Source organism: Xiphophorus hellerii, chromosome 23, assembly GCF_003331165.1.
Source record: "Xiphophorus hellerii strain 12219 chromosome 23, Xiphophorus_hellerii-4.1, whole genome shotgun sequence".
NCBI classification, from domain to species: domain Eukaryota; kingdom Metazoa; phylum Chordata; class Actinopteri; order Cyprinodontiformes; family Poeciliidae; genus Xiphophorus; species Xiphophorus hellerii.
The window spans coordinates 12,718,597-12,790,685 of NC_045694.1; positions in this window are offsets into that span (position 1 = coordinate 12,718,597).

Consider the following 72,089-nt stretch of genomic DNA (forward strand, 5'->3'; position numbering starts at 1 on the left):
ATGTTGTCCCAGATTTAAATAGATATAAGCATTTTCCACATGTCCTTAGAGATAAAATAAATTGATGAAGAATATATTTTTTTACATTTTCTCCTTGCAGATGTCCTCTGAAGCTCTTCATTCTTTATGTTTGTTCCATTTGGGATGATTACATTTTCACTTAATCAACAGCATACAGTGTGTCCTGGGAACACTGCATTTTGTATCAGTTCTCTTCAATTTATTAAATCTATGTGCATGAATTTCCCATCCTTTCCTTCAGTGTAACAAATCATAGATAGAGATTTATTAACAGCCGTCACCTTTTTCAGAACAAGTGACAAAACATTGTTTAGGCTGACTGAGGCCTGGAACATCACAGGCTGTTTCATACTCATCAACAATGCAAAAATACATCAAATTTCAAATATTTTCAAGATAAGTATGAATTTATCAGTTGGAATTGTATTACTTGATGACTTGCATCACTATCCACACTTAATGGCGGCCCTGGTAAAAGTATGTAATGGTCTAAGCTTGAAGTATGTTAAAGGTAAGCTAAAATTAATGTTTTTATTGCAGCAGTAAATATTACTTACTTTTTAAACAATCTGAACTGTTTGGAAACTTTTGATTTTATTCTCCATGACTTTCTGTTTCCCCCTGGGTAAAATAAAATGTGGCACTCCGGCCCCACTTCTTTCAAAAACGTTTAACATAAAACACAAAGTTTGCTCAACTCCATAAGATTTTGGTGATCTGATGAGATTAGCTTTGCTTACACCATCATACTATTGTATGATGATGTAAAACTATTGTGAAAAAGACACCTCATGCCCACTGTTATGTATAACAGTAAATCTGTGATATTGTGGGTCTATTGGTCTTCCAAAGGCCCTGGAAACTCACCAAAGTGATACAGGAACATGAACGCTCTGAAATATCAGGATATTTCAAATAAACATCTGGAAGAGTCTGGCAGAAAACTAAAGATACAGTAGTTTGTCAATTGGTCTTTCAGCAAGATATGTTTTAAAACATTAGGCCAAATTAACATAGGCAAAGTACCCCAGACACTAAATCTATCTTCCTCAATAAATAACTAATTCTCTAGACCTAAATCCAATAGAATATGTGTAGTGGACAGAGAAGAAAAGAGCATTAGACAGGACTCAGAACTTTTAAACAAACAGATTGTTCAAAGAGGAAAATAATTACTATTTGTTCTCAGTAAATGAAAAGTTGTTTTAACATGAAGCACTTTCAGATTTTGTATTACAAAAAAGTGCAAACACAATTCTTACTGTCCAACTTGTGTAGAACTGAGCATAGGTTGGTTGCTGTTGATGTTTGTTTTGTTGTTTCCTTTCTAACAATCTGAAAGTAATATTTTTACTCTTACAGTATGAAAACAATCCATGGGTCCATATTGTGACCTGCACATTAAAGACTTATTTACACGTAGATTCATATAAACATCTTATATATATATATATATATGTGCGTTGGGCATTTGTATGCAAACACAGTATGTTTATTCAAACATTCCCTTAGGGCTTGTAAGCATACTAAGCTAGTTTATTTTTTCCCTGTAATCAAATATTTATGATGTATTTAAAGACTGTAGGAAAAACAAACAACTGAGAGAGATTTGCCAGAGTCGCTATTTCTCTAAGCAGCACCAAAAACTTCCACAGTTAAAGTCATGGAATCGGAATTATTAGCAGAAAAATGTGGTTAAACTTCCCAACACTGTTCCTCAGGGGGGGAAAAAATGCTGATTATGTTTGTGTAAATTTGACATTGTGGTACTGACTTATTCATCCCATAACAACTAGTTGGTATACAGTAAATTATCATGATATTGTTCACTAATTATGCAGTTAGTTAAAAAATAATAGGGGGATAAATAAATAAAAATACATAATACGTAATAACAGAATTTCTCATATAATCAAGCAAAAGGCAGAGGTTTTTTTGGAAAATGCATTCCAAAGGGTGCATTTTCCATGATTAAGGCATATACAGGTATATGTATATATACGTATATATATATATATATATATTTTTTACGTATTTGTTTTATTTTTTTGCTTCATCGTGTGAGTGGGTGGTGCCGCCAGTATAATATAAAAAGCCCTTTATGTACTGAAACATCCTTGATTCAACATTACCTCACATAGATAGAGCATAACTATGAATAAAGATGTAAATTACGGTACCAAAGGATTGAAATCAAATGTCAGTAATATAGACAGTCATGGATAGAAATAAATTATCTTTTTGAATTGAAGCAAGTAACAAAGCATTACGATTTATGGTTAATGGCTTTTATTAATCCACAGACAATGATGTATCAAATAGCTGGTTGTGCCAGTAAATCCTGTTTTCCGATTAGAAATAAAATGGCATAAAATGTTAAAATGATCACATGACTTGGGCATGTTGGATGTTTAGTTTGCCTCAAGATGAATCATTGACCCACTCCCTGTGCTGGAGACTCACATCTGCTCTCTGTCACCCTGATGCCATTATGAAAAGAAATAAGCTGATATAGACATAATAGTTTGCTGCTTTGCATTTTCTTAAACACTCTGATCACATGAGAATTCTGGGAGCTGATAATATCAACACCATAGTGTCTCTCAGACATATTGAACACTTTTGAACAGTATTATGACACACCAGCAGCTAACAAAACATGATATACAGGTCAATTGGCACAAAACTAAAACTTACAGTAGAAGAGAGCTTTTTAAACTCATCTTAAAGATCCCCAGGCTGACTCATTGTGCTCTCTGTGAAATGCTTTGTGTGAGGAAAGGTTATTGCTTTTAATAAATTGAAACAAAGATGAATTCTATATGTAATTTGTTTTCAATTAGCAGTCCTGTTGAGCTGTTTTTCTTTGCCATGACACAACTCTTCCTACATAGCCACAGCATCTCCACGGTGCTCATGTTCTTAGTGTTTGATTTAAGCAAGTCCTGTAAATGTCCTGTATTTGCTTATCAGTAAAAATAGTCATAACCTCTTCTGTCGGGTGATGCACCACTCTCTTTAAAAGAGACCTAATCTGCTTTTTTTGTTGTTGTTGCAAGGACTAAAGGGAATGTTTATTCAAGTTTGACAAACATGTTCTTCACTGCTCTGCTTGATATCAAAGTCTTCATTCTCAAAAAGACAAGCCTGTATTGGCAACTCAGATTATCCAACAACATGGAAGGAATTGATTTCCCAAACAACAATGTCACTGATTTAAAATTTTGAAGTGCAGCAGACAAAAAGCCTTAAGAAATCATTGCTTTAAAGCTGAAAGCCCCTAAATGGTGTGATGGGTTTGAGCGATGGTGTGCTCTGGTCTAGAGCTCTGATCAAGGCATCAATAAACAATAAGAGCTGGATGTTGAGAGAGGCTGGAGGAGCTCTTCATTAGTTGTCACAGCAGCAGCTTCCACTTCCCCCTTTTATCTCAGATGAGTCACCCTCTATCTCTGGGTGTTTCAATCCAAAGGGTCGGCCCATGTCCTCCCCTGCCCCCGCCTTTTCCTCCTCTTCCCCCCCTTTCATGTTTTAAATCCACACTCTTGTTCTCCGTGTGTCACCTCCAGTCATTCATTGGCTTTTTTCAACTAGCTCTGCTTCTCCATTAGACCTTCTCCCCCTCCTCTTCCTCTCCTGGCTCGGCATAAAATCAAAAAAAGGGTGGGGGAATTAAATCCAAATGGGTTTCACATATTATCCCAGGCACACGGTAGCTGAGTGGAGATGACCTGCTGGAGCCAATTAAAAGGAAGAGAGTGGTTTCTCTTGATGTGCACCATCACTGATGTGCCATATTACCTCAAGGCTGTGTGATATTGGCTGTTTGATGAGACAAGTGAGCTGATCCAACTCATCTTTGTCTTGTTGGAGGTAAAATGTGATCAGTGAATATGGCCAAAGTTGGTTTATTTAGTTTCCCCCAAATTGAAAGTATTAATATTCACTCAGCCATACATCTGATTATCTAAACCCCAGACATGTTTTACTGCTCATGAATATCAATTGTCACTCTCAAAAGTCGAAAGGAAGGTATCATTGCTGCAGTATTCATTTTACCTTTAAAAGTTGCTGACAGTACTTATTTTAGGGTCTATTTACAACAAATAAACTGACACAATTATTTAATGTGCTGGCAAAAGGCTTGTTCTAATGGAGTTGAACGGCCTGAATCTTAAAACCGTCAAGTATTAACATAGCTCTGGATACAAGGTTAAGAAAATATATTTTAACCAAAGTATTACATACTCCTAGAAAAAATATAATTTTTTCATGCCCATGAAATGTTACGTTCAGGATGGTTGTTTACAATTCTTTCTCTTGATCACCTAAAGACAGACAGACAAAACAAATTTCATCATTTTGCAGTGAGGGGAGAGGAAACAGACCAGTTATCCAGATTGCATGATTTTAGTTTAGTTTTTGAACAAAACTAAGTCTAAAACAATTCAACACAGCAATTCCACAAAGAAATTCTACTTTTTTTTAACGTAAACCGTTTGCTACGTAACGTAGCAAAAGGTTTAATGTAACCTTTTGCTACAGACAAGATCTGTGCAATGTAGCAAAAGTTTAATATATGAAAATGTTAAATTAATTTACTTTTCACTGTGAAAAATGTCAGCTGAAGCAACTAATATGTTCCCAAGTTTGGATGCTTCATCAGACGAGGCAGATGGTGGAAAAGCTCACCAAAAAATCTGTTGTCCAGGCTCTGATTCTGATTCCCAGTGAATTGGAACTCTACAAATTGCCATAGAATAATACCACAGCACCAAATGGACAGCTTAACTGAAAAAAAAACATGTATAGCGTGGAAAGACACAGCACTTTGTGCCAAAATAGCAAATCTATAGAAAACTCATGTCTGCAAGAACTTTACAGCCTTACCCACGCAAATATTACAAAATCGCCATTTATTCTATTCAACAGAAATTAATCACAAAAACAGTTCAGGTCAATCAAAACATTTTAGTTAAATGTACTCTGTGAGAAATGAGTTATAGCCACTCAACAACTTTTTCTGCCTAAGCTAAACATTAGGATGGCAAAGAATAAAAGAAACATTCATGGTATGTTTTTGAAGAGGTTATAACATATCATGTAAAGTTCAAAACAGTCCATTTTACTTAATATGTTCCAACCCACTTTAAAACTGAATGAACTAAAAATTCTATAAGAATTTCAAAACGTTGTTTGACAGAATTAAGATGTGTTGTTACATTTATTTTTCCATTTGAGTTTTATTTTCTTTTGTGGCTTTTCTAGAGTGACTAGGTACATAAAAATGTAATATTACTTATTTCAAATTCTCAAATTTATGCTGTTCACTGAATGCAGTTGGAAATTAAAAGTCTCAGGAAAATACTTTTGTCCTTTGTAGGCCTATTACTCATGAGTGAATCACACAAATTAAGATTGCAAAATGCCGAAAGGATTTTAATCTTTATGAGACACATCAACGAAGGGATGACTGACCTACGACTTTAAGTCCTAAGAGATGAGGACATCTATGCCATGGACACAGATTCAAGGAGAGCAGGTAATTTGTTGACTGTTTATACTGCAATGAATTTCTGCAGGTCAACTCTTGAAGTCCTTCGATGAGATTGATGAATTCCTGATGCAGATAACCTCTGGACACAGAATTTCCAAGAGGTACACAGAGAAGGTATTGGGATTCAGTCTGTAGTTTAAAAAAAATAGAAAAAAAGACTTGAATCTGATGTTGCAAATAAGACGCTAACATCTGAAGGACACAAGGCTGTGCTAAAATTTCTAAGAACTGTTTAAATTTTGCTATGGCAAAAATGATCAGCATGTGTTGGAGCAGTTAACACACAAGTATAAACAAGCAGGTTAGAAAGTCAGCTCTACAAGTCGTAGGTGATAGTCCTCAACAGGGTGGACTGCTCCCTCCAGGTCCATGGTCAGTCTCTGGTTCAATTAAAGGAGTTTAGGTATTTTGGTGTTATGTGTATGAGTTATTGTAGGAAGGATTGGGAGATGGAAGGATTTAGGTCTTGTCTGCAGTGGGCGTTGGTCCAGTCTGTCATTATGAAGAAAAAGCTGAGCCAAAAAGTGAGGCTCTCAATTTACTGGCCCATTTACTTTCCAGCATCTCACCTTAGATCATGAGTTATGGTATATAGCAGAGAGTAGACAATCATTTATAAAGGTGCATGGAGTGAGCTGGCTAGGCTCACCCTGAGAGTTTACCCTCATGTCCATCAGGAGCTAAAAGTAGAGCTAGTGCTGAAAACTCATCTGAAATGGCAGTATCCATCACAGTGTAATAGTTTTGATCTCCCATTAGTCATAAGTTGTTTTTTTTTTTTCAATCATCATTATGTTTATATTATATTTTTAAAACACATTTGTCCCTAGAACAAAAAGTACAAACAAATTCTCCAAACTAAGACAGAATAAAAGCTTTAGACTTTAACTTGTGCAATAACTGTTGCTGAGGTGGAGAACTTGTAAAACATATCCTCTAAAATATTGTAGAAGTCCTTACTTCTATCACAAAGACTGGTGATTAGTTAAACAATCACAAACAGATTGCAGAGAAAAATGCTGTCCTGGTCATTTATCATACCACAACATAAATGTGTGATGTAATAACATCACAGACAGCCGGTTTCTCAACAGATTATCTTACAAGTACAAAGTAAATAGCCAAGGAGATTCTTTTGATTTGTATTTTTGTCAAAACCAAAGTGGAAAAGAAGACAAAAACATTGAAAAAAATAAAATTTGCAGAGATTCAGCCCACAGGAGGGGATGAAATACTAAAGTGTTCAAAATGAAATCCTCCCCTTACTGGAAAAGCAATCAGACATGCAGCAGCTCCTATGATTAAATAATGGAAGCTTGTAGTTGTAGGTGGGCATGTTCAAAGCTATTTCATCACTTTACTGTTTAAAAGTCGGCGTCCTGGGGTTTTCACATCAAATATATAAAACATGCAGAAAAAAATAGATCAAAGCTTCTTTGCAGTCCTTCTCCCAAATGTATAATTAATACACCTTCAGCTTTTTTTAATCATTGTCCTCATCTGTTATTAAAACCATAACCATAAAAATTGTGGTCATTATTATTATTATTATTATTATAGTCTCCCCGTCAGAATAGCCTTAACATTCACGGCCGGCTGAACATGCCACTGCTGTTGCCAATAAAGCAGCAAGACATCAGGACGATATCTGTGAAGACACGGACATCTGGCTCGGTTTCAGAGCCGGTCCTCCGCAGCAGAGCTGGGAATGCGAAATGTCCCATGACAATACATCAGTGGAATATCCTCGGCAACCATATGCTGCCTTTAAAAGATGCCTCTTTTCTCCGCTTTGCATCACGATGGGGACGACTAAAGAGGGCTGGCAGGGTACTTGAAGTACTCAGTAACGGAGGCACGTCCAACATGTTTAGAAAGAACCTGCATGTCCACACCGGGACCTTAAATTACAACTGCACGCCACTTTGTTCCCTCCTCCTCCTTTTTCTCCTCCTTGCCTCATTCTCCCTTCAAATTACTCACTGCCAGTTCCCTTGTCGTTTTTCTACTTTTTGACAATTTGAAGACATGTGTTTCAGCTGTTAACTTCCTGCCACTTTATGACGTTTGGGGAGAAAAAAAAAAACCCCCCAAAAAACATAAGAGCCTATCCTCATTAGTGTCTGGATGGATGCCAGCGATAAATGAGAGGAAGGCAGTATAATAGCAGTCAGGGTAAGGCAGTCAGATGGCACCGTCCGCCTTGTGGTGGATGGGGAGAGAAAAGTGGCGTTCCAGTAACGCTCGTTCCTTCGGGGGTTTCCCAGCGTGCCTGCTGATGTAAAAGTTTGATTGCACTTTAGAGATGTTGTAGAATGACTTTGGGGACGATCCGTTTGGCGCTGACAGATGTTGTCAAGTTGAGTGATGCCCCTTCAGGATGACAGTTCTGCGCAGTGATGTGAGTCAGCTGAGCTGCTTGCAGCAAGGCCCAAAGTTAGAGGTGGAAGCTGGTTCATCCAGAGCAAAATGACTGTCCACACTGACTGTCCAAGAAACGCTTTTTTGATGACCCTACTACAAGTTATTGAGTGACCATAGCATTAACTTTAAAACTAAATGAATAGTAAATTGTTTATTGTTTTACACTTGATATATAATATTTTCAACGATTAATTATAAATCATTTTGCTCATAGGTAAAAACCGGTGAAGCTGAAGCAAGGAAATTATTATTTACCTAAACACTAAAACTAAACAGGTAATTTCTGAGTAGAGCTATAAAGGAGCCATGGCAAATAGACCCTGCTCAAACACAGAGTTTGTTGATGCCCAGCAGAGGATTGAGCGTGAAATGCAAAGTGTATTGTACTTTGTGTAAAAAAAATAAGGGTATAAGATAGTGAAGATTGATTTCATCTGATAAAGTCTTTTGTCTCTCATGGTCAGATAAAGTTCAGTACACATTGTGTCCTTTAAGTTTCATGAATGGCTTCAATGCCATGGCACCAGTGCAAAACTCTAGAAGAAATAATCTGTTGGAAATAGACAAAAGGGAAGATTTTTCTAAGGTTTGAAGCTATTGAAGTCAGGCACAACACTAACAATATGCATTTTAGAAAAAGAAGGGGCTGTTTAGCTGTTTCAGGACAGAGGTTGGGATTCGACTCCAGTCAGACTCAAGTCATTAATATTATGAATTTAGACTTGGCTTGAAAAAAATGTTTAGAGACTTCTGACTTGACTTGGACTCTGGAACTATGACTTCAGAAATTTGAAGTGGACTTGGGGACCTCTTAAAAAAATTTGGCATCAATTAATTGCACTCATTCTGTATTAACAAAATACAGACCGTCTCTATCTTTCGACACTCGGTACACAGCCAATCAAATCACCCATATTTTACGAACGAAAAAAAACAACACCACACAAGAAAAATAAAAATAAATAAATAAAAAATGCAAGACACCATGTGGGGGGTGAGGGGTGCAAAAAGATTTTCACAATCATATAGATACAATCATTGATGTCTAAATAGGGCCAAAAGGGCCAAAACTCTATACTGATTTAAAAATATAGCAAAACATTTAATGTTTTCTTATTGGATCAACAGGTTGCCAATATGGAGTTGTCAGTCTAAGGCACTCTTATTTTAAAGTTGAAAAAATTGGAAGCTCCTGCAATAGAGGTACAATTTTAGAATGACTTTTTTATACTTTGCAAGTTTAGTTACATATACAGTATTTCATAATGTTTTGTGATGGATGCAGATCTTTAGTTATTTCAATTATTTACATTTAACATATAATTGCAACATTGCTTCACAAAAAGACTCGAAAGCGCTTAAAATTTCAATTGTGACTTGACTTGAGACTTGACTCTGACTTGAGGATAAAGAATTTGGACTTACAAAACAATGACTTGGTCCCACCTCTGCTGTAACGACAAAACCATGAATTCTCTCTGCAAGAAAACTCTTGGAGAATGCCAACTGATATATCTGGGCATATCAGTTTGCCAGGAGGTTGAAGGTTTGGGAGTATGTGGGTTAAAGTCCAGTTTTAAATCTGATTGAGTTGCTTGGACATGGCATTAAAAAGGCAATTTATTCTCAGACCCCTGTTGCCCCTCACTGCTTCATATGTCTGAATTAATGAAAAGCAAAGAAGAATACAGCAAAATTAATCTACAGTGATGTAAAAGACTCATTACAAGATATTATAAATAATGGATAGGGTAGCTGTTGCTGCCAAGACTGGCAAAACCATCTAGTACGTTTGTAGGTCAAGTAGTTTTAAAATATTTTTTCCCCTTCATGAATGATATCATTAAAACATTTTAAATTATGCAAAAAAGCAAAAAAAAAAAACAACACAGCACAGCAGAAGTTGCACTGTACAATTTTAGCTTTTGTTCTACTCCTATAGACAGAATATAGAGCTTTACAATCCAGTGCTCTCTAAACAAGATGTATAAATAGACCTTCACCAAACAAGAAGCAGGTAAAATGGTTTTAGTCTTTCTCTGTGTTGAGTGCTGATCTTTTGACCCTGACTCTATGTTATCAAAGACTATGAACACCAGCTGACTTTTTTGTGGCTTTATTCACACAAACCGAGCACCTCCATCAAAATTACAACATAATTGACTCAAATAAGTGGTGGCAGGGATTTAATGGAAACCAAACAGAACTCACCTTATCGTTTTAATGCTTTGCTCTGCTGGCCTTTGTCAAAAAAGGGATTTAAGTGCTCTGGTTCGATGCGCTGTTGCAAAACTGTGCAATTTCTCATGAAAAATGAATTCCCAGCACTCCACCGAAGTCCTTTCACTTTCCATTCAACTTTTAGCGTCTCTTTGTGCAGTAAACAGTTCACCCCGATGCTTTCTGAACCAAAACACTTTGCTCACCCATCGACTCGGCCTCTTCTCTTTTCTCCTCCAATTCCGTAACCTCCACTCTCACTCCACCCTCTCCATCCCATCAATTGGAAATCGCACCTTAGACACCCAATCCCAGGCAGACAACTCCACAGAGTATTAAACAAACATAAGCAAAGAATGGAGTGGCTGCTGGAGAGGGAGATGGTCAGAGTGATAGGATCGCCAGACAGGGAGCAGAGAATCACAAGTGCTCTGAATTGTAGGTCTGGAAGTGCCAGAAGAGAGAAAAAAAAAAAAAAACAGCTCCAGGTGATGACACTGAATTGTTGAGACACCTTCTGAGTGTGAACAAAATAATTATGGTAGAAATTGAAAACAAAAAAGTGAGGGGGGATGACGGAGGGAAGGAAGGACATACAGGACAGGTCCTCTGATCCGTTTAAGGGAAACTGGAATTACTAAATCATGAAAGGACTTAATTGAAAACATTCTCCCACTGTTGCTGGATGATGAAAATGTTTCAGTAACTTGACATCATTGGCGTTAAGCCGGTGTTGTTCCCCTGTGGTTCACTTGCGTTTACCTTCAGATGGACTCGGCTGGACGATCGACACGGCAGGATTTATGTGGAAACCCAAGATATCAAAGGCGGGCTGGGTGTAAATAATGGAGATTTAAAGTCCAAAATGTTCTCTGGCAGAGCCTGCCGCATACTGCTCCCCTCATTAACAGGAGCTGAATTCATTTTCTGAGAGGTCTTTTTGAGTCTCTGTTGATGAAATTGTTCTCACAAGAGTCCAGACTGAGGCAGACGTGAAGCTTTTAACCACATACTGCTAACCTCCCACCCAGGGAATTTCTCTTAGGCAGCACCGACAAATTTCTTTTCAGCGAAAGGCTTTAAGCTACAGCACGAAAGAGTTTCAAGTTTAAGATTTGCAGTTTTGTGGTCTTTGCAGTGCACTTGTGCAGAGTGTGAAGGAGGTCAGCGCACCTTTTCTTTGTTAAAGCAAAATAAGGCTGCTTGCAGTACTTCGGTCAAAAAGGTTGGACATTTTTTCTGGTTTGACAAAAGAAGCAGAAGGCTCTACAAATGCATTTTTCGTCCATACATTGAGTCTCGGCTTTTCTGAAATTGAGTCATTTCTTGTAAAAGTTCCAGAAAGAAATTCCAGGCATCTCTCTTTTCCAGGAAAATATGAAATGAGTCAAAAAAAGAATCTTCGTTATTCATTTTTGTTATTACTGAAAAACAATTTCTTCATCAATTAGGTTCCAGGCTTCTTTGAAAATGTAGCAACTGAAAGAAGCTTCAAAGGATCTTTTATTCCCTTTGCTCCTTGTTTATTTATTTTTTTTATCATAAATTTCTAAGATTTGAAGTGTGTTTGCTTAGGTCACAGATGTATTATTTTTCTAAAAGATGACTTAGGCCATTAGTAAACTTCTCTTCTATTGATGAAATGAGGACAGTGACCACCACATCATTATATGTCAAAACAATGACAGCATCCATCCAGCTCCCTCTACATTCCTTGCAATCCACTATTCAGTAAAATTTACATCACTCTCAACATTCAAAAACTAGCAAGCGCAACATCCCTTTTGCTAGTCATCATCGCTGTGTCATAGGTCAATAAGCCGACAAATATTGGAATAAACAAATGCCCAGTTACTTTACCCTTTAGTTTTCCCATTTGAAACATGGAAAGAAGTCCATCATCTGTTTTGGCTGCAGAATTTGACAACCTAACAAAAAAAAGCAGGATAATGTATCCCACCATCATACCACCAGTCCCCTTCAATAGAGGCATGCTCCACACTTTGAAAATGTAATGTATTAAAGGAAAGATTGTGGTTGAGTCTTCTTGAGTAGTGCACACATTTTTTCTGCTTAGCAGACAATAACAGGGAAATACACTATTTTATTGACTTTAAAGGCCTCCCTCTGCATCGATTTGTTACACAACCAGTTCTATCAAACAGCAGTTTGCAACAATGTTGACTGAGAATAGGCAGTTCTTATCATTTCTGTTTTTTCAAGACTGTACAGCTTCATGTGCCAACATTTTGGTGAGTTCTGACAAGAAGTCATTCAGACCATAAGTAGGCACTGGTTTAAGCCGTAGAAAAAAAAAATCAAATTAACTTTTATCCAAGATTTGAATGGTTGATCTTGTTATGATCTGTTTAAGTGTGGTAAGACAATGTGTTCCTAAGTTCATCATGAAATTTAGGAACTGAGTGAATAAACTGAATTTCTTCTTCATGTTCCAGAGAAGCACAGAGTTTGCAGATAGTTGCAATGTGGAAGGCAAAATATGTGATTTTTCTTTTTTTTTACAAGTAAAAATCTGAAATGTGTCACATTTATGGTAACCTTGTTCTGCTCTGATACCACTTGCTACAAAGGTCAAAGGTCACCAAACAAAAAAACAGAAAGTTCCTTAATTATTTATCTCGTAAAATAAAAGTTACAATCTAAATTTTCCACGTGAGTGTGAAGGTAGGTGAATTCAGTGGTCTATGATGTGCATGAGTGAAGAATGCATAAGTGCTATTTTGCACAAACAAAATGCAAGTGACAGAAAACCTATGAAAGAGAACAGAGAGAAGTTATTCTGTAGTCAAATTTTAAACAACTGAGGACCTCTCTAGCTCCTCAGTTGTTCTAAATCACAATAAGTAATACAATGTGTGTTTGAGTGTTACAGAGCAAAAGTAGATTCTCAAACCTACTACAAGATAACCTGCTAGACTTGTAGCAACCTTAAGTAAAATCCAGTGTAATTAGTTGCAGTTATGTCAGATAACCATAATATATTCAGATGATATCACTGCTCTCTGAGCTCCGGTCATCATCTGAAAGCCCAACAAGACATTTCTGTCCATCTAAACTGATGAGTCGAGTGTCGATCAGAGAAGCAGCCAGGAGGCCTGTTTTTCAAAGAAGAGTGGATACAAAATTCAGTCTAGATGTGCAAAGGTGGTAGAGCCATACCAGAGTTTGGCAGTGAAAAAATGAGTAGAAATTCAAGCTTATTAGCATTCTTTCAATGCACTAAACTGACTAACAAAAGTAGATCAACTGAAATTCTGGGGGAAAAAAATAAATAAATTGCATTGTTGGTATGTTTCAGCAGATGAAGCAAGCATGTGCACTCTGCAAGAATGTGTTGTTCTCCATATACTGCAGTACTCCACAGAGGCTGGCTGGGAAAAATGACAGTGAGAGCCTGCTGAGAGATTTTCCAGGCGTATGGGTCCATTTTCTGGTTCAGATCAGGTTAGCGCTGTTGTAAAATTGAGTTTATTTGGGCGTAAAAACCTCCAAACATGAGCCTGAGAAGGCAGCTCATCCCTCTGCTGTTATTCTGAGCAGTTCTCGTCTTCTCATCTACTGTTCGACCTTCAATGATTTCTTTAGATATTGCTCATGTTTAGAATAATCAAGTGAAGCAAGCTCAGAAAAGCCGACAGCGTATGCGGATTCTTAAACAGATCACCATCTATGTGTCCAAGATCACCAGCGGTAGCACTTTCATTCTTATTATGTTTTCCTTTGCATATCACTCTAAATAGTTTCTAAGTGCAATCTGAGACGGGGCCTCTAAATGTTTTATGAGTTAAACCTCTATATAGTTCCCATCCCGGCACTGGCTAATATGAATTTGCACAGAGTTGTCAGAGTGCGAGCACTTAACTCCAAGTCAGCCTCCTGCTAACATGGCTATATCTCTCAAAGATGGTGCGAATAATAAAGGGAAAGACTTGGCCTTCTTTCAAAGAGCACTTCAGAACTTTATAATTTCTTTTTCTACCAAAGTGGCTCTTTCTAACTCTTGGCTGAATATAATTGCTTCTGGGGGTACAATGAAAATGTTCTTTCCCCAGCAGCAGGGACCTTGTTCGCTTTGCATTTACGTTCCAGTGTCACATCTCATCTCTGAGAATCAGAAAGAGGAAAGTGAAAACTTCTTTCATACAAGCTTTAGCCATACTTTAAGAAATGCTCTTCAAAATAAATAATAAACCAGACCTTCAGTTATTTTATTCTTCACAGACACAAACTCAATCAGATGAATCAGACTGTTTGGCTTTTTCACCAATGCAGAGGAAATTTTGAGCAGTTTGTTTGTCTATTAGGCAAATAATGACTAAATTACCAGGTTAGGTTGAATAAACAATGTCATGCTGCTTTCAGAAATGCTTAGTCAAGATTGATGGATAAACAGCAGAAAATAAGTAAAATGGAATTGAATTAAAAATGTACACAATTCATGTCATGTTTACTAAAACTTTTCTTTTAGATCCTCTGGAGTTTAGATTTTAATTCTGATAGTCTTAATACCTTCTTTATCTTGAAATTTGTCTTGCACATTCAATTTCATTTATTATTTCTTTACACCTGAGTCCATAAGCCCATTGCAACACACCTGCTTAATGTCATTGCTCACTATCCTCATATCAGGTACTGATGGGTTCACTGCATCATTTTCAACATAAAGAGAACTAAAAAGTGAAAGGGGAAGTGTTTTTGAACTTGTCTTTTAAAACAACGTGCACAATTTGTTTTGATAAAATTTTGAATAAGTTCGGACTTCATAATTGTATCTTTAAGTTAGCATTATCGTTGCTTTAGTTACCTTGGCTATATTTTCCAAAGGCTAAATGGCACAATTCATCTAATGTTTAATGTCTGAACACTGCTTTTATTGGAGTAACATGAGCTACTAGTGCATTATGCAGTGGAATGAAAAAAGCAAACAAAGCATAAAATAAAATAAAATAAATAAACTAAAAGAAAAATTGATAACCCATGCATTGACTCAAACACAGCAATCATGGCAGACTGGGACAACTGTTACAAGTTCACAAGTTCAGAGGAGGAAAAGAATGACTGACAACCGACAATATCTTATTTTATTTTCCATGTTATCATCAAAAAGCAGAATGAAAGAGACTGGTGGGATGTTTGCCTGCTGAATTGGACCAGGACCGAGAAGGGGGAGTTCAGTGTTTCCATCAACAGTACATATTTCCACACAGCTTCGGACAATTGCTTCTCAAATTCTATCCATCCAGTTGACTGAGTGAGATGATATTTAACTATGATTCCCTTATTAACAGAAGAAGAAAATGTCATCCTACATAAACATACAGGAAGCATTGCTGTTTTGCCAATAATAACTTACTATGAAAATAACATATTAAGCCTTAATGTTTTTAAGTTTTGCATTTATAGGAAACATATTGAAGCTCTTTGTACATTGGGTCCCAGAATATCCCAGCATCGACTGTAATCATCAGGGTAAGCTCAGGGAAGGTTATTGGATTTCTACTAAAAATAGCTAAATATTCTCTTTATTTTCTCACTCATTTTAAATAGATAAGAGATATTTAGTATTTCAGAAATGATTAAATGTCTCGTGAAGATGGTAATTTTCTCTGGACTGTGCTCTGAGGCAGCTCGTCCTTTTCCCCCATTTTCCATCTCTTCTACCCAATAATCCTCCATTTGCCCATCAGCCTTTGCACAAACCACAAAAAGGAGACCCACTGCTGTTTAATTTCAACCCACGATCAATCTCCAATCAAGAAGACTATATAGGTAATCACCAGAATCTTCTGAAGGAGAAGAAAGCCAATTTTCACAGCCTATATATCTGTGTGTGGGATCCCCTCATTGATTGCTGTGTGAATATGGGCCTGAAGCAGGTGCAGCAGCAGCAGCAGCCCCAAGAAGAGAAGGCAGGGTGAGTATGTTTATGAGAATCAGGTATTTTCAGCAGCAGATGGCAAACAGAGGGGCTAAATTTCACATTAGGCTTCGTGTTCAGAGCCATCGTGTTCAGGGGAAGGTGTCTGACTGCATCATCATCATCGTCAGCATCGATACATCAGAGCTGCTCGCCACACTGCAAGCAGACAGCAAGCGGCTAATTAAAGGAGCAGGCTGACATTTTGGGAGACGCCGTTGTTTGCTGTCCGGCTCAGAGTCGGAGGAGAAGGTCGATATCGGGTTCATCTGTGCCCAGTGTGGAGATGATCTCACAGCTTTGTAATTACTGTAAATCTTTAAACAAACACTTCTCTTGTAATTCATTAAAGACTCCATTAAAAGTGTTGTCTCTATTTGTTTTGGCAGCTATGCATCTACAATTAACAAGCTGCTGATTGACTGGGAAAGAAATGAAAGAGAAACAGTAATAGAGCAGAGAAAAAAATGCTAAACTTTCAGCCTCAAAGATAAACGGTCTACATGCATTTACACATTTTCCCAATTAAGTTTACTTTCTCAGAAAGCTACATTTCTTATCAGATCAACAAATAGCCACTCCAAAGCCAGTTCTAGTTTGCACAAGTTAATCTTCGCCTTTTCATTAGTGGGAAACTGTTAATTTCAGCTTCATTTAAGTGTCGCATGTTGATCTTCCATTCAGCAGTTTCAAATGCACCTAAAGCAGCTTTAGCATCGGCTGGGAGAACAATTAAATTACAGACTTTATTTAAAACTCCAGCCTTAGAGATCCATGTAGGTTCAAAGGTCAAGTCAAGAATTTTGTACAGCAAATTTCAAAAAGGCAGTTCAAATTGCTTTGGACCACAAAACAATACTGTAACCAACTGTGAAAAGAAGCAATAAACATTACATTTTGTCAAATGCCATCATCAAAATCGTCAAGCAAATGTACATCAAATATATTGATCAATGTTCCAGTTATTAATCAAAGGTAGAATAATTCAGGAAGGTAAAAAAGAAATTAAGCCTCAAACTCTGAAAATTATCATCTAATCAATCAATCATCAATCAAATTTTATTTGTATAGCACATTTCAGCAGCAAGACATTTCAAAGTGCTTTACATCATTACAAACACAGAAACACAAAGCAACATAGAATCAATAATCAAAACAAAGCATTAAGTCAAGTTCCATCAATAAATTTGTAATTGATTACATTTCAAATACAATTCTAAACAGGTGGGTTTTTAGTTGAGATTTAAAGGAAGTCAGTGTTTCAGCTGTTTTACAGTTTTCTGGAAGTTTGTTCCAAATTTGTGGTGCATAGATGCTGAAAGCTGCTACTCCTCAGTTTGGTTCTGGTTCTGGGGATGCAGAGCAGACCAGAACCGGAAGACCTGAGAGGTCTGGAAGGTTGATACAACAACAGCAGATCTTTAATGTATTGTGGTGCTAAGCCGTTCAGTGATTTATAAACTAACAACAGTATTTTAAAGTCTATTCTTTGAGCTACAGGGAGCCAGTGGAGGGACTTTAAAACTGGTGTGTAAATGTGCATAATCAAAGCATAATATAACGAACAAATGTAGGTTAGAAGAACAGCATTGTGTCTTTATCATTGCACATGTTAGTATCAGATATGTTTGGCATTAGTTAAACATTTTTCCATCAAAGACATAATGTAAGAATCCAGCCTGGCACCTACCAGCAGGAAAATGATTGCTGCAACAAAGCAAAATACAGTTCAGAAATGATTTGGGGAGGTCATTTGGTTGTCAACCAACAGAAAAAAAAGAAAAAAAAAACAGGAATGAATAGCTGAGAAAAGTGTTATATCTTATTAAAATATTTAGAAACATGTAATAGGCCTATAAGTGAACAAATGGCATTCTACAGTTTTACGAGATTTGAACTGCAGCCAGAGCCACCACTCATTAGTGATGGGTCGCTCGTAAATGTTTCAGACTCTTTGAAGTGAACAATGGGTGTTGGCTCCTCACTGAGAGCCCTTGATTTTTTGGTTTGGTTTTGGGGTTTTTTGTGAAAGTTTTATGATAATGTGTGGGAGAGTTGCTGGTGTCTGCACTGAGTGGGAGGGGAAGGGCTACAGTGCAGCCAGCACTCAATCAGCAGCACACCGCACCAGAGGGGCAGGGCAAAGACTCCAGGTATGAGAGAGAGAAGTATGCTCCATCTTAAAAGCCACACTGCTGAATCACACACTTTCACACCATTTCAAACAATTTTGTTTATTTCATCAGCAATTCATTTTAAGCTTATTTTAGTAATTTGTGCAACAAAATCTGAGGAGCCGTTTGGGAGCCAAATGAGTCGGCTCTTTTCGGTGAGCTGATCCAAAAGAATCGGTTCTCTAAAAAGAGACAGAATTCTCATCACCACCACTCAGACATGTACCCAGTACCTGGGCTATAACTCTCACTTTTCTTGAGATAATCCACCACTGAAGCAAAGACAATGTTAGAACCATATTAGTTAGGTACAGAAAGGACATGACTGTTGCTTATTGGTCTCATACAATTATTAGTATGTGCAGAATATGCATATGCCTACAGTACATTACATGGACAAGTTTCTCAGAAAACTGATATTGATGGTTTATTAAAAAACTGTTTTTAATTGGTCTTACACAAGTGGGTAGTGACTAATTATACCGTTGCCATTATTTGAGGAAATGTTTTGAAAAAAATATACTTTTAGGAGTAGTTTAATACACTGTACTTTTTACTTTTACTTGACTAATTGTCGCTGTGAAGTGTCACTGCTCTCATTTGAGAAAAATTTCTGGATACTCTGCCAACTGTCAGTAACTTACAAAGCAATAAATGAAGAACAAGCATGTTTTAACTATGACTTCGGCAGATACAGACACACCAGTTCAGTTTGTAAGAGTGAGAATTCTTGTTTAAACTCAGGCTTTGTTGACATCTGCTGAGCCTGCTGAGATATTTGAAGTTAAAAAATATGCACTAGACATTATGCATTGTTGATAGAAGTACTTTACCCGGTTGTACATACATATAGGTACCTTTTCCTATTGTAAAAGGTATGTACTAAGTACACTGCCTGGCCAAAAAAAAAGTCACCACCTGGATTTAACTAAGCAAATAGGTACAAGCCTCCTATTGGATAAGTACTGCATAGGCGATTATCTTTCAGCTGGCAACAAGTTATTTAACCCCAGCTGATGCAATGAGTAACTCCTCATTTCTTAAACAACCATGGCAAAATATACATCCTGTGGTCGTGGAAAAGACGTTAGTCTGTTTAAGAAGGGTCAAATCATTGGCATGCATCAAGCAGAGAAAACATCTAAGGAGATTGCAGAAACTACTAGAATTGGGTTAAGAACTGTCCAACGCATCATTAAAAACTGGAAGGATGGTGGGGAACCATCGTCTTCCAGGAAGAAATGTGGTCGGAAAAAAATCCTGAATGATCGTGATCGGCGATTACTTAAACGTTTGGTCAAATCAAATCGAAGAAAAACAACAGCAGAACTCAGGAGTATGTTTAATTGTGAACGCAAAAGCATTTCCACAAGCACAATGCGAAGGGAACTCAAGGGGTTGGGATTTAACAGCTGTGTAGCCGTAAGAAAACCTCTAATCAGTAAGGCTAACCAGAAAAAAAGGCTTCAGTTTGCTAGGGAGCATAAAGATTGGACTCTGGAGGAATGGAAGAGGGTCATGTGGTCTGATGAGTCCAGATTTACCCTGTTCCAGAGTGATGGGCGCATCAGGGTAAGAAGAGAGGCAGGTGAAGTGATGCACCCATCATGCCTAGTGCCTACTGTACAAGCCTGTGGGGGCAGTGCTATGATCTGGGGTTGCTGCAGTTGGTCAGGTCTAGGTTCAGCAACATTGTGTGCCCAAAGAATGAGGTCAGCTGACTACCTGAATATACTGAATGACCAGGTTATTCCATCAATGGATTTTGTCTTCCCAAATGGAACGGGCATATTCCAAGATGACAATGCCAGGATTCATCGGGCTCACATTGTGAAAGAGTGGTTCAGGGAGCATGAGACATCTTTTTCACACATGGATTGGCCACCACAGAGTCAACCTTACCCATGAATTGCAGAGGCTTTGCGCACAGACTCTGTCATAATCAGACTTGTGAAAGATAATGCATCACTGATGGAATAAATTTTGACCATGAGAAGCTTATGAAACAATGCACAGCGAATGCGGCGTAATCAAGCTAAAGGCGTCCAACAAAATGAGAGTGTGACCATTTTGGTGGCGACTTTTTTCATGTATCTTCTTCAGCATGCACAGCACTGTTGTCATGCAGGATGAATGGTGGAGTTTCCATGTTTTCCCTGTGGGTGCATGGGTTTTTTCCAGATACTCCAGGTTCATCCCACAGTTGAAATACATAACAGTTAAGGAAATTGTTCTCTGTATGTTGTCCTTAGGTGTGAGTGTGTGCATAAATGGTTGTTTGTCTCTGAGTTGCCTTGTGATGGACTGGCGACCTGTCCATGATGTCCAATGACTGTTGTAAAATGGCACCAACCTCCCTGGCAACCTGAAAGGATAAGTGGGTTTATGTATTGGATGAATGGAGGGTTTCTCTTTGTAATTGTGTTATTTATTTGTATTTATTTTATTGTATTTCATTTATTTATTTTAGCCTTTAAAGTAGCAAACTTTGCACATAACTTTGTAAATTTTGTGCAGAGCCCATAAAGGAACATTGAAGGAAAAAAAAAAAAAAGAAAAACTAAATAATAAACTTTCTTGTGCGCACCAGATAATATGTGGTGCATACCAGATAGTATGAAGTTGCACTACATACCATCTGGTGGACACAAGAAAGTTTTTTTTTTTATTATTCTTTGTCCCTTTAGGGGGTTGAGTATTTTTGTCTGACATAATTTTATTAAATCAGATTTTCTGATCAATTACTCTGCTTGAGTAGCATTTGTACAAAATACTTTTTTACTATTATTTGAGTAATTTCTTGGATAGAGAGTCAATTTTATTTGAGTAAAAATATTGTTCAAGAAGTGCTACTTTTACTCAAGTACAATTTTTGGGTGCCCTGCCCACTTTTGATCTTAAATGACATTCTATATCTTTAATAAATTGATATATTTTATGAGGTTTTCAATAATATTGTAACTTATGGAGATGCACCTAGTCTATATATTTGGACAGATAAGATATGCCATTTTAATCGGGGAGATTTTTTTTATTTTCCCGAAGTTATTGAGTTGCGTCTTCAGTTATTTATTAAATTTTTTCTTAATTATTATTTTTTTGCACATTGGGGTCTTTTTTTTGTTTTACTCAAAAGAAATCTGAATAAAATAATTTAGTTGAGCATAAACTAATTAATTTCTTTTGCACAGACTGATTCCATTACAGTCCTGGAAGTGATCAAATCTGTAGTGCATGTTCAAAGAACTGACTGCAGTTTTTTGTTTTTTTTTATGAGTACAAACAAAGCGGAAATACATTTATAGAGTTGTTATCCGGCGCGGTTGTTAATTAAGAGTGCAAACTCGGAAAGATGCTTCATTAAAACTTCTATGAATGAAATGAACCGAACCTGTCCCACGTGAGGTGCCTTTTTTTTTTCTTTTTTTATAAGACTAGGCAGGATTAACCAGATATCCCCGCTCCTCACAGCATTGTAATAACAAAAGAGACTGAGTTATGCTATACTAAATTACACAAGGAGAACAAAGATGACAGTTGCCCCTGACACCTAAATAGCAAAATAAATTACCTTCTTCTAGAAGCTTCCAGCTCTGTGAACACAAGGCTGGAACTCTGACTGTTGCTCTGAGTCTGACTCATTAACCCATCTAAAACAGATAGCATAAAACCAAGCAGCAGGCTCCCTTTTGAAACCATCCCAAGCACACACTGAACACACACATGCTCGGTAAGCTTCCTCCATGAATTAGAGATGGGCTTATGAACTTATAATGTGAACAGTGACAGCCGAGCCCCACGGATGGTGTTTCTGTTCGTTAATGAGGGGGTTGAATCACGACTGGGCCATGTACTACAGCATCGACACCATGCTCGTGTTGCTCTGTGAAACACAAAGAGTTTGGGAGGATTTGTGTTGGAAAGAAAAAAAAAAACAATAAAAACTGTTATTAGCAGCTTTGGCTCGGATGTGACACAGTTGGACAAGATGACGCCTTGTTAGCAGCTAAAAAAAGTCCCAGATTTTGCATAGTTAGCTGTACAGAGACAAAGCAGGGGAGGAAGAAGGTCCCAGCTGCAATCTCTACATTCTGTCTCCATGTAGGGACAACATTCTGCACTTTTTAGCCAAATTAGCTCATAGAATTTTGACAGTTTGTCAAAAAACTTGCACCAATTCCCGAGGGGAAGTTAAACTCAAAGAACTTTTGTCAACCCAGAGTTTTTTTTGTCTCTAGCCAAAACACAGGTGAAAAAAAATCCTGATATAAACAAATATGTTTAAGGCAGAATACCTTCAAAACTTTAATTTGTGTCTGCAACCAAGAATATGTTCATGCTAATTAAGCTGTGGATAAAATACTACTTGGCCTCATGTTGGAACCCCAAATTGTTGACAACCAAATTAAGTTTTTTAAAAACCCATCTGCTCTGTCTCAAGATGATGGAAAGAATCAGGATCACACGACACACACACACACAGAAAGCCTTTCAACTTCTCTTTTCGATTTAGAATCTAATCAACAGAATGTGGTGCAAAAAGGCTAAAATAATTTTGCATGTCATGCACACAAAGAAAGGGTGTGGCTTGGGAAAACTAGTCATCCAAAACATGGATGTGCATCTTGCCAAACAAATGCATATTTTTTTCTTTTAAACAGAGTTCAGATTCTTGATAAAATTTCAAGTGTAGGATCAGAATATTCCTTGTTCATATGGATCAATACTCAGATTAAAATAAATAGTAAATGTTACACATTTCAGTGCTACAGTCCAGAGACTCTAATTAAATGTAATATTGTACATTGAAAGTTAATGGCATCTCCTAAGAAAGTTCATGTTTTTATTACTGTTAAATAGAAGTGAAGTATTCTTTTGCAGTGCTCTTTTGATTATCATCTGATTTCTTTAGTCAGCATCCAGATTCACATTTATTATTAATAAATAAGTCATTAGTGGGTTATGCTGCCATGTAGGTCACATACACATGTGCCAAGGCTTCTTCTGGTTCCCATTTTGGTGAAAACTGAGAGCTCAAAGTGTATTTTTCTGTTTGTTTTGTGTCCAATTTACATACTTTATCCCTGAATAATGTGTTTGGGCCCCGAGAAGCCTCAATGAGGAGATCTTTTTTATCCCCATTTTATTTTGGTAGGTCTTTAGCAGTGATGCACCATACAAGACCTCAGGTAGTGGGGAATTCCTCAGAGACCCCAAGTAATTTACTAATGCATCCAACATACATACAACTCAGAAGGTGTCAGGACACTGTGATTTAAGGTAATGATCCCTTTGTTAAGAGGATTTATTATTCATCATATTATAATTCAGTCTAAGAGTAGATGTTGTATAACACAATTTCCTGGCTGATGTAACATCAGTGGAGTCAAGGGTGTCAAAGGTTGAGCTTTATTAGAAATTGTGGTTTTAAAATATATTTTACAGACAAGGATATTGACAAGCCTAGATATCTTTTTATTAGAATTACTGGTATATAAAATTCAATGTTTGGAACATTGAGGTAATAAATAGAGTTTAACATTAAAATAACTTCAAATGCTCTTTGTGATATTCTGAGATTGTGTATCTAGCTGCAGTGTTTGCTGATGCTTCATCAAATTACTTGGGTAATGATCATAATAACTGTTGGCTTTCCACAAATATTTTTTTTTTAAATTGGTAGCTAAATTATAATAGGGTGCATCATTTAACCTAATTAATTTTGTTTTCGTTTGCTCAAAAACATAAATTAAATTTTATAATGTTTTGGTGTTTTGTTAACTGAACGCTGACTACTGTTTTGACATTAAATTAAGCAATACATTCCAAAGGCATCAGTTTCCAAATCTGTTAAGCAAAGACAAACAGGTCGTTCGTTTTGATGAGTCATCTTGCATGATCAAAAGACACACGAGACAAAACATGAGGGTCCAGAAAAAGTCGGCCCAGAAAGAAACAGACGCACACTGTGTGCATGCACTCTTAATGTGACGTGCATCAAGGAAGGAAGCCTGAGCTGCTGAGGTAATGTGGTGTGCTGGATCTTCCTTGTCTCAAACAGGGCCAGGCGAGCCCTCCTGGGATGTGGGTTCGGTCCCTGGTAATAAAAGGGTAATTAGCTGTCCCCCCTTCCCTCCACCCTCTCATCACGGAGCCTCACCCCTAGAGTCTGCCTCCCGTCTAATACCATCATTTCCCCCGATGGATGTCGCAGCCCGATGAGTGCCTGTCAGGGGATGCTGCAGTATTCATGATGGAAATTACCGATGCACATGGTAATGATGTGAAAAAGATATACCACAGACCTCTCAATAGACTGTCATTCATTTGGATGTGTCAATCAAGTAACACATTCCTACCAAATGGCGACTCTCGACAAAAGAGATTCTAAAAAGATTGCTTAAGAACAGTGCAATTTACTCCTCTCATGTAAGATGTTTAGCTTAATGACTGGTTAGATCACATGAACCGAGTTGCACCTGAAAACTCTCTGAAAACTGACTGATAAGTGCACTGAGAAACTGAAGAACTCAAAGAAGCTCATTAAAGATACCCAGATTCACCCTTTTAGAAACGGCTCATACAGTTGAAAGAAGATGTTTGCGTACACTGTATAAAGATAGAAGATTTGCTGTTATGGTCATGGGATACAAAGCGGTGCAAACCTAAGACGAACTAAACAATCCAGCATTCCAGTTTTATTTTCAGAAATTTTGTTTGATGATCTGCTATATGCCCAGAGTACCAATAGATAAAACATTTCTTCTTTTAAAGGTTTTATTGGCCTTATTTGAGAGTGGTCAGGCTCTTTATTTGAGAGTCTGACCACTCTTTATTTGGTCAGCACACAAGCGCTTGTGAGAAAGCACAATCCGCTTTGTGAAAAAGCAAAAAAATATGGATCAATACTAAGAAGGTGAGAAATGGGAAATTAAAGATTGTCAGATGGAGCAGGGGTCACTTATAAAGATGGTTTCACACAGGTGCTATAGAGCAACAACAATACTACTATGCATAAATTTTTACACGTTTGTTACTTGCATGGCTACAGAAACTTTTACAAAAATTAATTACGGCTGAATTTATTCTGTTTTAAAACTTTTGGTTATCACTCAGGGTAAGAGTCAGTAAGGAGTTCATGGAATCCGAATGCAGGACGTGAATTTATAAAATTGTTTTTTGTAAGACATGATTTCCATACAGTTGTACTTTTTAGTAGGTTAAAGCATGTATTTTTATAAAAATAAAAATAAAAAACTTTTAAAAAGTTGAGAATTTATTTATGCTACAGTCATGTTGCTGGCAGAGAGCGAGGCTTCTGTAGCCTTTGGTAATATTTGTGTCATCTGTGGTCACCTCTGTGCCGACAAACAAAATAATTACATCGAAAGCATTGTCTGCTGTATAAATGGTGTTGTAACTCAAATCTTGGAGATAACAGATGCATCATTATTTTTTGTTTTGTTGCACAGCTTTGAGGCCTGAAACGGAGGCGGCAGAATTACAGAGAGGAGGGTGATGCAATTTGGAAGACTTTATCTGGGCATGAGCAGACAAGACGGAGGAAAACAAGATAAATCTGAGGAAGTAAAATGAATTAAAGAAAGTGTGTGTGCGTGTGTCTGTCTTTGCACACGCGAGCAGCGTGAGTGGGTGTGTGTGTTTGTGAGCTTTATCAGCAGGCAGCTAACCCTCAGATCTCACACTCCATCTCAGACTCAATCTTCACCCAACACCCAATTGCTGAAACACATAATACACTGCAGAAGAAAAAAGCTCAACCAGTTCAACCTTAAGGTTTTTTATGTAGTGTAGGGACACATCTAAAATTTACAGGACATCAGACCTCAAGGTCTGCATTGGAAGATCTCAGGAGGAGAGTACTACTATATTTTTGGATTAGGTTCTTCTCTATTTTTCTGTCAAGAAAACTGTTTTAGTTTTCTTTAAAAACTCAGCAAGAGAAGAGGCAATTGTGCTCTCCTTGTGGATGGGCCAAAACTGGGCTCTCTGACTATCAAATTATGGTCAATGTGGATTCCCTGTGATAATGTACAGTATATATCTTATAATATTTCAGTATTAAAAATACATTTCTTATTGGCTCTATGCATGATCTAATTCATCTCTTTTTATGTACAGAAACTTATTTTTTGCAGGTTGTTGAGTTTTTGATGATATTCTGCTTTACTGAAAAGTACCTGTACTTAATTTTCCAGCTTTATGTTTTTTTGACTGTGAATGCACAATGGAAAAAAAGAAACAAAGATGAGAAAACAAACATGTTCCCAAACTCATACCGAGACTCAAAACAAGTACCGAAGGCTGAAATCAATTTCTTCTTTTAGGCATAGATTACCTGGTCCACATTTGTTTATATAAAACTTTCTTCAATTGATCACTGCTGTGAGTGTTGTTTTTCTGTGTTTTTGGTCATTATTATTCCATTCACTATGAGGCTACATTGATTATTTTGAACATTGAATATTTTGGTTACAGGGCAAATCAAAACTTTTGTTGTTCTTTTTTCTTTTCTAGTGAATTTCTCGGTTCTTCATTTTGTCTGTAACATTCCTGATTTTGCTGTAGTACATATAAAAAGGTCAAGATCTAAGAAATATTCAGGTAAATTGCAACTTTGCTAAAGCTTGGAAAACTTTACAACATCTTCAGTAAATAAAAACAGAAACAGATTTGAAGATATTATGTAGAGGAGATTTTGCATATGCACAAAAGTGATTCATAGCACCAGGGTGCAAGGAGTAATCCTATGCTAAAGACTGTGTTGGGCTGTCAGGACTAACATGACTTGTGATCACTTCCTGCCCTGAGTGACCTTGAAATTTCTAAAAACTTTTTTAAAAAACTGTATGACCTACAGCTACATTTATTCTAGAGAAGATTAAATCCCTTAAGCAAATCGTGTCGAATTTAACACTGAAAACTTCAACCTTCATTGTACTTTATTGGAAGTAGTGAATGGTTGCGAGTAGAAACAAAGTGTTAGATGTAATATATTTGTTTGATTTTTTTTTTGTTTTTGGAAAGTGCATTTGCATTTAGCCTTTGATGTATGAATAGACTAATAAACTACAAAAATGTGGTTGAAAACATCACAAAAATACAAAAGAAGTTTAATATGTATAAATGCTTTTTCAGGACACTGTATCTAATAATTTATCAAAAAAAGGTTTTACTCTTCATTTGCTTTCATTTTTGTCCTTTGATACTTCAAAGATTAAAATAAATAGTTTGGTGGAATTTTTTTCTTGACCGTGTTGGGGAAAAAAGACTGAAAATCTTCATGCTCAGAACTCTAATTTTCAAAAATGCAAATCTTTCAAGTTTGTAAAAAGCTTAGGCCTCATACATATGCATGTTTATGTAGGCTGTGTGAATTCATTCACGTTATAAACAATCTCTTTCACTCACTGAGTATATACAAGCATATGCACAGTTGAGCATTAGCATGCGGTTTTGGGAGGTGCGCCCACGGAGCCACTCAGCTGCGTCAATCTCCCGTTGAAGCTTTTCAATTTCGTCTGATCTCAAAGATTTACGAATATGGAAGTCAGGAGATAACACATCCATGCATCTCACCGCTAAGCCTGTCACAGCATGGCGTTGGAAGGGTGGGGGAATGTTCTGCTACCCTCACAAGCACTGATATGCAGCGGTGACTGGAGGACGAGTCTATAAACCAATGAGATGCCACATAGTTACAAGAAAGTAACTATGTGGCTCAAAACTGTTAAATTTTCCAATTTCTTCCCAGCCTTTTTACTTTTACTAACTTTATTTTATCATGCTACTTTCCATTTATACATTAACTGCAATCATTCCTCCCAGTATTTTAATGTTCTTCTCATTTCTTCATTGAAGCTACATGTGATCCAGTATTTCTGTGTTTTGAAGCAGCAATTGGGCTAAGCCTATTACAACCACTAACTTCATAATTTCTCTCTAACACTAAGACCTGCTTTTCTGTGTCCACTGTCATCATATTTCTTGACAGAACTATTGAGGGAGTTAGAGAGAGGCTACTTGCTTCTTCAGGAGGAGAGATTGCTTCAAAGTCAATGACTTGACCAATCCAGCTGCGCTTTCCTTAGAACGACCCTTCTACACCTTTAGAATAATAAACTGTGCTTAACAGTGAAGTGTTATTACTAGGATCAAAATGTATATCACTTTGAGTCACTTAGTGTGAATATGTATGACTACTTTTATATTATTCTATAATATTTATATCTCAAATTAGGTGGAAGTTAGGGTGATATGCCATGCTAGTTTTCTACAAAACATAATTTGTACGAAAAGTACAAATTTTCTTAAACCCTTACTGTCTCCTCTACATGGCTTGTGTAATACTGCAAATGGGACATCAAGTAGCTTTCTTTTAACAATGTTCTGATATTACTATTCCAAAAACAACAGGGGTCTCATTTATAAAGGATTGCATAGGATTCATACTTGAAGTGAACATCCACTCAAAAGGCGGAATTGGAGTGAACAGCTAATTGATGTCTTGTTGGTGGATAAGACTGCGGATCTGTGCAGATCTTCCACCATGGGCCTTTGGCTGCTCCTGTGCATAATGCTCAGCAGATAAAAGATAGAAGTCTTAGGGAAAAGGTAGTAGAAAGAAAAAAAGATTAATAAAGTCGTATCGGTGCTATGGTTACCGTCACTCTGAATATATTACATTTTTGCAGTGATCTGCTCAGGTTTTGAAACATGTAGATCATTCAACCATTGCAGTGTGATAATCCAATGTGAGTAATAACACTGTGAAGTGGTCTTGAGGGGATTTAATTACAGTACTTTATCAGATGATCTGATTGTCTATTGAAGTCTGTCCTTACCTTTCTTTAGACACTTTTCCACTATCAATTCACACACTAACCGGTTAATGTGCGTTTCGGCTCTACCCCAGAGTCGAAACGCGTAATGGGAAAGAGAGCTTTCCCATTACACGTTCTTTTCCGGACACACAGTCTGTGCAAAATCCTGTCAGAAAACTGACCACAGCTTCTCTCTTCTTTATTGCTGTGTGTTCTTCAAAGATACGTGTTGCTAGCAGCGCTGCTAAATCACGGTCATTCTAAAGCAAACGTTACCACATTTGTTCCTGTCGCTGCTCGTGATTAAACTCATATTTGCTCCTGCGTACGAGGCAGATCTCTGATAGCAAACGACATTCACATATAATGTTTTCAGTGACAGTAAATTATGAGCCAATCAATGAATGTGGACAGCTCTCAATCAAATTGCTACTGTGCCATATCTGGCTTGGTGCAGCTAATACTATCCCTGAAGTAGGTACAAAAATCTGAGTAACAGCCAGGCAGAGCCGCAATGGATTTACTAATGGAAATTGAGTCTGGCTGAAGAGGACCGAGATCGTACTGGTCAGAGGCAGGTCTAGTGGAAAAGCGCCTTTTGTTTTCAAACAAGACTGAGAAGAAAACCAGAGAATGTATGTACAACAACATTTGCTTGTAACTATGTGGCAACAACAAATTGCAGAATACAATCTGGCAAACTGCCCTGCCAGATACAGAGTCTGAGAGCAAGTGGAACAAATTTTAGTCAAGAGCAAATTGAAGAAATTTTAATGAGTTAGGTTATTTTTTCATAAAAAGGGAACTCAAGCTCGGAAGAATACAGAGCATGAAACAACTAACAACTAAATAAACCTGACAGTCAGACAATAAGCTACAGTTAGGTAATCCTGAACATGTCAATATGCATGATGTTAGAAATGACCCTTACCACAGTGACAAATATTTAAACAGAAGGTTGCCTCGTTCTACAATCACTATTGACAAAGAATGTATTTGACTGGACACAGTTTTCAGTTATCAGTATGTTCTATGCATTTTCTTTTTTGAAGTTGCAGTGAAATAGTTTTGTCTGTTGTGTCCTTCACCCTCTTTTCTTTTTACTGTAGGTTCAATTTGATATTTTTTTAGAGCAAGTGTTCAGATTATGTCTCCTGGACACGTACACTGCCTTAGGTGAAAGTCCTGCTGCCTACTGTATTTGGAATATTTTCTAGTGTGCAGGTCAAGTAGGACAGTGTCATTAAAGATAGATAATCTGAGAAGTCCAAGGGGAGTTCAACTCTGTGCACTGATTTGAACATATCCTCCCGGAAAATACGATTGTTTACCTCTACTGATTATTTCTGCTCTTCTGGGTAGAGTTAAAATGTTTGTTGCAGTAATTTTCTGCAAGGGGAAAACAAAAATAGGGTTTAGACTGTGTTGAGTTTTATCTTGGAGTTCTGAAAATGGTTTTGCTGTGAATTTGTATGCAGCCAAACACAAGCTTATTCCAGAAGTCATTCTAATTGAAATGTATAGAATAGGTAAACATAAACAAAGCATCCACTTAGGAGGGGCACTTTTCTGGCAAGGAAGGATGCTTGGTCCATCGGAGGTCCCAGGTTTGGACTGAAGTACAGGGACTCATTGCCATCTTTGTTCTCTGAGTTGGACTATGCCAACATAATATAGATGCAATAAAGACTGGGAAAGTGTTGGCAATTCTCACCCAGAACTCCTCCCAAATGACACAAATTAGCAAAGGATGAACCAATAGTCAGTTTAAAGAAAAATTGCTCATGTTTTATCTTACATTGCATCATAAGAACTCAATATTACACAGATCAATGTCTGTGTACTTGCTTCTTTTCTCCGACACCCTGCAGAGAACACTTCATAGAGCTTCATTTACAATGAGCTGTGTATTGATGAATATTACGGCAGACAATCAGACGCAGGAAGTCTAAAACAAAGTGTCTGTTGTTTGTTGCCTCAGCTAATGGCTTCACTGCTAAATAATTACAGTCCAACCCTGCACTGCTAATGGAAGCCCGCATGAAACAAAAGTACACACATGAGCGAACACAAGCGTGTGCTCACACACTCGAGTGCAAATGCACACAGGCGTATGCAATTACAAGAAGACAAGACACAAATGTAATGTGTGCCGCACAAACACGAATAAATAAACACACAATTACAAAGAGACAGGATGTAAATGAGTTTTCACGCACAGACACGTGCGGACTCACATGCGCGTGCGTGTTTAGATGCAGGCAAACATCTCAATAAAAGGGAGGTTTAAATGAGCTTTACCTCACATACACACACGGATGCAGAAACATATGCACACACTCTTCCTGCTGGTGAGTGAAGTGTCAGGTTAAGCAGAATGAATGGCCTTGCTCTGAAAACACAAATTGCAAAGTAAACAGATTAGAGTGAAAACAGACTCCTCCACTCATCCACCCCCTCAAGCCAAACCATCTCTCTATCACTCCATCATCCATACTCTATGACTTCATTTCTCTCCATCTCTCTTTGAATCTGCTTTCTCCATTTTCCATTCAGCTTTCCCCAACTCTTTTCCTGTCATGGGAATATGTATTGACAGCATCAACTTTGAGCTGTGATTATGGGATCTATTTGAGGAGTGGTTTTACATGCATGAGTGAATACCACTGAGAAGATATGCAGTGTAGTCCTGCACCAGTAAAGACTCAATAGTTTGAACACATCTGCCAACTAAAACGTTACCGCTTTATTTTAAAGTTCTCATATCCTGGGAAGATATTTGTTTATGACACTTCTAACATGAATCTAGGTTGAATACTGGATCAAGACTACAAGATAAATTATGTCAAATGACTATAAATAGCATGTTTTCGGAGTAAAATGTATCATTTTGGATTTTTTATGTCTCAGTCTTATAAATTATTTTTTACAAACCAATGTGCCAATTAGCCATGACAAATACCACCCAAATTTTGCTGCCTTTTACCCTTACATCTACCTCAACAATTTTTAACCTCCGTGCCATGTGCCAGCAATGCAGAGCACAGAAAATGGTGAGGTTATAAAACAGTGCAATTTTTTCTAAATCCACATTTAAAACTTTAGTTTGCAATTTAAAATACTAAAGATGTTCAATGTAAATTACAACAAGATCAACAACACAATTTGTAGTATGTAGGTAGAGGGTGTTAAATCTGTGAATGGACAAAACTGGGAGCACTTTTATTTTGATACTTGCAGTCAGAAGTGTCCCTTTTTTCTTACAATATGATATCCGAATGCTTGAACTCAGCATTGGAATTCTCTGGCTTTTATTAAAGAAGTCAAGATTATTTTTTCCTTCTTCGAAACAAATCGATGATTTTTTGCTCCCTCAGAGCTAACGGTGATCTCGCTGTGCAGACCATACAACATAACTACATCACATCCTTGAGCAATAATGGTGGCATGCTCTCACCAGTGTGGATGGCTTGAGCTTCCTTGCTTGAGCTCCTATGCTTTAGCTCCAAGGTGTAAGCGTGGCAGGTCAACTTCAACAAATCATTATTAGACTGCAGTGGGGAGAAAGCATCACAGGTTGCAAGTGAAGTTTGAAAGGGACTATTGCTACAAGGTAAATTGAACTATCTGAGAAAAAAAATCCCAATATCATTAATAACATTATATATATATATTATTTTATTTTTTTATCCCTATACTTTGTGGCTTCTATTAAAGCCACAAAGTCTAGTATTACCAACGAATATTGGTAACACTGGGACACAGAATTCAGTAGGTAAGACCAAAATGGAAAGGTTTGTTGGAAGTTCACTTGAAAATACTAGATGCATATAAAAAATTGTCTAGTCAAAATTAAGTGAGTGTGTGTCTGTGTTCCAAAGAACATCTTTTGGTCTCTTGTCTCTCTTGCACTTTCCTTTCTGGCTCATCATCAAAACTGGAATCATGCCTGCCTACATATGCACAAACTTTTGGACTTGTGCTTGTCAACACACACTCACAAAGATGCCAAGACAGCAATCAATACGTAATTTCCACTTCTCTGTATAAAAGATGGACCTACTTGGAGGCCGTCCTGCTGCTTTTGAGTAACGACTAGTCTACATGAAGTGTTGCTATAATTCTCGTAACTGCACCTCTCGGCCCCTAAACTGTGACAGAAAGAATTTCATCACTTGGGCAGATGCACACATGCTGCTGAGGAAACGAGCCCTGATTTATCCTCAAATTTCTGTTTCATCGCTTTTCCTCACACAGCAAAAACATGAAAGGCGTGTGACTTATTATTTGATTGAGCACTTTAGCAAAAAAGTTAATCATAACTTTTGACATTTTAAAGATACTGAATCTTTTTTTCCGGAAAGAAGCTTCCTCTGCTTCCTTCTGCTCAGGGGTTTTAAGAAAGGCTTTGGGGTTTGATTTTACTGATGAGGCTTGGTCTGACTCAATTTCTGTCTCATACTTTGGATTCATGATCTTCAGTGAGAGGACATTAACAGCACTGATGCCTTCTGAATACAAATCAATTATACTGGTATGGGAAATGTTAGGGCAATCTTTTTTAAACACTAGCACGAACACATTGAAATTTGAAATTTTAAATCATGATTAGAACATCCTGCTAATTACTCAATTTGTGCAGTTAACCCAATAATTTACAATGCACCCGGCTCGGCTCCACCACGGTGTGACCTCCTTAGTAAATCCACTATCCTCTATGAAAACATTTAAACTGTGTCTGCATGGCTACTGCACTTCCTCAATGCCATCCACCAAAATTTTCTCAAAATAATAGCTATATTAGTAACAATATGTGTATATTTATATATATATGCTGTTAGCATGTATTGGGTATGGCTATGCATGCACACAAAACATGAATTTAACTCTGAAACTTATAAGTCAAGTTTCTTCCTCAAGCCACAGCAGGCCCACCAGTCAAGGCAGACAAATTTTGAGAGCAATGGAGGGAAAAAAATATTAATCTTGGAAGTTGAGAAAAGCAATAATTTATATGACACCACTCATTCCTTTTATCACTGGCTTTATCATGTGATTTCCTGCGCATGTGTCTTGTAGCTTCTCTGCAGTTCACAGAGGAGTGGAGCAGAGAAGGGACAAAAGCGGTGTAAATTGGGGATCTTCCAGAACGGCTGTGGTTCACCTGCAAAGTGCGCAGCAGAGCGCAGCGGCTGCAGTTTAAATTAGGAGTAAGTTGCATCAGTGAAGTTGTATCATTATGCTACCTATCACTATGTACATTATGTACCCTAATCCTGCATGACTTTGGGTTCTCACCAAACATGGCAACTGTGGAACGATTAAGTTCAAACAATTTGAGAAAAACCCTCATTATCCTTCCCAGATTGCTAGACATGTTCCCTAATGCCCTTGCTGATGTCTTTCCACTCTGGCATAAAATAAACCAGCATGTGTCAAGAGCAGCAAACTGACAAAACTGACTTTTTTTAGAGTTGGTCTTACGTGATGCATTAGGGATTAACTGTTTCTTCGAAAAGGATGATTTTTCTTCTTTTTTAATGCCTAGTTACTTGTAACTCAAGTGGGAAAAGGTAACAGTGTCAATGCTGCATAAGGAATAATGATGATTTGGATGTGAAACCAACATAAAGTCATCTCTTTCTATGCAGCAGAATCCAAACCAGTGGAAGCATTTAAATGAGACAATTAAACAGTAAAGCTCACTCATTTGTGAGGCGCCCGCAGGCGACAACAATTCAATTAAACTAAACAGCCTGATGCACGGCTCCATGTGTTTCTGGCACAGGGTTGGCTCTATGATTTAGAGACGTCCTGCCTGACTGGACGCGCCTCTGGGGCCAGGCTTTAAGAGCCCAAAGTCCGCTACATTACATAATGGGCCTGGCCATGGGGAAGGCGCCATTCTCATCACCGGGGCAACAGGTGAATTTCAACAATGTTCATTTGAGAGGCTCAGATTTTTCTGGAATACAATGCTTCCTCCTGCTGCCAAGCATTTATGTTAATGCTCCATTCAGAGGAAGAATGGTGGATTAGTGCAGCAACGCAGCTGGATGAGCTCCCTGTTCATCCTGCTTCTGGAGGAGCCCAGAGGAACCGCTTGCTAAATTATGGCCCAGGGCCGAACCAATGTAGGAGGGGAGGAACGTTGCCTCAGGTTTTTAAAAAAATTGAGGGTATTTTTGGACTTTTAATTAACAATGAACTTTTTATATACCAAGTACCTCCTCAAGTTCCGCAAGTACTTGCAGATATTGTTTTGATTATGTGTCTATCAAACTATTTTAAGCAGAGAACCTTGTTTTAAAAGCTTGGAAAGGAATGACTCCCCTTTGACGAGAAGAAACCTCAAGTAAACGTAGTTCAGTGCGAGTAGGAGGACACAGAACATTCAAAAAGATAAAGGCAGAACACTGAAGAACTGGACGTTGGTTACTTTATATATTAAAGATTGTCAGCGTTATTAACAGCTGTGGCTCTTACCGCAGCTTCAGGAAAAAGGTGTCATTATGTTGACTGTATGTATCTATCTATCAATCAATCTATGTCTTTCCCAGTTAGACAGAAACTGAAGAATTGTTGTAAATGTCACATGGAAACTTCCTGGAGCTCTGTTCAGAATTTTTATATTGCATGGTCAATGAGCGTAGCTACAAATATTGTGACTTTGCTTCATTTGCATCATTTTCTATTTCTAGAAATGAACTTTGATTAGAGCTATAGAAATACACATAAATTGAATTTGACAAATGTAAATAGCTTGGACTGTGGTCTGTTCACAGCTCATTAAAGAGATTCAGTTTTTGTCTAAACTGATTCAGAGTTCAACTTCTGTCTACCATCTGCTATTTTCCATTTTTTTGGTGTGATGATTACATTTACTCCTTTCTCTATCTGGAAAACTGACTGATGTTTCAAACTTTTAGCAAGTTACTATTTGCTGTTCTTGTTGACACATTGTTGGCATGGTCCTTGAGGACTGGCAGCCAATTGTTATAATGGCTGTTTCATAGAAGTTTTTTTTAAATGATTTCTGGAATAACAGGAATGATTTTAAACAATGAATATACACATAGATCTTGTTTTTCCTGATGTGAAACAAAGAATGAATATGTGGGAAAATGACATTATGCTCACTGTGAAATAAGGGATCTGTATGAGGGGCCGTTTAGGACAAAATTTACGTTTGTCTCTCACACACTACCAAAAACTCTTGCATACTCCAAAAAAGTAGCCACGCACACTCCAAAAAATTACGTTTTGTCTCTCACACACTACCAAAAACTCTCGCATACTCCAAAAAAGTAGCCACGCACACTCCAAAAAATTACGTTTTGTCTCTCACACACTACCAAAAACTCTCGCATACTCAAAAAAATTACATTTTGTCTCTCACACACTACCAAAAACTCACGCATACTCAAAAAAATAGCCACGCACACTCAAAAATTACTCACGCACATTCAAAAAATACTCAAATTGCGTATACACACACTACTAAAATGTCACACACACACACACAAACGTTAACTTTCTCGCTCACATACACTGCTAACAGCTCGCGCACATACACCCAAACGTTAACTTTCTCGCTCACATACACTGCTAACAGCTCGCACACACACAGACGTTTATCTCTCACATACACAAGACTAAAGTTGAACACACACACAGTACTAAGACTCGTTTTATGTATGTGTGAGAGCGAGACTTTTTATGAATGTGTGAGAGCGACACTCTTTATGAATGTGTGAGAGCCAGACTCTTTTTGAATGTGTGAGAGCGACACTCTTTATGAATGTGTGAGAGCCAGAATCTTTTTGAATGTGTGAGAGCGACACTCTTTATGAATGTGTGAGAGTTGTCACGGAAGAGGCGGGGCATAATTTTTGGATCAAACTGCGCATGCGTAGATCCTAAACTATAAGTTTCGATTGTTGACTCACTGTATGTTCTATTACTTAGTATATTTGTGCTTTTAAATATATATAGAACGTTTAACTTTCTTGTAGATTAATTGTGCTATAGAAATAAATGAATCTGATTGATTGATTAAAAATAGCAAAATTGCTGTAGTACAATCTGTCCACTGGGTGCCAGTATTACAGGAATTATTAACCGGCGCCAACTAGTGCCGAAGAAGAAAGAGTTTGCTATACCGAACATGGCTAACTCTAATTCGAAACGAGAGAGAATTGGTCAGGCAGCTGCCATTTTAAACACCATTCTATCTTCTCCGGAGGCAACCAGCACTTTGACAGGCGCATTAAACGATTCAACGACTGCCCGCAGTGCTACAATCTGGCACCCAGTGGACAGATTGTACTACAGCAATTTTGCTATTTTTAATCAATCAATCAGATTCATTTATTTCTATAGCACAATTAATCTACAAGAAAGTTAAACGTTCTATATATATTTAAAAGCACAAATATACTAAGTAATAGAACATACAGTGAGTCAACAATCGAAACTTATAGTTTAGGATCTACGCATGCGCAGTTTGATCCAAAAATTATGCCCCGCCTCTTCCGTGACAACTCTCACACATTCAAAAAGAGTGTCGCTCTCACACATTCAAAAAGAGTCTGGCTCTCACACATTCATAAAGAGTGTCGCTCTCACACATTCATAAAAAGTCTCGCTCTCACACATACATAAAACGAGTCTTAGTACTGTGTGTGTGTTCAACTTTAGTCTTGTGTATGTGAGAGATAAACGTCTGTGTGTGTGCGAGCTGTTAGCAGTGTATGTGTGCGAGAAAGTTAACGTTTGTGAATGTGCGAGCTGTTAGTAGTGTATGTGAGCGAGCTGTTAGTAGTGTATGTGAGCGAGAAAGTTAACGTTTGTGTGTGTGTGTGTGACATTTTAGTAGTGTGTGTATACGCAATTTGAGTATTTTTTGAATGTGCGTGAGTAATTTTTGAGTGTGCGTGGCTATTTTTTTGAGTATGCGTGAGTTTTTGGTAGTGTGTGAGAGACAAAATGTAATTTTTTTGAGTATGCGAGAGTTTTTGGTAGTGTGTGAGAGACAAAACGTAATTTTTTGGAGTGTGCGTGGCTACTTTTTTGGAGTATGCGAGAGTTTTTGGTAGTGTGTGAGGGACAAAACGTAATTTTTTGGAGTGTGCGTGGCTACTTTTTTGGAGTATGCGAGAGTTTTTGGTAGTGTGTGAGAGACAAAACGTAATTTTTTGGAGTGTGCGTGGCTACTTTTTTGGAGTATGCGAGAGTTTTTGGTAGTGTGTGAGAGACAAAACGTAAATTTTGTCCTAAACGGCCCCTCATAGATCTGCAATGCTGTTGACCCGTTTCCCTTCCCATAAGATCCAATGAACCTTTTTAACCCTCTGATGCTTGAGTGACTAACTATACTGTCTTCCGTAAATGGGTCTTTTTTGACCTGGGTTACAATCAATGTGTTTTTTGCTACTTTTGTCATTTTGATTCAAAATAATGTTTTGATTAATACTTTCTACTGTGTTTTATTTCACATAAAAATTATTTAATGTTGGAAATATTTTTATTTTTCACTCTTAAGCATTTTTCACTCTTAAGCATTTTAGAACAATTTGTAGAACATTTGTGACAATTTCTAGAACATTTTTAAAACAAAATGACAACAGCAATTTTACAACAGCAATGATGAAATGTCAATAATAAAAAAAAATGTCAACATCCATTATGTGTGTGTAGGTGTGTGTGTGGGCATGGGGGAGGGAGCGAAAGAGCACGTTTCTTGAAACTAGCTAGCTAACCAAGCTAGCTAACATTACTGTCTGTATTCTATTACAATATGTGTATTATGCATGTGAGTGTATGTGTTCATCCATCCATCCATCTTCTTGAGTTTATCCGAGGTCGGGTTGCAAGCGTAACACCCTAAGAAGGAAGGGAGGCCCAGACTTCCCTCTCCCCGGCCACTTGTTCCAGCTCCTCCAGGGGAATCCCAAGGCGTTCCCAGGCCAGCCGAGAAAAATAGTCCCAGCGTGTCCTGGCTCTTCCCCTGGGTCTCCTCCCGGTGGGACGTGCCCGGAACACCTCACCAGGGAGGTGTCTAGGAGGCATCCTAACCAGATGCTTCTCTCGACGTGAAGGAGCAGCGGCTCTGCTCTGAGTCCCTCCTGGATATCTGAGCTTCTCATCCTATCTCTAATGGAGAGTCCAAACACCCTACGGGGAAAACTAATTTTGGCCGCTTGTATCCATGACCTCGTTCTTTCAGAGATGACCCAAAGCTCATGACCATAGATGAGGGTAGGAACTTAGATCGACCGGTAAATCAAGAACTTCTCTTTTTGTCTCAGCTCTCTCTTCACCACGACAGACCAGTACAGCGCCCGCTTCATTGCAGATGCTGCACCAATCCGCCTGTTGATCTCCTGCTCCATTTTTCCCTCATTCGTGAACAAGATCCAGAGATACCTAAACTCCTCCACTTGGGGCAGGACATCCTCCCCGACCCCGAGAAGGCAGTTTGTTCTTTCTGGCTCATTTATTTATGCATTCATTTATATAGCTATGAAGTTTTTATTTTATTTATTGAGATGATAAAAGAAAGAACCTTGAACACATTGATCAACAGGTTTTGCATGTCATTCAACGATTTCTCTCTCTTGGTTTTCTTATCCAGGGTGTCAGACGCACACAGAGTCACCCCGACACACACACACACAAATAATACACATGCACAATAAAGTATAGGCAGTAATGTTAGCTAGCTTGGTTCAGTTTATTACTAGTTTTAGCTAATATGTTGATTCGTGACAATAACACTATCTCAATACTCATGTTTGACACACACACATTTGTGAGGTAAAAATAAAGATAATACTTATATGTAAGAGTACTTGCTGTGTAAAATATTATTATTCAGGGGTAACACTTAGGATTCAGTGTGTATGGTTCACAAACAAATGTGTTCCAGACAGTCACAGTTGGTAAGAAACAAAGATTCCCATTAAATTCCATAGGAAATGAATGTGGGTAATTTTTGACCCACTCACAGAAGATTGGGGTAGTAATATAAAACAGGATATTTCTTAAAATGTATTAAAGTTAAATTAAAAATTTGAATTGCATTATATCAGTAACATATTTTTTGAAGAATAGCTGGTATATGAAGTGATGAAAACCTTTCATTACAAAGATATTGCAAAAAGATGACCTCGCCGGATCAAAAAGGACCCATTTACGCATCAGAGGGTTAAAAGTGCAGTTTATCATGATTTCTTTGAAACACCCAAAGATTGTTTCAAGGAAAAGGGTGTTGCACTCTACCAGTTATTTGAAAATAAGTCATAATTCCATGTTTTGTGTCAGAATGACAAAGTCATTCGGACTGTCCCAACTGGGCCCTTTTTGAATTGAATTTAGTTTGAGGTTCTTTGGTACTCTGACATTCAACTAAAATATACAATAGGCTAATTGGACTCAAAAATTTATAAATTTTACTTTTGCACATCTTTACCAGGGATAACCAATGTCTTCAGCCTCCGCTGAGTTAAGAAAGTTGTTAATTTAGAAGCAGAATATCCATTTCCCTCATATCCCCAAATTAGTCAACTGCTGCCAATGCCACAGAATGATTGCCTCAGCTGGCTTTCACCTACATCCTTTTGGAGGTGGAGCTGTCACCAACAGTTGACAATAACTCCTGTTTCTTCTCTCTCTTCATCCTTGTTGCATCATTCCCCTCAGCTGACTACTCTGACACTGGCCACGACGCCTTTCTTACTTCCATATCACCCACAAGGCATCCAGCTGGTATTATGCACCTAACTAGCATTCAAAAGTCTAAAGTTTTCTCTCCCTCACGATCACGCCCACAGAGTGTCTTTCTTGGAAGATTATTCTTGGTGTTTAAATAGTAAAAAAAAAAAAAAAACACACAAAAAAAACTGCAGATTCAGGCAAGTGGGGGGAACCGTCAGCAGTTTTTCAGTGTCATAAGTGATAAAAAGGCATCAGGGCTTCGGGGTGAAGGTGTCACCCGCAGGAGGAAACTTTCCCTGCTGTCACCTGCTGCCAGCCACTTCCTATCACCCGTCACCAAGATGTGTCTGCAGCCGCAGGGGGTGAGGCAGGAGCTGAGGGGCTGCTGGCCTTATCACAGCAGGAAGTGGCCAGAGGGGGAGTCAACTGCAGGAAGTCACTTGGGCTCCAGCTGGTCAGACCTAAAGGTTGGTTATAGGATGATGGTGTTTACAGGGAGCTGCCCTGTTTGGTGTTTATAGGCTGAAGGCCTTTAGTATAATTTCTCCACAGACTCTCAGAAAACTCAAAAAGTTAACTGAAAGTTTACTAAATAAAGTATTTGCTCTTTTTATGCCTAAAAAAATGAATCCCTGCAATCTGAATGTAGCTGTTTTTATTCCAGCTACATTAACGGTTTTATATTTTTGTTTTGAAAAGATAAAACATTGCTCAACTAAACATTTTTTGTATTTTAAGAGCGATGTCTTCAACATTTAACATGCAAATTAAAATATATATCTACAACAGTTTTAGGTCACAATAGGTTGTAAAGATTTAACGAGACACATTTAACAAGATTTAACGAGATACAATGAATAGCATGCAAATATAGGCCCTAAAAAGTAAGGGTAAATATAATCACACAAAATGATTATATTTAATAATTTTTAAAAAAGGATGCATACTGAAGTAGGAGGAGTATAAAAGGTGTGTGCAAAAAACAATCCAAAACCGTGCAACTGCATGTCGACTGCTTAACTTCGGATGAAATATGTGGAAGTCTTTATGGGCACACACAAGGAGAATAAACCTTTGTGTTGAATGTCAACGGAAGCTCAGCGTGTGTCTCATCTGCTCTGAGGTCAGCAAATGTGCACTTTAATGCACATTGTATGTTGTATGTTGTTAACCTTTAAAAATTCTCACATTATGTGTTTTCTGATGAGTATTTTGGAGAAAATGTATGTATGCAAACTCATGCTTATGCATGAGGACATGGACTTTAGGAATGTGTGAAAAACATACTGAGGAAAAAAAAAAATCAAAAACTGGTCAATTCAATTTGAACTTCTATAACACACTTTTTGAAATGGTTCTCACACTGAATGCCATTGTTTTGGTCTACATTTGTTGTATAATGGAGATTTCTTTATGGTTTATTGCCAAAATCTGAAACACATAGTAATGTGATTTAAGTAGTGGCTGCCTGTAGGAGTTTGTAAAGAGACACGCCATTAAAGGAGTATTGCACCTTATAGGTTTATTCTTGTGAATGTGTAGGGGTTTTTATTATTATTATTTTTACATTTTTGTCACAACTGTCATGTTGTGATAGTATAATACAAAACAGATTTTCTGTGAAATAGATTGAGCTCCTCCATGTCCTCCCAATCCTACTATTCCTGTCTGTAGAAATCTACTGCTACCGGTCAAAAACAACCAATCAGAGCCATGAGGAATCTCTTAGCGCCATCAATGAACCGTGTACTCGCTGCTCAATGTGCTAATGGCAGAGAAACAAAATACCATTCCAGGAAAACTGTTTATCAACATTATTTCTGAATATGTAAAAAAAAAAAACAACATGTATTCTATGTTTTTTTACTGTAGTTACAGTATGTAACTGCAGTTACATATTGTAGTTTTAAAAGGCAAGCTGCTATTATTTCTGTTAAAACAATAGAAACAGTTTGTTGTTGCGCAACACCCCCCCCCTCCTTTCTGTCTCTACTGTCTCACTCTCTACTTCCTCTTCTGAGAGGGGAGATGTGCTACCAGCTCTCCTTCTAACGGGTTAATTGAGTTTCCTAAATCTGCTGGGATTTACCCTGCCCAGAACTGAAGTAAACTCTGTTTAAGCTGGTTTCGAGAAACGATTCGCCTGGTTTCTGACGGCCAACATCCAGGTGTCCCACCCTTCTTCCCCCTGTGAATTAGCCAGACTGAGCAGCCTACAGCCAACTAGTTTCACAGAGCACACCTGTTAACGGTCGCTCGTTCTCTATTTTACAACTTGCATTTGTTATTGAACCAGGTAGGTTTTAGTGACTCGGGCGAGTCCCAAGGATGACGTTTTAAATTTGGACTACCAGCAACCTAAAAACATTTTAAACTTTTTCCTCTCCAGAATCAAACATCACAGCTATTTTACAACCATCAAAGAACTTTAAGGTGACTCATTAACTGAATGTCCACAACATCTTTTAGATTTTCTTTATGCTAAATATTTTATTAGTAAGGCATTTTTGCAAGGGTCAGTACAGCTTAATTCAGTAGCAGAAATAATCAAATAAGTAAAATCAATCATCTAGTCTATCTTTCCCTACTGCTGACACTGAGAACTAAAAAAGAGAACCTTTGAGAGAGACGGACGGAGTTTGGTGTTTCGAACCCCAGACCTGGCTTGATGATGAAGAAGGTGTTGCAGCAGGAGGAAGATGTTGATCGGCGAAGGTCAGGATCTCCGCAGGTCTGATGAGCTTCTTCTCCGCATGGATGGTGAGGTCACACAGGACTTGGTGCTGGCAGGAAGGAAAGCAACAGTTCTTCTTCTTTGTCTTTGCCTTTGTCTTTGTCTTCATCTTTGTCTTTGGGGTCTGAACCCAGCTGATGAGAGAAGTGCGATGTGAAGCCACAGGTTGTGGGCCTGACCGGTTGGTCTCCATGAGCGGGACAGTCTTCGGCTCTGTGGCTCCGGCTCTTCTTCAGCTGCAGAGTTCTTTGTCCATCTCTTGGCTCGAAGCTGCCCGGAGGATCCAACAAAAGGTTCCTCTTTTGCACCCACCTTTTATAGGGTTTCTGACTGCTCAGACAGATGATCTCATATCCATCACTGTCTTACAGACATTTCCTGATGTCTGTGCTAATGTCTCAGGGTTGCTCAACCTCCTATGTCCATTGCCTGCACAACCTTTTACCTAAATAAGGCGTTGATCATCTCTGCTCTCCTGTTAGTTCCCCTTTTTCCCTTCCTTTCACCTTTCACCTACCATCTACCTCCAACATATCAGTGATGTTTAATTGCAGTTACATGTTTTACACCATTTCAAGTTTAATGTCAAAATCACATTTATATCACATTTATTTTCTTTAGCTTCTCTGATTTATAATTCATTTATGATTTTATAACCATAACTTATTAATTATCCTTATTATAATCCTAATGTGAGTTATTACAGATGTTTTTCTGAAAAGAAACCAAGAATAATACATGATTCTAATTATTTAATACTAAAATTACAGTTACTTGTTTTTCTTGTAAGTGTTCCCACAAATGTTCGTGTAAATATTATTACAAGTAAACCAATATTAATATAAGTATTTTACTTTGAATCTTATCAAATTACCAAAATGTTTAGATTTAATTCTTTAAAACTTTCATGCTTTAAAATAAGAAATAGTCTCAGCTATTTTTATAAATCTGCAGGCTGGAAACTTACTTCCTCTTTTTCCAGGAAACCTGCTTTTCCTGTTTAATGACTCTCTCTGACTGACTATGATTTCTTATGATTAGATAGAAAAAAGTAGAATTAAAGCAAAGTTTGCATGAGACAAAACAACACACACAACCAGATTTATTTTATTGACACTTAAGTCTACGGTTGGGCCTAGATGTCACTTGAGTGATTCATTTTAAAGATAACTTTATTTATTATTACTGTTAAACTAACTTTATTGACACTTAAGTCTACTGTTGGGCCTTGATGTCACTTGAGTGATTCATTTTAAAGATAACTTTATTTATTATTACTGTTAAACTAAAATCTCCAGCATGGGGAAGTGGGATGAGCTCGGATTTTCTTGACACCCCCTCCACGAGGTCAGACCTTTCACATGCTGGGAGTCCATCACCCTCCTGCAGATCGCCGTCCTCATCCCCTGGAAAGAGAAGATGTTCGTCTGGGATGTGAAGATGCAGATTCTTCATCCTCAGTTGTCACAGAGGGCTCAGTGTAGTCATCAAAACTCCACTTCTCCTGACACCCCCTCCTTGGAGTTTTGATTTCCCCCATGAGGTGATGAATGTCGAAGAAAACTTGGATCGCTCTGATTCTTCTACAGGAACCTTCGTTGGATGAACTGTCGGTTCTTTAGGATGTGGAATGGTTCTTTAGGGAAGGGAAGATGGGCTGAGACAGAAGGCCTCAAAAAAAAAAAAAATTCTGGCTGTTCAGCAGAGCAAAGCAAAAAGCATAAGCATCGTGATGCTTTATACGTATTCATGATCCTTTTCCATAGCTGGGGTCGTTAAGGGGTACTGGAGTTGTCAGAGGAATCAGGAATTGTCCAATTAAAAAACTGCAGTCCTTGGACCCCTTCATCAAAACTCACAGCCAGGTTGCAGTGTGATGAAGGTGGAAAAAACACAAAAACAAAACAGTTTCTTCTGTGGATGCAATCCATCGTGTGGGACACAATTAAGTCCTCCGGTTGCTTGTAGGCTTGTAATATAAGCTTCTGATGCCATGCATTGAGGGGTGAATTCAGCTTGCGTTTGGTTTGATAACACACATACACTGTAAAACATCTGAGCCATCTTCAATTGTTTCTACTATCTTCTATTTGTTAAGTCAAACAGATTCAGCAAGTTTTAGATTTTAAATCTAAATGTGTGAGTCTATTAAAGATAAATTTAATCGTAAGTTATTTTAAGTATTTATTCATTCTGCAATCCTCTAAGAGTCGAATAAACTAGAGTTCCTAGGTCATCAAAAAAAAAAACCTCTTCTTCATACTAGTCGGTTCATACTAGATGTTTCTGAGCAGAATTCATTGTGATGTAAAAAAATTTTTTATCAGATCAGAAATTTTATTAATGCAATTTGAAACAAAAATCTAAATAATTCTACAGTAAAATAGGCATTTACTTTCAATATTGTGAATGAAACTAACAGAGAAATGTCTGCTTTTTTACTAGGAGACGGCAGTTTTCTCCCACCTATTGTGAAATAACTATTTTGTTTAAATTTAAGGCATTAAGTAAAACGCAGAATTCAAGACAAAAAAAAGAATTTCTAGATAACTTGTCTCTTGTTGTTAAATCAACTTCATAAACTAACTTCTGAGATAAAACCAAAACAATTTTGTGGACTTGAACTACATTTTCAAGGCAGCAGGTGGACTCTCATTTTCAAATTCAACCACCTTCAATTGTTTCACAGTGTACAAAGGGCATCTCCTTTTCTTTAAAAAACAGATTTCCATCCATACCTTCCAGGTGTTGGGTCTGACTTCAATGCCTTGTTACAGGATTGATCTTGGTGATTTTCTATGACGCCGCTTCTTCCTCACGACTTCAGCCCCTTTTCCAGTTTAATCCATCAGGTTGTGACAGGAGTTCTTCTTTAGCATAGTCCAATTTCTTCACGGCCCTCCCAGTCCAAAGCCTTGAAGTTGTTCTTTGAACGGCAACCTTCCTGTAATAGTGGCCAGTCTACTGTAGGATGGCATGGTGCTTGATTCTCTGGCCATCTTCTCGTAATGTTCTGGTTCGCTGTAGCTAAGAACTGGCTTGAGCACTGCTTCCTCATGGACCCCTTTCTTCATCAGTAGTACTGTGTTGAAGTTTAGTACTTACTTTACAAAATCTCGGGCGTTGAATCTCAGCTTGATCACCGTAGTTGCAGGCCGATCTTGAGCTTTAATCCAAACTCTCTGCCCTGTTTTCAGTGACACTTCGAGCTGCAACTTCCCTTTTCCTTCTGAGCAAAAAGGAGAAGTGTCTTCGCCTCCCTGCTTTCTGTGACGTGAACGGAGTTCCTCTGCAGGGGAAGACCTGCTCTTCTAGCAGTTGTCACTGTGTCCATCAGCACCAAGAGGTACTTCTCACCTCTCTTTCCTGTTGTCCCCATTGGCTCTGCTACATCCATGCAGACTGAACCCCATGGGACTGTGCTCTTGATGAACAAACCTTCCATCCGCTGCCCTGGGTGCCCTGCGTATCGACCACATACCTCAAAGTCACACAGCTGCATCGGATGGGCTGAAGGGACATCCAGCAGTCCTGCTTGCTCAGTTCTTCACGGGGGTGTAGCACGCCTGCATATTCGAGGGCCTTATGCACGCACCGTACTACCTGGTCCCCGTGCTACTCTAGGACCACCTGTCCTTAGGTGTTCTGTCCCACCTCGACACCGGCAGAGACAACCTTTCTTAGTGGCACGAAAAGTCGTCATCTTTGCCCCTCCATAGGGCTTCTTCTCAGGTGTGCGCCTTGTCGCTGCACCTCAAGTTTCGGGCGGAGCCTCAGTTCTGCTTTCTTCTTCCACAAATCTTTGTGTGCCACGGGCTTGCCCTTTGCAGTCTCGAAACCATTTTCTTCCCAAATGGCCAAGTCCTCTCTAAGGGCCTGAGCACAGTAGTAACTGTCAGTTACTAACCTGGCACTCTTGATTTTCCTTTTCACCAGCTCCAGCAATCCTTCCAGTACTGCCGTTACTTCTCCGGCTTGAGCACTACCGAGAGCTTTTCCTTTCTGACGGCATCTCTCTTTGCCGTCTTGCTTCAGAATAAATCCCCAGTATGCCGACTGGTCGGACCCCTTTCTGGATCCATGGGTGTGGACTGTCCCTTCCAGTTGTCCTGGCTTCTCAGATGTCGCTTGCGGTCGTTTCTTACTGGTGGGTTGTGCTGGCCCAATTTCAAGCTCCGGGTCCAGCAGGATGTCTTTAACCATGTCTGCGTCTGTGTGATGATGTCAGCTGCTGGTGTTTGTTCCTCTGTTGCCGGATGTCTTCTCGATGGCTGCAGTGGAGGACGCGGTGTGCTTCCTCATCCATCGTCAGCTGATGATACTTTTCTGTTTCCTGTGCATGCTTGCTGGCTGGTCTTTTCTTTTCTTGTCAGCATTACATCACAAACCACTCCAGCAAGACTGAGACAACTTTTCTTTGTCAGGGGTTGATGTTTCAGTTCCTCATTCTTGGAACCAACTCCCCCCCTTGCTTCAGGTCTGAGTCACAGTAGCTGTGTAGAAGCTGATGCAGTTCTGTTGAGGTCTCCTCTTTCTCCAAACGATCTGGGCGGCCGGCTTCCTCCGGTTTCTTCCCCAGATTTTCCTCCTCGAAGTGATCATCCATCACTTCGTCTCTCTGTCGGTTCGAGTTGTCTATCCCCCAAAGCCTCTCTTTGCGCTCTCGAGCAGGGATGGGTCTAGACTATGTTGGCTACTAGCTTCACTGTCTGGATCCGGTCATTTATCCTCAGTAGAAGCTTTCCCTCACCTGTATGCCATACAGTTACTGCCAGGGTTGTGACTGACGGCCTTATCAGTCACCATTAACTCTATTCCCTAAGAGTTAACAAACCAAGTGAGCTATTCAGATCCTCACATCTGTTTTTACTGACTTGGCATAGGGCCCTCCTACTCCCGTTAGTCTGGGCCCCACGTTGGGCGCCACTTGTTGTTGCGCAACACCCCCCCCCTCCTTTCTGTCTCTACTGTCTCACTCTCTACTTCCTCTTCTGAGAGGGGAGATGTGCTACCAGCTCTCCTTCTAACGGGTTAATTGAGTTTCCTAAATCTGCTGGGATTTACCCTGCCCAGAACTGAAGTAAACTCTGTTTAAGCTGGTTTCGAGAAACGATTCGCCTGGTTTCTGACGGCCAACATCCAGGTGTCCCACCCTTCTTCCCCCTGTGAATTAGCCAGACTGAGCAGCCTACAGCCAACTAGTTTCACAGAGCACACCTGTTAACGGTCGCTCGTTCTCTATTTTACAACTTGCATTTGTTATTGAACCAGGTAGGTTTTAGTGACTCGGGCGAGTCCCAAGGATGACGTTTTAAATTTGGACTACCAGCAACCTAAAAACATTTTAAACTTTTTCCTCTCCAGAATCAAACATCACAGCTATTTTACAACCATCAAAGAACTTTAAGGTGACTCATTAACTGAATGTCCACAACATCTTTTAGATTTTCTTTATGCTAAATATTTTATTAGTAAGGCATTTTTGCAAGGGTCAGTACAGCTTAATTCAGTAGCAGAAATAATCAAATAAGTAAAATCAATCATCTAGTCTATCTTTCCCTACTGCTGACACTGAGAACTAAAAAAGAGAACCTTTGAGAGAGACGGACGGAGTTTGGTGTTTCGAACCCCAGACCTGGCTTGATGATGAAGAAGGTGTTGCAGCAGGAGGAAGATGTTGATCGGCGAAGGTCAGGATCTCCGCAGGTCTGATGAGCTTCTTCTCCGCATGGATGGTGAGGTCACACAGGACTTGGTGCTGGCAGGAAGGAAAGCAACAGTTCTTCTTCTTTGTCTTTGCCTTTGTCTTTGTCTTCATCTTTGTCTTTGGGGTCTGAACCCAGCTGATGAGAGAAGTGCGATGTGAAGCCACAGGTTGTGGGCCTGACCGGTTGGTCTCCATGAGCGGGACAGTCTTCGGCTCTGTGGCTCCGGCTCTTCTTCAGCTGCAGAGTTCTTTGTCCATCTCTTGGCTCGAAGCTGCCCGGAGGATCCAACAAAAGGTTCCTCTTTTGCACCCACCTTTTATAGGGTTTCTGACTGCTCAGACAGATGATCTCATATCCATCACTGTCTTACAGACATTTCCTGATGTCTGTGCTAATGTCTCAGGGTTGCTCAACCTCCTATGTCCATTGCCTGCACAACCTTTTACCTAAATAAGGCGTTGATCATCTCTGCTCTCCTGTTAGTTCCCCTTTTTCCCTTCCTTTCACCTTTCACCTACCATCTACCTCCAACATATCAGTGATGTTTAATTGCAGTTACATGTTTTACACCATTTCAAGTTTAATGTCAAAATCACATTTATATCACATTTATTTTCTTTAGCTTCTCTGATTTATAATTCATTTATGATTTTATAACCATAACTTATTAATTATCCTTATTATAATCCTAATGTGAGTTATTACAGATGTTTTTCTGAAAAGAAACCAAGAATAATACATGATTCTAATTATTTAATACTAAAATTACAGTTACTTGTTTTTCTTGTAAGTGTTCCCACAAATGTTCGTGTAAATATTATTACAAGTAAACCAATATTAATATAAGTATTTTACTTTGAATCTTATCAAATTACCAAAATGTTTAGATTTAATTCTTTAAAACTTTCATGCTTTAAAATAAGAAATAGTCTCAGCTATTTTTATAAATCTGCAGGCTGGAAACTTACTTCCTCTTTTTCCAGGAAACCTGCTTTTCCTGTTTAATGACTCTCTCTGACTGACTATGATTTCTTATGATTAGATAGAAAAAAGTAGAATTAAAGCAAAGTTTGCATGAGACAAAACAACACACACAACCAGATTTATTTTATTGACACTTAAGTCTACGGTTGGGCCTAGATGTCACTTGAGTGATTCATTTTAAAGATAACTTTATTTATTATTACTGTTAAACTAACTTTATTGACACTTAAGTCTACTGTTGGGCCTTGATGTCACTTGAGTGATTCATTTTAAAGATAACTTTATTTATTATTACTGTTAAACTAAAATCTCCAGCATGGGGAAGTGGGATGAGCTCGGATTTTCTTGACACAGTTTAATGCCAATCCCAGATAATGGAGTAAAGAAACTTTTCCAAATTTTTGTCTCTTCAGCTTAACATTTGGGTTGACATACCAATTTGAATACGAGATGCGTCATAAAAGAAACATTGCCTTTCAGATTTAGAGACATGGATGGTCTGTCATTCCCGTTATTTGGAAATTCAAATCAAATCCATTGGTTTTCCCTCCTGCATTGAATTAAACTGAAACATCTGTGTCTTACCTGGCATTGCTGCTCAGCGTCTGCAGGGGTGGTGCAGTCGCTAAATCACAAGACATCATAAATAAGCGCTGTGGGCTCATTTGTTCCGAATGAAGCAGTGCAAATCGTTACAGTGTGTGACATGTCATGTTTATGACAGCATTACAGAGACTTTATGATGTCAGGTGTATGCGTAGTTTCTCACTGCTTCGGTTTATTTACCAGGGATAACAGACACTTCTCATGCGGCGCTCCTCCGGGACAACACGTTCATGGATGAGACACTCGGCTCATTTCACGGGAGAGGTGGATAGATTGCTACTCTCCCTTCCAACTATCCAATTGCTCTTTGTTAAACAAGGCACAAACCCAATTACAAAGTGCCACACGCTGACAGTTTATTAACATCATCGCCGCAAGAGAGAAGCTTGGGCCGCATAGCAGTGGGAGGGGGGACGAACTGAGCTCCTCCTGCTTAAAGCGCACGGATGAAAAATTGTCCTATTGTTCTGTTTGTTTTTAAAGGAGCTGGACAGGTAATCAGTTATTCTTCATATTGTTTTTCACAGTTTTTTTAAACAATGGGAGAAAACAAGCCAAACGCCTCAGGTCAAAGTTTCCTGTTTCGCAGAGAGCTCAGAAAGGCTAATGGAGTAATATTTCTGGGCTGTGTCTGATCTCAGCCTCTGATCACTTCATTAAACTGATGTTGATGAATGCACAAAGCAGCTGGAGCGCAAGCAGACACAGCAGATGCATCTTAATCACCGAGAACAGGAGAGGAAGGTGGGACGCATGCGATAGCTCACTCACTTCCTACCCACCTCCCTGCCTTACTTCTCACTGTAATGACCTCGTCCATGACTGAGCCTTTCTGGAACTTGTGCTGAAATGTAAAAGGGAAGTGGAAGTAAACCATTGCTAAAAACACAGAGAAGATCCATGTAATGGCTGGTTCTATTACGTCTTTAACTTCCGTTGGACATGGATGATCCTTTTTATGGGTTGACACAAAATGTTTCCTAACGAACCCCACACAGGACACCATTAAGGGGAATGTCAAGAGCTCTCTCAAAGTAACCAAAGCACAGTGCTTTGCAAACATCCTTGCAAAGTTAATCAGCCAGTTTGGTGAACTCTCCACTTCAGTACCTTGGTCTACAGTTTCCCAGTGAAGCTAATGAGAATGATACTCAAACAGTGGGAACTTAACCCATGGTCCTCCAAAACAATCGCTTGTCAAGAAAGACTGTAAGAGGTTTGATATTCCTGAAGAGAAAAGAAAATAATTCCCTGAAGATTGAAATATCATATTTGTTTGTATCCTAATACAGTTTTGGTCTTCTGAAAAACACAAACTAAGCAAAACTGTAAAATAAAGTATGCTCTCATATTAGATACTGACAAATGAATTTAATCTATAAAACAGCTAGTTCAATTTGTACACTTATATCAAGGTTTTTGGGTTCAAAAGCAGGCAGTACTTTTTTTTAAAAAAACAGGCTGTAGTAAAACAGAGGTGTTCTTTTTTGTTAATTCAGCATCAAACATATCCAAATGGACCACTAGCCCACGTTCTTGTCCTCCTGTCATAATGTGCTTTGTTATTGTTACAAAATGGGCTTTTTGGGGGTTGTAGCATTATTTGTGTTAGTATTATTACCTATAAAAACAAGTGTTGTACTAGTTTGACTCAGTTGTACTCAATTGTATAGAAGCATCTTGCTGTCAATGAGGTAAAAAAGTTGTTTTTTTTAAACTGTCAGATTATAACTTCATAATTGTATTGTACAAATGTGACAATATATGGTATAATTGTGATAACTATATTGAACAGACATGATAATATATTGTGCTATTTTTTACATAGTATCCTTCCTCAGGTTAATAGCTTAATAAAATCATCATAGCTTTAGCCAGAGGGAATTGTGAAACTAAAATAAAAAAAGGCCTTAGGCAGTAAGATTTCTATAATTGAACAACATACACTGGAAATACCCACATAAATAAGTAACAATTCAATTTATAGTGCAAGTTTATAAAACTGAGCTTATAAATAAATGATGCCATTCAATTAGCGATTTTGCTCACTTATTTTTCATATGCTTCGGTAATTCTGAAACGGAGTCCCTGATGTTTTAAGCTATTATTTTGTCAGAAACGGTGGTTCATATACAACTGATATCTGTTGCATTTACATGACAGTCTAGATGGGATTGATGTTATCTAATCACTTTTTAAAATTACAAACTGAGCTAAATTACTTGTGAGGGGGGGGAAAAATGGTTAATAGCTTTGGAGTGAGATGAATGTGGTCTTTATTAGTTGCACAAAGTTTCTATCACTGCCTACAATCGGCAAACGGCAATCTTTAGAAACACAATGATGTCTGAAGTGTTTGAAATGCAACAATAAAATCAGGTGTAGTTGCTCTTACATGTAAATGAATGTGGTGCTCTCTCACTCAATGGACGTTTATATGCATAAAGCAATGCCCCCTGGGGGGGATCCATTTTCACCGTACTCCTTGTTTGGGAGACTAACTGTACCGCAGCCGGAGCTTCTGTCACTTTCTGCTGTGGTGGGCAGAAACAAATGTGGACCATAAATCTAGCATATGACTTGCCTGGGGCAGTCGGCAGCTTTACATTCACTGCGAGAGGTTGGCAGAGCACAAGACGGTAGGTGCTACACTTTGTGTGGTGCTCCAGCCATTAAAAAGGGCCACATGGTATTAGAGTGGACAAAATAATGCATAATGTTGGACAATTTTCCAACATTATTACATCAATTATTCATTTGCTATGCAAGTTTTAGCTTCAGAATATGGAGAGCAGACAGTTGGTGTGTATATGTGTGAAAGTGTTAACAGCTACAAAAGAATTAAATGAAGATAAACAAAAATCTCTTAGTTGATTTAGAAACTTTCTAAGATGAATGCTATCTAGTTTATTGTACGTCTAAAGCAGTTTATATAAAAAACCTAATATGCCAGCATAGAATACAGACATATTACTCACTCCAGTTCTGTCTTGTCATTGCCAAAACAATTTTGGCAAATTGTTTTACAATTTCGATCAGCTAATGAACAGCTGAATTTGAATTTAAATCACATAGTGCACTACAATGGCTCCTCTGGTGAGGGGGACACGAAAATCTCCTGGTGATGCAGAGGAATCCTTCTGAAACGCATTAAGAGCACAGTGTCATCATGATTACATTCAAAATCAAATAGGTTGTCCAAATATTTTGCTATCTTGTTGCAAACCAATGCCCATAAAGTTTATCTTCATGGGCAAGAAGGGGGTCTTGCTCTCAACAGAATCAGTAACAACCAATCTCTTAACAGTTTTGAAGAGGCTTGCTGATTACAGACAAAGCTGCTTTTGAATGACCTCAGAAAACGTTCAGGCTGCTAAACGCACTTTATAATGACAGAGTAGGAGATCAAAAATTGTATCTGTCTGCCCTACAACATTATGTTACCTCCAATTAGCAAATACAGTATTTTCATGCAAAGCAACTTTCAAATAAAGAGCACACTGGGGTCAATGTAAGCGACAGAATTCTGTCTAGGTTCAATTTAGCATTTTGTTTTCTGTTTGAGAAAATAACTGGCAATGTGTTGACCCCTTGGAGAAGCAGGGATCACTGTCATGAGGTGGAAGGCAGGAGACAGGGGCGCTCAACGCTTAGCTCAAGGAAAGTAGCAGATCGGAAAGAAGCCAGCTAATGTCAGCTCTTAGCCGTTTGTCTTTTTTACGGAAACTGGATTTGTCAGATGGATTTGTTTGGATACATTTTGGCAGGTTTTCACCACATGTCTCCTTTGGGAAATGTTTTACTATATCAATGTAAAAAACAGAGCTACTGTGAGACTTTTGTGAAAGGACACTTAAACATTTACATTTTGCATCTCACTATTTAAGTACTAATGAAACCTACAAAAACTTCTGAATTAAAAAAACAATTCTTTAAAAGTTCCCTAAGTATTTTTGACATTTACATAACATGAATAAAATGTTTAAAATCTCATTTACCAAAAGCATTATAAGTGTGATGAGAATTTTCATTTCTTTGCAAATGTAGATATCTGAATCACCTGTGAGAATCTGCTCCCCAATCAACAAATAATCTGTAAAAAATGTGTTTTAAGTTTGATATAAGTCGTATGGTGTTTTTTTTTTTGTTTGTATTGTTTTTTCAGAAATTCTACTTTGTTTATTGCGCTCATAGATTTTAAAAGGAGTTGTAAAATGTATGCTACTGGGTGTGTAGATGAACAATTTTAATTTTATTTTGATACACACATTGGTCTGCTAGTGTACCATGCTGTTGCATGTTGGATCATTTTTTCAATTCTTTCTGGATATTTGGGCAGTTTTTTTTGTTAGTGGGTGTAAACACATACTTTTTAACCAAACTTTGAAAGTCAGAAAGAGTCCAACAGGCTTGCATGGACTGAATACATAGAAAAAGCAGAGATCCACATTAGGATTTGATTATGATTAGAACAAATAAAAGTTTGCCGTTTTGTAATGTAGTTGGACAGTTTCCCTGTATTAAAAAAAAGTTCTAATTTAGAAGGTAAATTGAGAGAAATAAACCCTGAGAGACGGGATTGTGTGCAGCTCCACCATCCAGTCTTAAATAATATGGCAAGTGATCTTCCGCCATTTCAAACCATCTGAGACGTACAGTGCTCTGGCTTTTAATCCTCCTGAGAAGGCGGGCTGAGATGGAAGGAATGTGCCAGATCAAACAACCCACCCCTCATCTTTAATCCAACTGAAAGGCTGAAACAATCGGTTGCTCTGTTTTCAGGGGGATCCACAGGTAACTTGAGCCCTCCGCCCCTCTGCAGCCATACAAACACTTTGCCCTCCACAGCAGGATCACTTCTCCAACCTGAAGCCGAGCCTTGTCCCGCGCTAAACGACGGCAATGTAATTAGCCTCGGGGACACAAAGACTTCAACAGCCCCTCTTGGGCTCACACAACAGGGACAGCCATCTCAATGACTCATTAGGAGACAACAGATTAGATAAGAGAGGTTTAGGATGTCTTCTTCCCCGCTGTCCACCTGCTGACAGGTGAGCTAGAAGAAAGGTCTACCTCCCGTCCTCACGTATTTACATTACCTGTCCGGAGCAGGGGTCAGAATCCCTCCCATGAGATGCTGCTAATGGATGTAAGGAAACGGGTGGTGGGATGTTTTGTGAAAGTTTCTAGTTTCTGGGGTTGAGGGAGTGGCTGACTTCCCCGGAGCTCTGCAAGAGATGAAGGAAGCAAAACAGGAAGAAACAAGTGCACCCACTGCACATATGCTGACCCCTGTGCTGGTGTTACTTGTATTTGATACGATTCATCTGCATTTGTCATTGAAGTAATTATTCACCCCCATTCAACCCAAATGAATGAAGATGAATATTTCTCAATAGGTTCGATTTCAGACCATTTCAGGCTTTACTTGTCCTCCTATGAAGGACTAAAGTTTAAATAGGTGTCTTTTTTATACAAACTCCAAAGGAAGACAAAAACAATGGGGTCCCTGCTACTCAACTGTTTAAAAGAAAAATCGAATGCATTTGTGAGAGTGGAAGAATCTCCTGACTCTTGCAGGTTATTCTAAGGTGCTTCTCAGTCGAAAAAGGAGATAATAGGCAACCCCTCTCCCAATCCTCCTAGTGTTCTTAGGGTGTGCCCCCAGTTTTTATTCAGGGTAAAGGACTTGAAAAGCCACCAGAGAAGAGGCACCCAGAAGGCATCTTGTTCAGATGACTCAGCCACCTCTGCTGCGTACTTTAGACGTTTGGTTGAATCCCCAACAGAGTTAGAAATCCTCACCTTATTTCTAGGGGAGAGTCACATCATCCCCCCATAAGGAAGCTTGTCTTACCCGAGTACCATGTTCTACCCGAGTGAAGTTTCCCTCCCGACTTTCTTCAAATCAGACAAAAATGGTGTCAAACGTTTGTGCAGCAAAAATTTTAAAAAGTTTAAAGGTCAATCAGTCCCTCTCCACTTTTACTAAATCTGATATAAGTTTTAAAATTTCATTAACATCTTCAAAGTCAAATCACCACAAACAAAGAAAAATGCTGCACAAACATAGTTGAGTTGATTGACAACAATTTTGTCTGATTTGCAGAAGGTGGGGCTTGGGGATGGTTGACCTTTCATAGCCTCTGGAAACATTTATTAATATCTTTAAAATAATAGCAGCACAAACAAAAAATTTTGCTGCACAAGCCAACTCAAACTTAGTACAAACGTTTGACACCATTTTTGTCTGATTTGAATTAGGTGGAGCAACTTCAGTCAGGTCATGTTCTTTCAGTTAATGATCCCTATGTAATGACTGGAGGTGAGGGCTGGAACATTGATGGACCCGTAAATCAGGACCTCATCTTATTTTCTCAGCCATTTGTCACCACAGCGGACTGGAAAACACCCACATTACTGCTAACGCTGGAACAACTCCATATCCTTTCATTCCATCTTAGCATCATTGTTAAGCAAGACGTAAAGATACTACTTGAATCTCTCTACTTGAAACAGGCACGAACCCATAAGCAGTTATCTTTGTTTTTGTTTGTTTTTCATACAAATGACAATAAGATTTTTTTAGAAAGTGGTTGGATATTGCCAAGAATTAAGATTATGCCACTTCTGCACAACATTGCCACAGGGGAAAGGTCAGTGGTTCTATTCATGACCATATATCAATTTTATGTTTTAACCAAAAACAGCTTGCAAGAGTAGATACTGGACATGGCAATAGTAGCCATGAAGAATGTGATGTGTATTCAAAATATTGGAGGAGGTGGAGGATGACGAGAAAAAAAAAAGAATGTAAGGAAAAAGAAAGCTTGCTGATTTTTACTTTCCTTTTCCTAACCTTCTTACTCTTCCTTTTCTCCAATTAAGGCCGATTACCATGCAGGTTGTCCTCGGATTTGAGCTGAAAATCTGGCCAGCGGCTTTGCTGTTCCCAATTGACAAATATGCCCAGTAAACAGAGGGGAAGCTCAGTTCTCTATTGAGAGCATACAGATGGGTTGAAGGAGCATGTTTTGCTGCTTCTTATGCAGTGTTCATGGCCTGAAAAAATAGAAATGAGACCGCAATCAAAGTTATGCACCTTCTCAATTAATGTGTGTTTTTTTCTGCTTTGTTTTTTGATTGCTTAATGTGCTCCTACATTTTTGGCAAGAATGGGACACCACATATTTCCTCAACTGGTGTTTATCTGCATATTAGGCTAGACAAGACAAGAAAAAATAAACTATGTATCTTTCTCTTCTCTTTGTTTATCTTAATCAGCATCTGTTTACATGACATCCAAGACTTACTTTGCTAATGGACAGCATATCAACGTAACATCAGAGTCTATTCCATATAACTTAATAAGAGTATCAAAAGCCTAGACAATTCGGCTAGTTCCAACAGCTAACATCATGCTCCATTATACTTCACTTAGGACATTGGTTCACTCCCGCCCTGATAACCCACTATGATATAACCCACCCATCACACTGTCATGTGTAATGAGTAGCCAACTTAGTTCTTAATACAGAAAGAAAAAAAAACTCCATAACTTTCCAGCTGCAGAATTGATTTGCTAGGTGACAATCTCCTAGTAATTTGTATTCAGAATCTCTAAGAGAAATTATGCATTTTAAATCAGTATTTTAAAAGGAAACATAATCTAAAAATCCCATTCCACTTCCCTCTTGCTTCTGTTGACATTTTATTCACATTTTTCAATAAGATTTTTACTTGTTTGTATTTCAGTTACTGTTATACATTGTGAGGAATGTAATTTAATCAACTCCTTCTTGCACTTTGTTAAATAGCTAAGTTCATTGTGACTTGCAATTAACAAGAATTTGAATGTTATAAAGGTTAATAAGCCTCTAATCAAGCATGACTGACACCCTCTTGGTGAGAAAACTTTTCAAACAAAAGAAAATAGGAAAATGAAAGCACTCATGCTGTGGATGAGTGCTTTCTGAACAACTTTATCTGAAAGTAAAAACTAAACTGAGTGCATTTAAGTTTGTGCTTCATTAAATGACCCAATCTGTACCAAGACCTCTACTTTAGCCTGCACAATATATGCTAATTAATGTAAAATGAATAAATTTATTCCATCAACATTGAAAAAAATAGGGGGAAAAAATTAAAAATTTTGGTGATTTCTATCCTCCAGTGATGCTGTGACACGAGTCACTGTTGATGGCTCTGTGGTTAAAATATGGAGTCTAATCCGTTTCCAAAATGCCGTCCAGGTCGAGCTCATTTAAAACTTTCTGACACTGTCAGGACTGACAGCTGATCCTCCGAATAAATGAAGCGGCTCGACGGATGGAGACGGATGGAGAGAGTCGGTTAGGGCATAGACTGTAGCGGCCACGTCTCTGAAAGCCCCTCTGTTTCTGGCTGCAGGCTCTGAAACTCACAGGAAGAACCAATTGATGACAAAATGAGTTTTGGAATATGGAGTGAGTCTTTTTTATACCTAATTCCTCTTGGTCTTGCCCCAGAAATACAGATCTGACATGTTGAAGAGAGAGAAAAAAAAATAAATCAAGGGCAATCCAATCATCTCCTGACAGGGAGGAGGGGTACGGGGCCGTGACACAGAAGAGGAACGGGTATCTGAGCCTGATTACAGTTTGTCCTTCATCTACAGCTTTCTGTTTAATAATAATTTCTTTTAAATAATTGCCCCTGACTAATGTGTTACAGTGTTTGTGGGATGCTTGTAGAGCATAAAGACAAAATAAAACAATCTGCTCTGTTATTTTGACTGCAAGCAATTCACTAAGTGGTGGCCAGGGTCTCTCAGAGTTGGCAGAAAAAGATATCACACTGTTTACATCTCTCATATAAGCACATGTTGAGTGGCTGCTTTAAAAGCATCTACAGGGACTGAAAAAGAATCTCTTGCATAAACACATGATTTCGATCCATGTTTTCCAATCCCAGTGAATACTTTTTTTTTTCAAAACAACTGAATACAATATGGCTGAAGATTTTAAGAGATCTTGTTAGTTTAAAATCAAACCAACTTCTCACTGGAGACATTTTTTAAATAATAATAATAATAATGTTATCTTCTTTATGAAAGGGGTTGAAAGAAATTTGGCTTTTTTGTGTTTTTTTCTGTCTTATTGAATCAACTTCAAACAGTGAGATTGCACTTCAGACATGTATCAAATGCTACATAATATAAATTACATTACATGTGAAAAAACTTAGCCATAGTTAAGATTTAATACATTATGTTGGTCTATTCACACAGTAGTCCAAAAATATTAAGATTTAAGGAGAGACTCAACAAAATATGAAAACAGTTCATTGGGCATCCAAACTTTTGTTTAATTAGTAGATGAAAGTTTGAAGCATCATCCATAAACTGTAAACACCTTTTAACCAAAAAATGAAGTGCACAAATAAGTGCAGAGACCTGAACAAATGAACAGACATGGATTTTGTCAGATTTGTATTTAAATTTGATAAAAATTATTTGACCTGAAATTAGATTAAATATTCCTGAATAAGTGCTTTGAATAATAAGTTCTGTCAGAACTATTCCTTCACTGTAGCTTAAGGTGAACGATTGCAAACTAAAACTGACACTGGAAGCAAAGTTATGTAAGACTTTTCAACTAAATCTGTATAGGATTTTGTTGCTAACTTACCTATTTGTACATAAATTATGGGTAATGTATTATACTAGCTACTAACTGTGATTCCAGTCTTTATTGAATCAGTATTCTTTTTCTTTTTCAGAGCGAATTTAACTATTTATTAAAACAAGTAGCGTTAAGATATTTTTGGCAATTCTACTGCCAGAGTACTTTGCAACAGGCCCCAGCATTATTGAATGGAAAGGCACTGCATGGAGAAATCTAACTGGAGAACATAAGAGATGTGTTTTGAACTGTGACTAATTATGATTAGTTCTCCAAAACAGAAAGAGTCTCAACACACACCTCTATTCCCCACCTGCTACCCCATTGTTTTGTGCCCACTGTCAAACTCAAACAGATGAAAAAAGTACTCTGGAAGGAGTACATCATGCAATTTCATAAGAAAAAATTAAAATATTTAAATGTGGCTCCAGCAAGAGGATTATGTTGGCATAAATGAGTCATTCCTTTCTGAATATTTAAATTTTCATGTTTCTCAAAGTACAGGGTGAGGTGGAGGAGAAGCTGCAAACATCTTTGAGTCAGATTTATTGATTAATTCTCGGTCACTTAATAGCTACCAAGCTTTTAAATATCTAACCCTTTTAAGGAATTAGTTCTACTTTAATTTCCTCAGTATTGCAGAAAAACAACAGAGAGCAGTCATTTAATTTCTACCCTTTCACAAATTTATGTTTTTATTCACAATGTTATTCCATCATTGAGTCTGTGATTAGACTATGTAGCACCCTTGAAAAAGAAGGTAATTCTTCATTGGAGGCTGGCTCTCAGATTCACTTGTGGCATGTTTTAAAGCACAGGAAACTGGAGTCACATCTGAAGGAGTTCCACTTAATCTGGGAAAATAGATTGTTGTTTAAAAAGACCCTTCATCAAATTAAAATAGTGTCTTTTCCATCATTAATAGGGGAGAATAAAAATAATCTTAGAATTCTTTTTAGCAGAGTTGCCAGTAGTTACAACTTTATAAATATAAATGACTGTATAAAAAATAAAATTGGCATGTTTTCCAAACATGATTACTTCATCTCTAGTAAGTGAGGCAGCATTGAGCATAACAGTAGAATCTGATATGTGTTTGGGCTATTGTGATTCAGTTGAGTTTTCTGAGTTATCAAAAAAAATAGCTTCATCTAAACCTTCAAGTTGCATAGTATACCCAATCTAATCTCCCCCATTAAATCCAGAACAGAATCAAAAGGCGTTTCTCTTCTCCATCTCTTGGCTCTTTCCCTGGAGCTTGCAGTGATCTCCTCATTGTTTTACTCTTTTATTTGTCTGCTACCATAATGAGCTTATTGTTATACCCTGCAGGAAAACAGACATTACCAATTGTCTTGATGTGCACACCTGTGCATAATAGCAATTGCACTTGCAGTGAATATTAATATATATTTTGTGTTTTTTTTTCCCTTCTAGTTTGTAATAACACAGGCTAAACAACATACTGTACATATGATCTAAAAGTGGTTGGCCACATCTTGAACCCAGTCTCAATTGTAATATATGTGATAATTACTGCAAATAATTAAAGGTTTTAAATAAATTATACAATATGGATAGTAATGGATCAGCCTGCTTCATGTGACATATTTTTTTTATTCTGATTAGATACAATCACCAAATGCAGATTTTAAATGTGTCCGCAAAAGTTATGTTGTTTAGTCTGTGGATCCACACAGATCTGCTGTCTTGGGAGACCAGGAGCAATAATTTTTGAATGGGTTCCATAGTGGATGCATTTCAGAAAACTGGTTTTAGGATTCCTTGGGCATGTGAGCAGGGGTGGAGCTAGAGAGTGGGCAATGCGGGCCAATGCCCCCCCATGACATGCAAAACACGCACAGTGATGAGTTAAACGATGATGTCCAAGCCCCATGTCTCTATCTCGCTTGTGCTTCACTCACAAATGGGAAAGTGTCTGTTGTTTTTTGTATTCTCTAGTCTCAGTTTTTCTTAAGCTGCATCATTTTCCCTATGTGCGTAGGTATTTTTTAAAATAATTTCTGTTTAAACAAATCTGCAGTGTCTGAGCTTTAATGCCCACCTTCTTAATATGTTCTCTAAATTACAGCCTGTGAGCTGCAGTTTCTGAGAGCTGTTATATCTGAAATAGCTGGACTGATGTTAAAACAGTCTCATATGGTCATGCTGAATGGTTGTTAGACTGTACTTCCTTTGTCAATAGATCAAGAGGCCATATTAGATCAAAAAATGTACTGCCTGTCTAAAAGTTAGAAATACCTTTTAACACCAAATCTTGGGGTTAATAAAGTATTTTTGAAAGTAGTTTTGAATTTGAACGCAAAAGTTTTATTATTTTAACTTTTAATTCATGTCAACTTCTTAAGTGTAAACAGAATTACATCTGCTTAGTTTTCCTGTCAGTTATTTTCCTTGATTTTCAAGATCACATAGAAAAATAATTTTGTTAATATCTCTACTACTGGTTTAATTACTGATCGTTTTAGTAACTTGATATCAGTATGTGTTAGAGCAAACCCACATGTCAAAACAGTGTGACTGCAAAGAAAGACAACTTTATCTCCTGCATAATCAAAACGTGACTTAGTGCTGCCAACACACGTAGAGGCACTGTTTCAGTGCCAAATAATCAGATGCTCCAGTAACTAGCAGCAACGCATCTGTACACTCACAATGCCACAGCTTATACAACTCACTGCAAAAACAAACAAACAAAAAAAAAATCATCCAAACATTTTTCGGGTAGTCAAAAAACAAAGCTTCACTAGATTTCAGCAACACATCTGTGTCTTACAAGGAAAGAAGGGACTAAGACAAGACAGTCCAGAAAACTTGGTTGCCTTTTTCTGGAGAGAAAACTATGTGTGATGCACCTCACTTGAGTAAAAGATTTTTTTAAAATCAGGATAAAGTACTATAAACTTCAAAATTTCAATGAAATTTCTGAAAATGTCTTCAATGTCTATAGACAAAATAGAGATAGGAATAGTAAAACAACCCCAGATGTCAGAAATAGGCAAAAATAAAGATGTGAGGGATTCTGACAAGCTCACAATGCTTAGCTTAAAGCTGTTCTGGAGGCTGAGAAAGCTCTTTTCACTCATTCTCTAAAACTTCCAACAGTTACAAGACAAAAGCTGGCAGACCTATGGGGACTGCTTGAAAAGTAAGGAAAAAAGAGTTAAGATATCACTGCTGCCAGAACAAGTTAAATCCAATCATCGACATTGCCTTTTAACAGATTCTGATTACGGCTGGAAGCTAGTGCACTGGAGCCAAAAACTGTGTGGTCATTGTTCAGCAGTTTGATTCTGGACAATTTAGTGCAACGTTGTTGTATAGAAACTCAATTTCTTGTTTTATTCATCAATGAACATGGTCAACGTTACCAAAGAGGTAATCCTAATTCTAATCCTAAATCCAAAATTTCTCCTATTTGTCTTACACACATAACGTTATTAGAAAATAAATCTGACACCTTTTTTCAAACAAAAAAAAGAAAATAACTCCAGAGTTTGTATGTTTATGGCCAGTGATTATTGTCTCTTCTCTACTTGATATCGCTCTGTCTCTATCTATTTAGCATTAAAGTCACCATTAGATTCGCTTGGTACCACCAGAGCTTGTAGGCAATAAAACACATTGTTAAGTGACATGTAATTACCCAGCCTGTCTTTTGACTAATTAAGTCTCTGCTGCCTATTATGTGGAAATGTATATGGAAGTCAGATGATCAATAATAGTGAAGGAGTGAGACAAGCTAATTTCTCAATGCTCGGATCGCTGATTCCAGCAATATTCTTGCCTCTGCAGTGTTTATTATGGAGAGAGTTTGGTTTGTTCTGACATCATCAAGCTCATCACTTAACAGTGCACGATTCAGAGGTGAGTTTATTAGATGGAGAGTGATTTCAGGCAGCAATAACGTAGGTCCTTTTAATTTCATGCTGCCATAAACTGCCAGTTGAGTTGATGTTGAGAGCAGTGCTTGCTTAATCTGCAGTAAACTGTATTTCATGGTTTGTAGACAAAGCATGCCAGTTTAGAAGTGTACTGTGTGACAAACAGAAAAAGGAAAGTGGTCTGTCCCACTGGCGTGTCCAACAGGTTAACACAAGCTACCCCAGAACAATGCAACAGCAGGGACAATTGTAATTTTGCATGACCTTAAATCTATCACCAAAACAAAGAAGCTACATAAGAGCCTAAGATGACACAGCTGACATAGATGAAAGCATGCAAAGTACTCATAGATTTTTCAATGTATTATAATGACAGTAAAAAAAAAAGAGACGGTAATGGTAATTTCCTGCAAACACAATCATAATTGAATATAGCATTGACTAATGAACAACACATTGCCTCGTTGTACCCATTGCATTATATTGATTTGAACTTTCACCATCCCACTAGCTTTTTCTCAGAATTCTACTAGCAAAGAATAAATCTGACAAAAACAAAAATGTTTTGGATCCACCTTTTTAATATATTTCTGATCCTTTACGTTACGGAAAATAAACCGACTTTCTTTTCAATTATATTGGGCTCTTTAAGGCGTCTTGGGGTCTGTGATTCCCGCTATTGGTATTATTTTAAAATCACATTTGATCTACTCAAATGAATTGTTTGTTTGTGCATGTATTCTCACTGTAAGTAATGGGTTCTGTTGAGAAAACAAGATATATTTGCTACCTGTTGCTCGTTGTTTTCTCTTTTCCCCAGGTCCGTTAATGTCGTGTGTAAAAGTGAAACCACAAAGACAACAATCACTGTTCAACTTCACAATCAACCAGAAATTTATTCAAACAATCAAGTGCATAAAATCACATCAACAGCTCATCATAATCATCAGAAACCAAAGCCACAAAGAAGAAATTAATTACCTAAGAAAAATACAAAAATACGAAGACGTGCCTTCGGAGACCAATGTGTGTGGCAGTTAAGACAGTTCCACCCCAGTGATCTGACTAGCTGTTTTAGCTCAATTACTTTTATATCAAGGAATGTTTCTACTGTCTAATGCATTCTAACGTACAGTTTAGAGGTGGTCTCAAACAGCCCATAATGACATGTTGCTGTTTACACACCAGAGACCATGCAGGTGTTACCAAGGCCAAGGGATGAATTCATCGCTGTCTAAGGTATCCTCCCTGCGCACTTTCCCAGGGCACGAACAATAGATGTGTTAATTTCATACAGAAACATTTTACTCCAGAAAGCGAGAATAAGCTCATCAGCTATCCATGTTTTTCATCCCTTCAAACTGCCTCAAACTGGTTCTTGAACAGCAAAGAACTCTCCTGACTTCGCCTCTGACCCAGGGCATCAAACAGCAGATTTTGACTATAAAACTTATCATGTTTCATGTAATATCCTCAAACTCTGATACAACAAACATGAGCGGTTTCAATACCAAAACATCTGTTACACTCAATATTTTCTGATTAGTTTTCAACTCCTTTGGTTATAATGAACTAAAACATTTTCAAATGAATATATGATTTATACACTCTTAAGAATGTGATCTAATATAAAAAACTACTGATTAGACTAGTTTTAATCAAATTGTGCTCATTATATCTAAGAAAATGTTCTTCTGAATAAGCTATGTACTGATTAAACCATGAGTCTAAATCTAACCTAAACTGAGGCCTACTCAAAACAATGATGATCCATCTAATATTTAAACATGCGCTGAAGTTAACGCTAGCATTAAAACTAGCATAATTAAACTAATATTTCCAACAGTTCCCTCACTGAATTTTTGTGTATGAAAAACTGAATAGCAATAACCAGAAGTAAAGTAAGTAAGTGTTCAAATCATAGATCAGTGCAGTCTGAAATGGAGAAATTACCATGTTTACTGTCTCACACCATGTAATTTGGAACACACAAGGTTGCTGTATCTCAGTTTGTTGTGTTTGCACGCCCATCTGTAATCTGTTTTCTATTCATGGACGAGAGCTGGGTTCATTATTTAGACATGATGAAATTCTAAATGTAGATCCAGTCATTTAAAAGAAAAAAAAGTCTAAAACACTTTCCTGACCAGAGAACAAATTGGGGTCATTTTCCGTCAGTAAGGTGATGTTTCGCCAATGTGGAGGACGGATTTTAAAAACATTTACTTTACCAGCATGATTAGATCCAGCTGTCGCATAAATTATGTTACGATATTTAAGTTCACAGTGTGAAAAAGATATGCTTTAAATAATTGATGCATTCAGAAGTACTGCAGAACCAACTCCATCTTCCTGAAGTTAGATTTTGTTAACTAGAGGAAATAAAGACCACTGATTACTTGATCTGAAATGTCTCAGCTTTGTTTACAAGCGGTTTGCTGGTGATCCAACCTTTTCTTCTTCTGAGATCTTTCAGGGGGGAAAGCAGCTCTTGTCTGAGATGGACTGAACGGAGATAATTCACATCAGCACCACATAACTACAATGCTTCTAGTCCATAAAGACCAAAAATCCAATTTCAAAATGGGTGTTCTAAGTTTATACAAACACTCCCACTAAAAATGAGGAAAAAATTGCCTGGAACAGAGGAGCTGCAGGAAGATGCGTTGCAAATCCCGAGGGCCTGAAGAGAGACAGTGATCTTCAATTACCAGCTGTTCTCTTCATTTTAGACAAGAGCAAAGACAGGGAAGGAAGGAGAGTGCTGGGAGTTGGATCAGGAAGATGTGGGAGTGATATTAAAGAAGAAAGTGGAATCAGGTAGGAACTGTGATAAATCACAAAAGGAAGAGATCTCTTGAGATTATAGAAATATTTTTATTCATTGCATCCCATTACCAAGGACTCCTTTTTTTTCTGGACTTCATCTCAGCTTGAGAGCCTTGTTGTTGGTTCTCCATTTATAGATTGTATCATTTGTAAAACAAACTGTTTGTTCTGTTATATCCATCCGACAGTGGGACATTTCTGTCATAAATCTAGCTTTCCTACCTCGTCTACTCTAACCCTCCCCAATAGTTGCTCCCAATGGAGTTGTTTGCAATTCAAAACGACTTTCTGCAGGCAGATCTGTGTACACAGGACAGAACAGTGACAGTAGAGGAGTAGAGTAGAGTCAAGTCGTGGGGAAACAAACACAAAGTCTGATTCAACATTGTGCTCCACCGCGGCGAGCATTGACATGCTTGTCAGAAGAGCAAACAAGGAAGGTCTAGCTGTTCTTCACCTTCACTCACATGCTATCAGGTACAAAAAGCTAGTTTTTTCTGATAAATTAAAATGGAAGCGAGATTATTTTTCAAAGCCAAGTTGTTTACTTAGTATGGATTCTAGGGTGGTTTACTCAATTTTATTCTCTTATTTCTCTAGTTAATTAAATTCCAAGCATCATCAGAACCACACAAGCTTCATCTGTTAATGACTTTCTGAAGCTTGGAGAGATCTGGCTTTAGTTTCTGCTCAGCCAGCAGTAACTCCGTCATGGGTGATTCTCACGAACCCAACCTATTGAATGTCTTAGAAGATTTTAGGGGCATACTCATAAAAAACTCAAAATAATACACTTTTATTTGGACAGTCATTATTTCTAATATTTGGCACAGATCATTGTTAGTTACTAAAATAAGTCTTTTAATGTTTTTTAACTGTTTTTGGAGTCACAAATTCATTACCGTAATGCGTCCTAAGGGGGAAAAAATGCTTTCGCCTCAATTTATCATGATAAATAATCAAGCAGATTTATAAAAAATATCATAAATTTGTTTAAATATACATAAATTAATAAAATATGATAATATATAATAATTTTCTGTTAAGTAATTCAGAATATTTTAATAAAAGTGAGTGTCCGGAGGTGCAACTCTCATTACCGTTACACCTTGTTCAAAGTCCTGTAATATTCACAGCATTTTTTAAAATAAAGTTATTCTGACCCATGATGCACCACAAAGAAGAGAAGACAAAAGATGGCTACAAGGTAAGATTGTTTGACATCTTTTGATCATGATAACTGTTAAGCTTCTCCTTCCATATGCCTATTTTTACACTATAGGTGATCATTACCGTAATGTATAATACCTCATGTTCTTAAAAAGTTATTAATAAGACACTTTTTTGTATAGAAGAAGTTAGGGATTTCACACTGTTTGTGAGAAAAGTTTAACTGAGTCATCACGACATGCTAGAATTTTAAGCTAGCTCATGTGGATGTCATTCATTACCGTAATGCGTAACTTTCATTACCGCGTAATCTGAGGCCTGTTGCGGTAATGAGAAACAAGATTACGGTGATGAACAGTGTCATTTTTCAATAATAAATAGATAAATGTATAGGTTATTTACACTGTAATGTTGTTTGTTATAGTTTATTACACTTTACATTTTTTAGGTTAAATTTTTATGCTAATTTATGGTAATTGATATCAGCTAATATGAAGCGCAAAAGGAAGTGAACAGAAGAGGGCGGAATCAAGAGTTAGGGTGTGAAAAATTACAAAAAATGTAATACAGACCTGACCTTTTCATGTTTTTGCAGATAAAACTAAACATAATGTCTCCACAGGTTGTTGCTACTGACCCAGGAAATATTAGATTTTGAGAGGTCTCGTGCTTCTGTAGTCACTCTTGTGACTGCTTCTCCCCAAAGGAGTTTGTTTTCACTCAAAGGGAATCTGAAGAGACCATCAAAGTAGGAGCATGGGTCCTTGTGGACTATAACGGAGACCTCTATACTTGCACAGTAACACAGGTAGGTTTAAGACTGAGTGGAGAATGGGAAGTCAGGTGTGCAAGTATTGGATTCAGATTGTTAACATGTAATGTGGAGGTAATGATCATGTAATAATCAAATTGTCTTTGAAAAACACAGTTGATAAATGTTTTTTTGCTTCATTAATCCAGATTGCCAGTGGTCAGTATGAGGTTGATACAATGAGCTGTGCGGGAGACAACCGCTTCTACATCCCATCAATAAGATCTGCTGGTGAGAAGGTGTGGTATTATTTGGATGACATCAAAGAAATTATTCCTGAACCACTGCCTACCTCTTCAAGACACTTTTGTGTGGTGTCAGAAATCTAGGCAAAGTTCAAAAAGAAAGTCCAATGAATTATTAGCTACATTGGCATATTAAGGCAGCTGTAGATAGAAACAAAGGATGGAAAAAATTTCCACTAAAAAATCAAAAATTTTGTAGAATATACAAGTAAATTTGTAACTTTTGGATGTGGAACAAAATGTTCCACATTTGTTTCTCAAAAATTTCTGATTTTAATCTCAAAATTTTGTGGGTTTTTGTAGTAAATTGTTTGACTTCTTGAACTCAAAACTCAGAAAGATTCTGACATTTGAAAATAAAATTACATTTTTTGGCAGAAATTTACTCTTTTTTCCTATCTACAATGGCCCTCTTACATTGTCATTTACCAGTGTTAATGAGAAGGATTTTTTTTTAAAAACTTATGAAATATGTGATTTCTTGTGTACTAGCATTGTTTCCTGTTTATCTGAGTGGGGTTTTGTATTCCTCTTTTTCACACAGTGTTGTATCACTAGAAAGTTGCTAGCACAAAGTTGAAAAAATACATGAATTCAGTCATTTCCCAGTTGTGTCTCCTGTTATTTTGAATATAGTTCGATATCTTTTTTCTCTCTGTGTCTTTCTTCTGATGACCTATCATCTCCCTGTGCCTTGTTTGCTTTTGCATTTACCCTAAATCAAACTCATTGTTTCCCATTGTCTTTTGTGAATTTGTTTCGCTTCTAACAGATTCACAAATATGAACAATTTTAAACAGTGCACTATAGCACTATTGTAATGTTGCCCATTTATTTTAAATAAATATTACTTCAGTTTGTACTATTTCTGAACCACTGCCTACCTGTTCATCAGCAAGACACTTCCGATTCACTTCCTAGTCCTTATAGCTGTTACTGTAAGTACTGTGACGCAAATATGGGACTATTTTTCTGTTCAGTTTGTGAATGTCGACTTAATAAACTTAAATAAAATTTGCAAATGTATGTTTTACTAGGGTATTTTATTGTTTGTGTAGTTCAATATTAATATAGTTATGAAGGGTTCACTACCGAAACATTGCTATTCATTACCGACATATGTTTTTTCATTACCGCTATGTTAACTTTATGAGGATTTATTTAGATTAGTTATATGAATTACTTTTATATTTTAACCCCTTGATGAAATGTGCCAGACCCTTTATACTATGGTTAAATTGTTTTTTCAGTGTAATGATTTGATACAAAATCACAATCAAAATTAACTTTGAAATTTGCATCGCTGTTACGGTGATGAAATTATTTTTTGCAGTAAAATAAAACATTTTGCTAAAAATGCCTATTTTTGTTTATATCTGTCTCTTTGTGCACACTGAAGTCCTTGGTGTCCAAAAAATGTGAAAAAAAAGGTTTTGTGGTTTCTAATTTCTTCATGGAAATTGTGTTACGGTAATGAATTTATTTGCTCAAAGTTAGAATAAAATGTTTAAAAATACCTAGAAAATGTGCATATAGATTATAATTTTACAGTGAAAGGTAAAATTAGTATCCATTTTATAAAGAGTGAGTGTTTTTGTGTGTATATAATGTTTTTTAATTTTTGCTACGAGTTGGACCGTGTTCGTGAGAATCACCCTCATGCCAATTTAAAAGGAGTCGGCTCGACCAGTTAAACCCTGCCTGCAGGAAAGAAATGAACTCACGCCTTGGCTTGTATCCATCCTCAACTTCATGCATGAGGTTTCAAATTTGCATTGTTGACCGTAGCTGAGCCTGGAGCCTATGGCTACCAAAGTTCAAAGAGGAAAAGGCCAATAACAAAAAACAGATGCAGAAAAATACAACGTCACACTGTGTTATGATAAAAAAAGAAAAAAAAAAAACATGTAGAAATCAGAGATGAATAGAAGCAAGTCTGAAGGGGCCTCTTCAGGTACCTATGATACAGGATAAGCTCAATACAAATAAAAAGATTTTACATGGCCCTGTTCAAGTGGTAGAAGCCAGATACGGTAAGTAATTAAAGTTGCTGAATAATATTTGGTGTCAAATTTCTGACTCCTTAACACCATGGCCTACATGCACAAAAAATACATTTTAATCCAAATGTGAGCAATTAATGATGTACAGTCAGCCATGCGGTGCATAAATGTGTTCAAATAAGCACCTTTATAGGTGCTGTTATAGTTTTCCTTGAACTTTAGATGTTAGAAGGTGAACAGCTATTTCAAGCTGAAAGACTTTTACAATAATCCTTATCCACTGCATGATGAACATGTGGGAAAAAAATATATTGTCAGATTATGGGTTTATTGTCATGGACATGATTTGTCATGTGCACACAGTGCAGTCAGACTTACATACTTGTCCGTTTGCTGCAGCTTTCCAATAAAAGTCAAGTACAGCACTATAAGTTCATTTCTATAATGTCTTAGCAATTAATTTCAATAATATTTATGGATTTTGTGTAATTAATATTTCTTGTTATTATGCATTTCATATTTTATGTCTCATCAGT